Source organism: Pinus tabuliformis, chromosome 3_2 (genome assembly GCF_031772625.1).
Source record: "Pinus tabuliformis cultivar Carrire ecotype Pingquan chromosome 3_2, CPIR1, whole genome shotgun sequence".
Taxonomy (NCBI): Eukaryota; Viridiplantae; Streptophyta; class Pinopsida; order Pinales; family Pinaceae; genus Pinus; species Pinus tabuliformis.
Genome location: NC_142302.1, coordinates 941444230 through 941516318, shown reverse-complemented (window position 1 = coordinate 941516318; position 72089 = coordinate 941444230). Strand labels below are relative to the sequence as shown.

General features: G+C 39.2%; 2 protein-coding genes and 1 pseudogene across 2 annotated transcripts; all 3 read right to left on the bottom strand.

Annotated features, from left to right (window-relative positions):
- Positions 1 to 37347: 37347 nt before the first annotated feature.
- Positions 37348 to 38067, bottom strand: LOC149183735 (uncharacterized). Its single transcript, XM_089415054.1, has one exon. The coding sequence runs from the start codon at positions 38065 to 38067 to the stop codon at positions 37348 to 37350; it is 720 nt and encodes a 239-aa protein (XP_089271180.1).
- Positions 38068 to 42314: 4247 nt separating this feature from the next.
- On the bottom strand, positions 42315 to 43034 carry LOC149183734 (uncharacterized; annotated as a pseudogene).
- Positions 43035 to 47224: 4190 nt separating this feature from the next.
- LOC149183733 (uncharacterized) lies at positions 47225 to 47997 on the bottom strand. The gene has a single exon (XM_089415053.1). The coding sequence runs from the start codon at positions 47942 to 47944 to the stop codon at positions 47225 to 47227; it is 720 nt and encodes a 239-aa protein (XP_089271179.1). The 5' UTR covers positions 47945 to 47997.
- Positions 47998 to 72089: the final 24092 nt, after the last annotated feature.

Sequence of the window (72089 nt, the reverse complement as noted above, 5' to 3'; positions counted from 1 at the left end):
TTATGGGCGAAACAGGTGAAACAAATTTGTGAAACTCATCTAGCGTAGCCCAGGTAAGGAGACAGTGCATTGTAGAGCAGATACCCTTCTGTTTGGGTGATCTGCAGCGTAGTTTTCAACATGGAAGGATGTGCTAATCCCAGGGCGAAATATTCTAACCCTAGGGGCCCTAAAATCCCAAAAAAATTGTCTGAAACTGTAAAAGAATGACATGAAAAGAAATAGGAGGGGTAGATCTTCTACCTGTTCTAGACAACATGAGAAATGATCCACAGAATCTCTCGAAATCAACTGCTAAAGATCAAGGTAAAAAATAGGGTCAGGGCACAAACTCAATGGTAAATATCAAATGGTGAAAATGACATGGTAAATTCTTCTTTTATGTTCATTTCATGATTATTAAATGAGTAAACTTTAGTATTTGCATATTTTTACCAATGAAACAGGTATGTTTGATCTGTTTGGTGTTTCTTTGAATAGATTTATAGCTGACTTACAGAATTTGACGTGCATGATCGTGAATTGTACTTTGACCATAGAGCATACTTTTATCTCTTTTTTGAGCTCTGTTAAACATCGAAAAAGGAACCCCCTTGGAGTCCTCTTTAAGCTCTTCTCATACTCTCGAAATATGAAAATATTGTCGAGCACTTCTCCTTTTTAGCTCGTTAACAGATTGGAAATGACATCTACTCAATATAAGTTTAACCCTTTTCTGGACTAAGATAGATTATTTACGAAAAAGGAATACGTTGACCGAACATGATCAATAGGTTCTCTCTCGTATTATTTTATGCTTTTTCAGACTTGAGAGACAAATCTACGAAAAAGAACTTGTGGAGTTTTGTTTTTGTCCCTTTTCAAACTCTCTAAACATGAAAAGGACTGAGTTATCATTGTCATTAAACTTGTTAAGACATGAAATAGCGACAAACTTGTCCATCATGACAAGACCAAGTTTTACCTTCACTAGGCTCGTTAAAACATCACATAGCAATGGATTCACCCAAAGGGTGGAATTATACAACAAGCATATGTTATCCTCCTCAAGCTTGATAAAAAATAAAGAGGTATTGGTCAAAAATGACTGGGGAAAATGGGAAAAGGGGTAAACCACTTTATGGTAGTAGGTCGCTCTTGAACATGACACTTTCACTTCATCACTATGAGTATTTGGGTTGGGTTATCTGCTTGATAGTCATCATACTATCCATTACTTTAGTTTTGGGTCAATGCTTCCAATTCATTCAGTGTCGCCGACATGTTCAAGAGAAGTCACTCAGTTAAATTCATCCTTTGCAATACCCATTGTTGGGCGCGGGATCCCCCAAGGGAAGTTTTGGGGCTTAGAGCCCAGATTTTGGTCCAAATTTGTAATTTCAATGTAAAGAATTTGCATTTTGTGGGCGCAGAGCGCGTAGTTGTTAAGGATTCATAGGGTTGTCCGCCATTATTTTGATAATGTAATGTCAGCTGTAAAAGATCTACCCATGGTCCATGGAGAATGGGATTTTACAAATAGAGCAAAGCTCTAAGTAGTTATGGAATCAATCAGAAACACAATTTTGAAGTAATGAAGATGTATGTGAGATAGCTCTGAAGTGTAAGTCTAAGTTTTCGGTCATAGCGTAGGTAGAGGCTCTGCAGCTGAGTGTGTAGAGGCCTAGTAGTCCGCAGTTGAGTGCGCAAACCCTTGCAGCTGAGTGCGTAAGGCGAGTCAAGTCTGTAATCATATGGAAGTATTAATAAAGAGAAGTTTCTATCATTTCTACGTCTTTGTTTCATGATTATGCATATATTATATCGGGTATAAATTTCACTTCTAATGCTTATATGATGTGAAAATGTGTATAATTGTATTGGTTAAGTGAATGCAAGTAAGAAAATTTGTTTATGAGAAGCTAACTAAGATCTGTTAATAAGCTAAGTAAGATAATTAGCGTTGTTTGGGGAAACATCACAATTCGCTACCCTAGCAGCACGAAAGCATCTCAACCCCTGGTTAGGGCTACGCGGAAGCCGATTGTAACACTTCGCGAAGGTATTGAAGGGTGGAACAGAGCACAAAGCAACCTGCACAAAGGCAGGTATAGTTGGAATAAATCGACATCAAAACCATCTCAAGGGTGTGGAAACTTGGTTCCAACATCCCCCCATACTGCTTCAGGTGACACTTTAGTCCGCGCCCCGCGGGCTGATTCCAAAAGGGCCAGTAGTGTAGGGATTTTTTTGGCTAACTAACATTGAACCTGGGTCAGGCCCCCATAAGCCAACAAATGGTTCCGTTGTTAGGACCAAATTTTCATAGATATGTGTGATGTCATATCACTGGAATCCAACTAAGAAAGAAATCAAAGGCTAGTTGGATAGAAGAATTCACGAGTTCGCAACACAGGAGAATAGAAACCCGCAACTGTCAAAAGAATAGTGGCTAGATATCTACCTGTATACGGAGATCCACGAAATCTTTTTCGCATCCTTCCCTACTGAGCTATACAAGTGGATTGCGAAGCTAGCATATAGCTAAGGAAGGTGGAAGCTTGATGTTTCCATTGTGTAGACCCCAGAGCTGGTGTGAAGGTTGGAAGCATCGAAGGATAAGATCGCACACGCTGCCGATCACTGGCTCGATTCATTATAGGAGGATTTGTTACTGCGTTTGTGGTTGACACCTCAGTTAGATATAGCGAGGCAAAGCAACGCTTTCTTAAAGGACCAGAAGTAAGTACACAAAATCTTTGAATACTTGGATTAAAATGTTGTTGTGCAAAAAATGGGTTATGCAGCTACCTTGATGTTTGGGTCTACGCAAAGCGGAAGAATTTACAGAAATGAAGGAAATAACGGTCTAGAGCATACCCCCTTGATTTCACCTCTGCGAGGAGATGAATAAGGGATCATGAAGGTCTCTCTGTTAAGTGCTATTTAGTTTATAAGATAGGGATTTCCACAAATACCACCTCGGCCCACACCACCTCCATCTTCACCACCATCACCTCCAACTTCACTCGTACCAACTCCACCACCACCATGATACAGTATGGAAAACACAGTGAAGTTGCTTGTGTTCAAAGGTTTGGGAAATGAGGATCTGGACCAATTCTCGTTCGTTGTAAGGGGTATATGGGAAGTGCAAGGTGTTAGAAATGACCATATAAAGAAAGTGACACTGATTAGCGGTTTGCAGGATTTTGCACTGACCTGCTATATTAAGTACTCCAACAATAACCTGAATGCGAGAGTCGCATTTATCCAAACAACACTAAATAGATAATTTAGCAGGCCTAAATCTGAAGCACAGTCGATTGTGGGATTCAAACAGATCATGTTGCTACTAAGTGAGACTCCATGGGAACTAGATCATAGGCTAAAATGTACGATTCGTGAAGCCAACGTAAATTTGACGGATGGACAGCATCGTGAGTGGTTTGTAGCTTCGCTACTACCACACCTAAGGAGTGCGTTGTTGCAGCAGAAGATAACAACTCAGGCAGAGGTCCTAGAGATTACCATGAGACTACATGAGACCCCGATGCACGATCCTAACCTAGGAGTTTAGCAGATCCACACGTAGTTGGAGAATCTGTGCCTTCAGATGTAAAGTCTGAAAAAGGATAGGACTGTTCGATCAGAGGTACGTGAAGAGGTATGGTGCGTAAAATGCAAGAGTCAGGGTCATGACAAAGATCATTGCCTGGTATTTACAAATTACCTTGTAGGAGGAGGACCGATGCCTTTAAGGCCGAAAGCTCAAGAAGCACCAAGAGCGGTGCCTTCTTTGGGGTGCGCTCTCTGTCAAATAGTAGGAAAACATGCCATAGATAACTGCCACTTGTTACAGAAGTATATCAAACTCCGCAAAAGTTGTTCTGCAACTTTTGTAGGTCGGTGGGACATGATGAGAATACTTCTAGAAGCTATGAATTTATCATGGATAGAACACCCACCTATAGAGTTTAAGCTGAAACGTGGCCCCTTGACCAGAATATAGGAATGGCGCAGACAGGATTTCAGGGGCGTAGACGAGGCAGAGGCGGAGGAGGACCTGGTAGAGGTCATGGATAGTTGATTTGCTATAATTGCAGAGGACCATGACACTATGCCCATGATTTCCCTAATCCAATGCACCTGTCGTGCAAGTATTGCACGCTATTTGATCATGAGACAAAAGATTGTCCTACACTGATAGCTAGGATACATGACAAAGGATCGCTACCACCTCCCCCAACTCAAAACCTATAGATGATGAGGTTTGAGTCACTCGAGGAAGATTTGAATGTAAAGATAGTGCTCTGAAGTGGAATCGCGATGGGAGAAGACAAAGGAAAATAGTTGGAAGACAGTACATGGGTTCGCAAAGCCCTGATGAAAGAAGCTAAGTTTGATTTGGAGCGCGCTCGGGAAACCTTCATGGAAGCTAAGAAGAGCTTCGCTAAGGCCTCCACTTCAGAAAGCAAGGATAAACCAGAGCCGAAGATGGACCCATCTATGCTGAAAAATTTCCTCGAAACCTGTATGAAGTTATTGTGTGATAGTAAGGCTATGAAAGTGTTATAGGAACTGATCAATAGATGTGCTGGGACTGCACCAAGTGAACCACGCATATTCCACAAAATCAGAAAGCATAAGACAAAGACATGACATGAAATGAGACTTACCACACAGATCAGAGAATATGAAATGGGTTAAGTCATCCTAGATTTGGGATGAGACGCGAACGTTTTACTGAAACAGAAATGGGAGTGAATGGGGAGACATATGCTGAAATGGTCTCCAATTTAACTAAGGATGGTGAATCAACAGAAAATAATACCCATGGGGCTGTTGCAGGGAGTAACGGTGGATATTGAAGGAGTGAGCATGCTGGAGGATTTTGAAGTAATAGAGATTGTGGATGACATCAATCCCTACCCCATGCTGTTAGGAATTGACTGGGCTACTAATATGAACAGGGTAATCAATTTGAAGAAGTGGAAGATGATCTTTGAGACGAAATCACTGTGCATAATAATACCCCTGGACCCTACTGAAGGATTGCACTATACGGAGCCAGTCCGCAACTATGAGAGGGACGATGATCTGGACTGCATGTATAAGATAACAGCGTGAGTCAAAGACTAGGTGAATCCCACCGCGAATGGGCGGATTACATGGGAGCATGAGAGTTCTTGCACTTTGGATTCCAATGAAGAAATAAAATGATGGAAGAATCGGTTACATGAAGTAACTACGCTGAATCGTAATATGATGACCAGGTCGTTGCGCTGCATGTCATCGGAGGTAAGAAATCTACATACTTATGATGGTATAAATGACCTAGATACCTTCTTGGATGCATTTGAAAGGGAGGTGCCTAAAAAGCAACACTTCCAGGCCTTGGATTGGGTAGTACGCGTTATGCCTACAAGATGATGGGTACGCACAAAGGAAGCTTTGATGATTGGTGCGAATATAGGAGAATGATGCAAGTACGATTTAGGAAGCCTAAGATGTGACTGACAGACAAGTATGATGGACAGAATGACCCATGCACATGGATGTAGGCCTATGAGAACAAGCCCCAACCTAAGAAAATGCACATGTACTCCATGCTAAAGTACTAGGTCAATAAGCCTCTATTGGGGGGACGCATCTATAGATGGCTTTTATTGTTCCAAGAATACGATTTTGAAGTTGTTGTAAAGCCTGGATGATTGAATGTGGGACCAGACCACCTGTCGCGCATTAAGACAGGGGAGGAACCCACTAATTTGGAGGAAGGATTACCTGACACGCAACCTTTTGCTGTACGTGTTGCGGATGGACATTTCGAGGATATAATACAATTTCTAACAATAGGAACTGCGCCGGAAGGATACTCTATCCAACAAAAGAAGGAATTAGTGGTGCATGCGGTAGATTTATCTGTCATTGCTGAGCATCTATACAAGATGGGGAATGATAAAATACTGCAAAGGTATGTACCTAAATTTTAACGAAGTAGCATCCTTGCGGATGCTCATAGGAGCGCTACAGGAGGAAATTATGTAGGAAGAGCAACTGTGTAGAAGATTCTACGCGAAGAGTTGTGGTGGCAAACCCTTCATCAGGATTCTAAAGCATATTGCAAGGCATGTGATGTATGTCAAAGAACAGGTAGGCCATCGCAGAGGGATGAAATGCCTTTGAATCTAGAAATTATGTTGCAACCTTTCGGAAAGTGGTTCATAGATTTTGTAGGACCTATTTAGCCTTAAGGAAAGATAGGTGCGAGGTACATTATCACTACGACGGAGTACTTGACTCATTGGGTAGAAGCACAGCTGGTGAAGGATTGCACCTGTGTGACTTCGGTGAAGTTTCTATTTGAGAATGTACTGAAACGATTTGGTTGTCCAAAGAGCTTGATGAGTGATTGTGGTACGCACTTTCTGAATGAGACAATCAATGCACTAACGAAGGAATTTCAGGTGTATCACAAAAAGAGCACACCTTATCACCCACAGGCTAATGGGACAATGGATGCATTCAACAAAGTACTGGAGACCGCTCTGACCAAGGTATAAAATTCTCAACCAAGTGATTGGGACCTACGCATACCTGTAGTGCTATGGGCTTATCAGATGACATGCAAGAAGCTAATGGGACAGACACGTTTTAGGCTTGTCTATGGAGTTGAAGCTGTAATGCCTATGGAATACATCGTGCCTAGTCTGCACATAGTATTGCTCATAGGTATGATGGATCGCTGAGCCCTTGAAGAGAGGCTCGTGTAGTTGGATGAGCTCAAAGAAGAGAGATTTTTGGCTGGATTTCACCAGCAGGTCCAAAAGAAGCATGAAAAGGCATGACACGACCGACACATCAAGCTGCACACATTCAAGATAAATGATCTGGTTTTTTTGTATGATAGTAAGTTTGATAAATTCCCTGGAAAGTTCAGAATGCACTGGTTAGGACCGTATATTATTAAGGAGATTACCGATGGAGGCGCGATACAGTTGGTAAAGTTAAATGGAGATCCCTTCCCAGGAAAAGTGAATGGCAGTCATTTGAAGTCATACACAAGTGGCCCAACCGTCTGACCAGTCGACCAAAACATATTCTTAGTTCTCTGGGCAGCTGAAAGGAGGCGTGGGACTATAAACTACTCTGCTCGGGAACTGATTGATGCCAGGACTGCGTGCAGTAGCAAAGTGTCACAGGGTCCGCGATAGTGCGAAGGCAGCTGCGCTGATGCTCATGTCTGCTAGAAAGTGACTGTTAAGGTCATTATTCACGATTTGATGCTTGGTTTGAGGCCAAATTGAGCAGGTGATAGGAACTTAAGGTGAACTTTATGGGCTAGATTCTTGAAAATCTATTGCCAATCTAGCATTAATGGACTAAATGTGGGGAAACGGTTGAATTCAAATTCAAAAGGAGCTATAAATTACAAGTGGTTGTCCTACAAACAACACTTGGCAACTACCAAGAGTTGTTTTACGCTCAAGTATTCATGAACCAAGAATTATTCGAGACTCTAAAAGTGAGATCAGAGGAAGTCCAGTAGGCATCCGCTCAGTGCGCTGTCGAACTTGTATCAATCCAAGCAAAGCTAGGGGGTCTTCGCGGTAAGATCTCCACACCTGCAGAGTGCATCAAGGGCGAGTCATGATGTTTGTGTTGGGGGCTTGCTGGGCGCGGGATCCCCCAAGGGAAGTTTTGGGGCTTAGAGCCCAGATTTTGGTCCAATTTTGTAATTCCAATGTAAAGAATTTTCATTTTGTGGGAGCGGAGCGCGTAGTTGTTAAAGAGTCATAGGGTTGTCTACCCTTATTTTGATAATGTAATGTCGACTATAAAATATCTACCCAGGGTCTGTGGACCGTGGGATTGTATAAATAGAGCGAAGCTCTAAGTAGTTAAGGAATCAATCAGAAACACAATGTCGAGGCCTAATAGTCGACAGTTGAGCACACGGACCCCTACAGCTAAGTGCGTAGGGCGAGTCAAGTCTATAATCATCTAGAAGTATTAACAAAGAGAAGTTTCTATCATTTCCGCGTCTTTATTTCCTGTTTATGCATCTGTTATATCTGGTATGAATTTCACTTCTAATGCTTATATGATGTGTGAATGTGTATAATTGTATTTTTTAAGTGAATGCAAGTAAGAACAAAGCTAACTAAGATCTGTTAATAATATAAGTAAGATACTTAGTGTAGTTTGGGGAAATATCACAGTTCGCTGCCCTAGCAGCGCGAAAGCATCTCAGCCCCTGGTTAGGGCTGCGCGGAAGCTAATTGTAACACTTCTCAAAGGTATTGAAGGGTGGAACAGAGCATGAAGAAACCTACACGAAAGCAGGTATAGTTGGAATAAATAGACATCACAACCATCTCAAGGGTGCGTATATTTGTTTCTAGCATTGCACCATACTGCTTCGGGTGAGACTTCAGTCTGCGCTCCGCGGGCTGATGCCGAAAGGGCCAGTAGTGTAGGGATTTGTTTGGCTAACTAACGTTGAACCTGGGTCAGGGCACCATAAGCCAACACTCATAAACCTTCATTTTCATGACCTCCATTCCTAAACCTTGTGTCATCAGTCACATTCCATCTCCAAAAATCATTACACTCGTTTCATGTCATTGATGTGGGATACATCAATGCCCTCCTACAATGAGTCGCTTCTTGTCGACATCAGCACATTATCCAAGAAGTTGACTTAGAAACACCCTTTCAGTACCTTGAGGCTTGCATACATCAATGGCAAGTTTCTCACTTCCGATGATAGGTTGACATCACTGGCCTTCGACCGAAAGAATTTTTGTGGTGTTCAAAATAAAAACATCCATTCACACCATACAGAATGTACTGCAGTACCTTGAGGATCATTATCATTATCGGTGATTTCTCTGGTGCCTATTAACAACTTACATCATTGGCTAGTAATCAAATGGTGTCTTACCATGTTTGACTTCAGATCACATATTCACATGGTTAAACTTGTACTCGAGCGAACAATTGAATGAGATAGAAGACCCCAGATCTAGTTTCATCCATCCAGGCTGCAATTTCAGGAAAGTATTAAATCATTTGTACAATGGATTTACATTGATGGTCATCCCATTGTGGGTCTATATCTGTAGACAACTATCTATGTACATGTAATGAAAATTTTATATGTTAAGCATGGGTATGCCTTCCCTCAACAATTCATGAATCGAAAATATCATGATATTATGTAGTGTAATTGATGCAGGTCACCATCTGCTTCAGAACCTCCTCATCACATCATAAAGAATATCACTCGACATTATCATTTTCGACTTCATGCTTTAGGGGGCAGCTGTTACAGATCCATTTGGGCACATCACTCCCAACATTCAGATAAATACTATTAGGGCTCATCAAACCCTAATATAGTCGCTACGTGCCCTAGACAAGTCATCACTTTGAACGCCTCCTTCCCTGAAAGTTTCCTGGCCTGAAACCCTCTAGAATTGCCTCCTTGAGGGACTAGCGTAGCCTTGGTCAGGGATAAGTGTGCTTCAGTGTAGGTAGGCCCATGTCAGGGTGAATTTTAGAGCACTTAGGCCCACTTTGACCTATGTTGGGCGAGATTGAGTGAAATCCTCATAGGGTTCTGGGAATATTCTTATCTTCTGGAGACTTCTAGAATATTCCCACACTTATCATCTCCTATGAGCTCGAAATTGGATAGGTAATTAGTTAAGTAACCTCCTATCCTCTCATCCCTTCATCCATCGAAACTAACTCTAAGTTTGGAAGGCCATTCAATACCCTCATTCATGACCAAACCTCCTCCATTTTCCTATAAATTGAGCACTCATCTAAGTGATCAGGGGATAGACTTTGAGAATTTGTAAGAAGATACTATTGGTGTGAGGTTTGAGATTGTAAGCAAGTATTGTTATGCTGCCAGAGTGTTGTGCTTTTGATTTGATGTTGGTTGGAACTCAAGCTAGAGGAGTGACATTGGATCAGACTTCATGGTTGTAACTATTCCTTCTTCTTAATAAATTTGTTTACACCCTTTCCCATATTCTTGTCTTTATGTATGATGATTATATGTGTAAATTATTTCAATTCCATTTGCTTATAATAGATAGATCTCTTGCTTTGATTGGTTTTTGTCCTCTGTTTATCATAGCAGGTACTTGTCGAGCGGATTAAGTTCGAGAAGTTGCAACGAGAACCATACAAAGGAGACAAAGGGAAAGTGAAAGATAACAAGTAGGTCCCTTGTCTTATTTATCTTCTATAGAAAATTTTTAAGCACTTTAATTTTGTTGTTCTAGGTGTAGCTACCCCCTAGGGAAATTGTGTTTATCCATAGATGAAAAATTCCACTTTACAATCTTCTTGTAGCATTTTATGACAACAAGGAAAATGAGTGATAAAAACTTGGGAATGATTACTAGATGGTGGAAATATATGAGGGTGATAGATTGGCATGGTCTTGGTCCTTCTGGAGCATCTGAGAAAAGGATGAGAAATTCCAAGTTTGACTTCCTTTAACTAGGCTTTTAATCAACTTTTCTTTTGGTGGCTAACTTGTTTTGTTGCTTACATAGGTTGGAGAACACCTGCATTCATGAGAGAGAGGTACATGGAGAAAATATTTTTATTTTTTATTATTTTTTCTTCTAGGCCTACTAGCCGCCTCAATAAGGTTTTCAACTAGTAGGTTTGACTATGCGCCTCAAAGGAGGTTTTCACCTAGGATCTTTTATTTTTCTCTTTCTATCTCTTTTTTCCAACTCATTGACTACCTCATGGAGGTTTTCAATCAATGAGCCAATCCCAAGTGCCTCAATGGAGGTTTTCACCTGAGATTTTATTTTTTCTCTTATTTTTCTTTTTTTATTTCTTTTCGTATCCTACTCTAATTGAAAAAACAAAATCATTTTTGAGTGTAGGAATCCTTCCAATGGAGCCACTTGCATAATTGGATGATAGATAAAATCATGTGTAGGCTTGAAACATATTCTTTTACATGTACCCGAATGTAAGAGACCAAATGCTTTGACTTTGATGATATCAAGCACGATTGAGGAAGAGAGTATTGTTGCAACTTAGTGACTGTCTAGAACCATATTTCAATATAGTTGTGATGCCCCTGGTCCACTTGCTGATTTGGATCATATTTGATGTCTTCTTCCTCCATGAAATTCAAATCTTATTATTTTTTCTGATTATTCTCTTGAACACATAGAGGATCTGATGGTAAACATGAGGCAACTTTCTCAATCTCTGATTATGATGTCTGATCTTTATCAAGTGTAGCCCATGATCCTTTGGTCTTCTCATTTGATTCTTCTTCTTCTGGATTTGGTACTTCAATGACATCAATAGAATCTCTTTTTGTAATATCTTTCTTGATCTAAGATGAATACCATTTAGATCAAGAGGATATGTTTGGAAGTTTTGTGCCTCATCATTATAAGTGGGTTGGGCTACTTCCTTGTGTGGGTTTGGAAATAGTGGTACATGTAGTTGAGTGGGAGTGGATATTTGAGATTGGATGTGGTTGGAGTTATGGTTGTGGTGGAGGTAGATGGTAGGGATAACATGGAGTTGAGTATGGAGGATATTGAGGAAAATATTAAGGATATTGTGGATGGTTCCCATAAGTTTCTTTCCAACCTTGTTGCCAAGATTGGTTTTGGGTTTGAGATGGCCAAGGTTTCCTATGAAAGGGTGTGTTCCAATTACTTTGAGATGGATGTGCATAAGCTTGAAAGTTTGAATTATGCTCTTGCCTCATATTAGATTGAATAGGCTACCATGGTCCTTTTTGAGCTACATAACATAACTACATTAACAAATGACTTGCTCCATTGTCATCTTGGTAAACTTCCTTCAACCTTGGTAATGAGGGGCAATATTTGACATGTGATTCTGCATGGACAACAAAAATATAAGCATCATATTTTTCCTCATCCTGCATTGTTAACATTTCTACTTGTTTTCTTAGATTACTAAGAATTTATGTTTTAAAGTAATCAAACAAATTTCCAAGCTTACCTTGACTTACCTATCTTGATGCCAATTTACTTACTCTTGCTCTTCCTCTTGATATGTGTTTGCATATTTCACAAATTTTTTCAAATTATAATTGGTATACATTAACTCTAATGATGAGATTAAGGAGATCAATCCACGCATCCCTAATTGTTCTAAGTAAGAGGGTTTTTAGTGTGTCAGACGCTAAAAGATGTAATTTCCCCCTCTTAACATTGTACATGAACCTCTCTATTAAATCCTCATATCTCTAATCTTCTTTTTGATTCACTCTAAATATTTCTTCTTTAAGATCATTTATATTTTTATAGAAATATCTTTTTCATATCATTCCATGATCTTATTGAATTAGTCCCTAAACTCATGAACCATTTGAGAGTTATATCCTTCAATGTTGCTGGAAACAATCTTAGCTTTTGAGTGTTTAATAAGTAACCATACGATCTACAAAGGATTTCAAATTCAAAGAGAAAGGCTTCCAGATCCTTTGACCTTAGACCATGAAATTTTTGAAGAAAATATGGAGGGATGTTCTTCATATGCACACTGAAATCAATATCTTGAATGGAAAATCCAAGAGGATCTTCTTCATTGTCATCATTTCCATCCATTTCTACTTCCTTCTCTGCCACCTCTTCTTCTTCTACCTTCAAAAATGAATGGTGATGTGGCTCCTACTTACTGCACCGCGTGATCAAATGGGGGGGGTTGAAGAAGTATTTTTAATCTTTTTTTTAAATAATGCTATTGCAATGGAATTTTCTGTTTTTGAAATGAAATATGCCTAATGAAATTTTTTTGTTTATGGAGAAAGTAAAATAAATAAATCAAATAGGGAAGAAAACAATGCATACTTTGACACCTCTCTGGAAACGATGCCAAAAAGGGATGAGCCTCAGTATTGCAACAAAAATGCTGCAACTCCCAAGGCTACCAACTTTAATTATCAACACGAGGTTCGTACAAACTTAAGAGGTATCGGCACTATATGTGCATCATACAATGTGTCTTTCATTATTTGTCACGATGTAATGTTGTGCATGTAATGAAATCAAATCCTAACTGGTTTTAGAAATGGAAATGTTCGAAATGGAAAAGAAATTAATCCTAGGTAAGAACAACAAAGTGTAATTGAAATCCTAAGAGCATGAATTCAAATAAATAGGCCTCATCTACATTGTAAAAAGGCATGTCCTAATTGGTGTTTATTCTTCCTCAACCATTGATTTAGAGCCTAGGGGTCATGATTCAACCCTAAGGGACCAAAACCAATATTTTTGAGCAAATCTGGGCAAGTATATACACGCTGGAAGAGTACTACAGGAAACTACAAGATGTTACAAATTTACTACAGGAAGTTATAATTCATTGAATGACCAAGAAAATAAAATCCAAATTGGATGGGACAAATTTTTTATTGACTAGGATGTATTAGGTCTACATTCCAAGTGGAATCACTCAAAAAGACCTCTGTTAACCCATGCTAAAAAATAACGGAAAATTATTAGTCTAAAATCTAAAAATTCGAGAAATAGTGAGCTAGTAAATCTATCAAATGCCTAACCTAATGAAGTGAAAATGCAATGGGGTAAATATTTTTATTAACTATAATTTGTTTTTGATATAATGCAAGTGGAATCAACTTGATTGAATCTCGTTAGCATTCTATAAAAAATAGAAGAAATTTACTGTTATTTGCCACAAGGGACTTCGAGAAATCTAGTTTTGGGAATAAGCAAACAAATCCAAGTAGCTCAATGATTACTATGACCTTAAAAATATGTTACAATGATGAAATGATGCTTTTGATTGTGAAAAATTACTTTATTCACTCATTTAACCCAATCTTACAACAAGAAATCATTAATACTAAATGCAAAAATAGAAAAAAGACAAGAAGAAGAGATGCATGCGAATAAGAAGTGAAAAGAAGAAAAGTAAATGATAGAAAAGGGCTCTGAGGCTCTTGGGATGGCCAAGCCCAAGTGTTATAGACATTTTTGTGCCTTACAGCATTGAGCATGAAATGTCCATAATCTAAGGGATCCAAATTCCCTAAACATGTTGTTCCTACCCCTAGAGGAACAAGGCCAATAAACCACAGCAATTCAGAGAAGTTCTCCACCAAAAACTGATCAAAACCAAGTCAATTCAGGATCATTTCAGTGGCTACACTAGCTGTCTGCGCTGAATGTCAAAGCCAACACTGGCTACCTGCGCTGAATGTCAACTGCAACACTGGCTACCTGCGCTGAGCGAGAAGGGACAAGTGGCAAGCTCATTTCTCAAGGTGTCAGAGTCCAAGAAGCTTCCAAAATGACACTTGCCTCAGGGAATTCGACTGGTGATGAGTAAGAGGTTCCAAATCTCCAAGTGGAAGCAAAAACCTCCAAGTGGAATCAAGAACTGAAAGAGGGAGAGGACACTAGTCACATCTTAGGCTGACTCATCCTCTCTCCAAACATCTATATATGGATCTCTCCCCCATGAGATCTAGAGGCTGGAATTTTGTGAATGCAAAGAATTGATGTTGGTTTGAGTTTAGAGCTATTGGGTGATTTGCTTTGAAGGAGGTGAAGAGGAGATTCCTTTCTACTGGGAAGGTGATGCTGGATTGGGCCTCTTATGGTTGTATCACTTCCTGAACTTTACTTCTTCATCAATAAAGCCATTTGAGTTTCTTCTATATGCATGTATCTCAATGATGTTTTGTTGTATTTGCATATTTAGTTTATTCTAATCCTTAAACTAGTTATGAATGTATGCTTCTTGTAGTTTCCCTCTCTTGCCATTTTGCAGGAACTTGGTGTAGCTGGGCCAGTGAAGGAGCAAGGAGCTGGGAGCAAGCAGCAAGGAGTGAGATTGGATCAACAAACTAGCGGAAGACATCGGTTAGTTACATCCTTCTCCTCTCTTTACATTTCATAAAGAAGAACACTTAGATAGTTTTGTCTTGTTTGTTGCTGAGGTACTATCACTCCTTAGAGTGGGATAAGGTCATTCCGTATTGGATACTTTTCCCAACAACAAATTGGCGACTCCACTGGGGACCGTATCTTGTTGGTTTGTTTGTGTTTTTGCTATTCAATTCATAAACAACAATGTAAACTTTGAAACGGGAACTGATACTGTTACCCGTTTTGTAGAGGTGGCAAAAAAATGACCCGATTTTCAAAAGTGTTGATGCAGAATACACATGTTTTTTTTAGAACATGGTTTTTGGAACTTTAATTTTTTTCATGTGCATTAAGTTTTAGAATGGTAGTGAATGGTAGTGATTTTCATCTTGATTTTTAAAAGTGAGTATTCTGCATCACACCCTTTTTTTAAAAGACCTATTTTTTGAATATCCATTTTTTTAAAAGACCTAGTGTATGAAATGTAAAAAAATATTTTCTAAATTTGATAGTTTTTGAAGTCGTCATTGTATTCATATTTTCTTGTTCTCTATCTTAATTTTTTTTTTTTAGTGGGGTTTTTATTGTTTTGCATTTTTAAATTAGAAAGTCGATAGTTTGAATTTTAGATAATCTACATATTTAGACATCCTTAATTAATTTTTCAATCCACATGAAATAATTGTTTCTAAAAAACAACATTTTTTAACAATGGACATAAAAAATAACCATTTTTAACATAAATATAACAAAAAAACTAAACGTTTTGATAATTTTTTGCTAGAATTAACATGTCAAAATCACAATTTTTATACAAAAATATTAACTAAAAATGGTCAAATAATAGTTTGTTTATGAATTTCATGTCAAAAAAATAATAATAACAACTTTTTTTTCAAAAAATAATAATTAACTTACTCGACTCACTATCCAAGATTGGCAACGCATCCTTGCCCCATCGTTTTACCCGAACGACCAATTTACTTATATTAATAACCGTAAGAATGTTACATGTTTATATAAGTAAAATTGTCCCGCGATCACATGTTTATATAAGTAAAATTGTCCCTCAATCAAATGGTATTAGCCACTTCAAGTTCTCAAGAAAACACAATAAAATAGACAAACTCAAAGATGATCTAAATGTCTAACTCCTATCCTCTTTAGCAGGCTTGATGGACTTTTTAGAAACTTTATTTTATATGGTACTAGCCACTTCAAGTTCTCAAGAAAACACAATAAGATAGAGAAACTCAAGGATGATCCAAATGTGTATTTTATGCACTCTTGAAAAATGGATCGAATCAAAAATTAAAACCAAATTATGGATCGAATTAAAAATTAAAACTAGAATATGTATATTATGCACTTGAAGCGGGGTTCATAAAATGGATCGAATTAAAAATTAAAACTAGAATATGACAGAATGATGGATTTTATTTAGATACAAAGGCTAGAAAGTTGTTACTTCAAAACACAAAGACTTGACTTTATGTTTGATTTAGAAGTGCAGCAAAATGACAGAATACATATGTAACTGGGTTTTTTCTGCTTTAATAAAATCTAGTTCTGTTTTTTTCGTCTGAAAAAAACATCCCATTGTACCCACCACTCCATTGCCCCATAAGAAAAAAGCATTGTTAGTAAGCCAAGCCAATATTCCTATAAACCAGAGAGAAGTGGGGTATTCTACTTGAACAACCTGCATACGTTTCCTACAAACTAATTGAAACCCTATGCAGGAATTCGTTGTACCAGGACTCATTAAATTTGATAGCAACTTTGAATTTTATTGGGTTATAATAGGGTTATGATTACAGTCACAATAGAATGAGATCCGTGAGTAGTTCCACTATTGGTGCGTTGAGAGTTTCATTCAATAGGCTCTTTTAAATTGCCTTCCAGCTTTTCTCTTAAAACATTATTTCACGTTAAAGCATATACACACATGTTGTTGGTTGTTTGGCATCTTATAAGGTATCGAACAGTTAAATATTAATTGCAATTGTTTGGATATATTTTTCACTGTCAAGTTGTGTTTAGGTTGGTGTAAGAATTCCTGCACTGCATTAACTACAACCAGCGAATGCAATTTAAGTTGCAGAGAAGAGCTATGATGCTCTCGGATGTTCTAGCTATGGAATACAACAAGGCAATGGCAAGTAGAGGAATGGAGGACACCAGACCGTCCTCATGGATAAAAGAAGGATGCAAGTCCTCGGTCCGTTGGGATAGAGAAAGGAAACCAAGATCAAGAATAAGAGATGTTGCTTTAAGGAGTTTAACACATCACAATTAAAGAAAGATGCAATTGCAAACATACACATGAAGGTTTATGAACTAGTTATCTGTTTAGCAGGGCCTAGCTTGAGGAGGACTGGTAAACCCCTTTGAAAAACCCTCCACAATTTTGAATAGCTTTTTATGTTATACGGAAGAATGATCTATTCATCATGTTATATATGTTATATGGAAGAAACAATTCATGTAAAAAATGATTTAAACATCCTGTTATAATAAAATGTTGTTGCCAAGATTGTGAACACTCTTTAAAACACTGTAGCTGAAGTCGTCACTAAATTATCCATAAAAATGGTCTTTAAAAACAATGTCATCGTACTAATTATTAGTCCCTGCCTTCGGCACGCAGGGACTATAGCAATCGCTCTGCATAGACCGAACATTAAATTACATTGACCAACCATGTATTCACTATTTTAACCAATGTTTAATAAAAATATTTAATCAAACAAATTTTTATGCAAAGTTTTAATTTCGACCTCTTATTGTCGGGAAAAATGTATGACTTTGTTAAAACTTACGATAATTCCAAATTTCACTTCACTTCAACGCTAGTTTAATGCCTTCCATGTTAGTTTAATGCTACGTTGTCGTTAGCATTATTTACAAAACATTTAATGTTTTCGGAGAACATTTAAAGTTTTACATTCTCCACTGCAATACATAACAATGCATATCCAAATCACCGCAGTACATAGGGGTGTAGTCACATCTTCGTGGCAAAATGGGGACTGTCCACAGCTTCGTGGCAAGCTGCATGCTCCTTCAAAGCCTCATGTTCCTTCTTCATTTGAAGGAGGTAAGTGAAATTGAATTGCTTCCAAACAAGTTCAGGCATGCACTTTGATTTTGTTATATAGCTCCCTAGAAATGAAACTACTTCCGAACATGGTCAGGTCGACACTCTGATTTGGTTATATAGTTGGCTTTCAGGCCTGCACTCTAATTTAGTTATATAGTTCGCCATAATTTCTTATTAATGTCCAGCATCATCTGTTCCACCATGGCCACCGTTGTAGCTGTTGTTGCCTCTATCACTATCTCACACGGTGAGTGTGAATAACTTTCTCATATCAATTATCTGTGAATAACTGCCCAAACGATATTTTTGTTTAGTTCGCAACAATAGGGTTGTCTGTAGTTTTGAATCTTACTGGACCTCATCTTGTCATTTGGATTTCTGCCTACTTCTATGATCTGCTGGCGTAGTTTTGAATCTTACTACACCTAAGCTTCTTAATTCGATTTCTTCCTACTTCTCTGATCTGCTGGTCTTGAGCTTGTCAATTGGATTTCTTTCTACTTATCTCTGCACGTCTTAATTGAATTTCTTCCTACTTCTCTCTGTCGGTCTTAAACATTGTTCTAAGCATTGCAGGTCTCAATTTAATTTCTTCTTGCTTCTCTCTGCTGGTCTTAAACATTGTTCTAAGCATTGCAGATAGATGAAATAAAACCACTGCTGATAAACAAAATCTTGTGAAAAGGATCTGCTGGTCTTGAACAGTGTTCTAAGAATTGCAGATAGATGAAATAAAAGAACTTCAGATAAACAAAAGCTTGAGAAAAAGATTTGCAGTTACAGTCAATGCTCCCAATTTACCAACAATAATTATTTAATTATAATTCTTTAATTGAAAAAACAGGGGGAATACAATTCATATGTGTATCCATCAAAGGAGGAATACAATACATATGTTTACCCATCAAATTCCAAAGAAAGCAGTCATTTGGATTTTGGTTATATTTACAAATTTTGAAATCATAATTGCACAAGCTACTAATTATTATCAATGTAGAAGCTTACAACTCCTTCCATGGCTGACAAGTGAAGCACTATCATTAAATTGTCCATAAAAATGGTAATTAAAAACAATGTCATTGTACTAATTATTATCAATGTAGAAGGTTACAGCTCCTTCCATGGCTGACAAGTGAAGGACTAGGTTAATCTTGCATCAAATCAAAGGATTTTCTGCAAATTTTTTGCAGTATTTAAATTGTTAAAAATAAGTTCGAATCACTGCCATAAGTTCATTTGCAATATTATAAGTTCATTTGCAATATCACGTTTTTAACTGTTAGGTACATGATTATTTTGTGAATGGAAAGCGGGGGTCGATTCCGGGAATCGACCCCCGCTCTGGAGGTTCCATTCACAAAATAATCATGCCGCGTGTAGGATTCCAGCCAGCTGGAAAATTGAAAACTCAAGTAAAATTACTTGTAGAGTGCCAAAACCAAAGAAAAAAACTCAAGTAAAATTACTTGTAGAGTTACATAACCATGGAAGCGTCCTAACGAAAAGAACGAATAACAAGCAAAAAATACGGGAAGGAAAGTAGTCTTTGGTAAACGCAAAGAACCCTAATAGCCTTTAAGTCGTTAACCGTGTAAGATCATATACATTCCATTGGTATTAGGGTTTGGCTTTATCCCTATGTTTTCGTATTGATGTAACACATGGAATAACAAGAGCACGACCTGTAGAAGAAGATTCTTTAAGGAATGTAGAACTAGATATATCACATTGATTTCGAAATTATAGTTTCAAGTATTAATAAAACCCACGACTATCACAAATAATTAGCAAAGCCTAGCAATACAGAGATAAAATTGTTATTATAAAGTCAACACAAGACTTTGTGTGTGTGTGTTGAAAACTTTTTCTAAGGTATAGTGTTAGTTAAATCGTATGACGAGCACGAGTGAAACATGTTGTGAGCCAACATAAAGTGAATTGGGACTTATTTAATTATATTTGTAAACAAGGGTCTCACATTTAGATGTTAAAATTATATGATTTGAAGTGTTTTAATAAAAAACATGATGGTTATATGATCAAGAAGAGCTATACAAAATAAAATATATGAAAATATATAATTATATTGAGAAATTTGTTATGGGTATGTTTATGTTAGGAATGAGTACTCCGAAGAAGGAATAATAGGCCTACAAGGGAAAAATAATTCAAGTTAGGAATTTAAATTACAATTTTGGGTATAGATAAAGCGCGAACCTGAATTCGAGGAATTTGAGTTTTTGTCTCCCTTCATTGCTCTCGAATTATGAGTGCACCAAATTTATCTTATTACATAATAATAGAAATGGCGGATGGATGCATCTTTCTTATGCCGGGTTCCAACAAACTCTAGGATTCAAGCACTATTCCTTATGCCTATTTTATATTGAAGCCCAAATGCTTGAATTGGGGAATTTTTCAAATTTATTTTCATGATCAAAGAGAAAAGAAAGAAATATTTTTAAATGAAAATTTTCAAGTCTATTTTTATGATTAAAAGGAAATGAGAGAAGCAACAGTAAATTGAAATTAAAAATGATTTCAACAGTAAATGAAAAACAATCAAACTAGGCCTAAAGCCTCTTACAAAACAATATACGATAAGGTCATATATTCAAAAGCGTTTCACTATCTGACCAAAAATTATTCAATGCTTACAATGAGCTTGTTAAAGACCTGGAGGGGACTTGTAAATTAGAAGAGTACAAATAAACAAGAGGTACCTACTTTGTCAATGGGGTCTAGCTTAGATGATTGAAAGGAAAAAAATTTAGATTGTTATCCTCTCCACCTGGGTTCAAAATCTTGCTTGTCACATCTTTGCCCTTCATGAACCAATTGTTGTTTGAGGCTCTTCATGAGCCCTGAGGAATATCTTACCCTTGCTTATCAATGGTGAGAGTGCTTGGTTACACCATACATGTAAAAAGATCAAGAGGCAACTACAAATATGCCAGAGTTCTTCTTGTGAAACCTCACATCAAAAACCCATTTAATGATGTTAAAGAAGCAGCCATCTATCAAGTTCTTGTATTTGTAGACTATAATCACTAGTCATATCCAACCATATTGTATCAAATCGAAGTGAACTGGGTGAACGATATGCCATTGGGAGGGAGACTAATGGAATAATGAAATTATTATTTGAAATAGATACCAAGTTGTCATTCATGGACAACCTGGAAGAGTAATGTGGTGATGTTCATCAGGCATTTGGGAGTTATGTTCAAACGATTTTCCATTGGCTCGACAAGTCATGTTCCACCGAGATCAATGGTCAACAAATATGTTGGGTTGAGAAGTAGTGAGGGAGTTAACTACCTCGAGAAACATGATAACTAATATGACCCATATCATTCTGACAAAAGGAGGGGGCTCCAACTTTGGGGATGCAGATCATCGATGCATGAGCATATCGAATCATAAGGTAGCAAGGGGGTTAACTACTTCAAGTCACCTAATATGTTGTAGATTGAGTTAGTGCTCCACCACGGGACTTAAGGTCTAGCGTTGATTCTTTTATTAAGATGAGAAACTATTGATTTTGGTTGAAAACATGTTAAATTTATACTTAGGAAAGAAAAATGATATTCTACCAGAAACATTAATGTGTTTTTTCCTTAAAATTTAACTTTGTTTGAGACATAAAAAATTGGTTTTATTAGCATTTTTTAAAAAGTATGAAAATTGACCCTAAAAAAAAAAATCATTATTCCAGTATCAACACTTTCATTCTGAAGCTATATTTTGTAGGAAAATTTCGTAGAAAATTTCGTAGTCACTGCCATTTTTAAAACAGCCGCAAAATTGACACCTAAAAAAAAATCATTATTCCAGTATCAACACTTTCGTTCTTAAGCTATATTTTGCAGGAAAATTACGTAGAAAATTTCGTAGTCACTGCCATTTTTAAAACAGCCGCAAAATTGACACCTAAAAAAAAAAAACATTGTTCCAGTATACACACTTTTCGTTTTGAGCACTGTTTTTGTGGTTTTTTTGGGGTTTTTGGGCCAGAGTTCCCGTTTTGAGTTTATAGTTCCCGTTTCAAAGTTTACATTGTTAAACTCAAAGAGTACCGAATCGAACTGCATTTGGATCTTTCAGATGCAAAGTAGAGGGCAGCTACTCTAGTCCAAGTACTGGGCCTGTTTATGATCTGAAGAGCTAATCCACAAGTACTCTAATAGCTCTTAGTGATAGATCTTCATCCTCCTTTGAATCATCCCTTAGTTTGTACTTGATTGCTAGCTTTGATTTGGCCAAAAACTGTGATTTTAACTACAAACCGTAGCTCAAAACCCAGGAACAATTCTCGTTCTTGCTTCAGCGCAGACCCAGTGAAGAGGTTCTGCATTTCAACGCAGGTCCCGTGAAGGCTACCTGCGCTGAATGTCAAAACCTCTGTGTTAGACCTGCGCTGAAACAGTCCTTGCCTTGTGCAGCTGTGGTTCCCTGTGTCTTTTGCTCAGTTTTTATCCCTGTTTTTTGCAGCCTGTTATCAGTCAATGTACCTATCTGAAACCACCTTTCTTTGCCTCAATTTCGCCTCGGTTGTATAAATAAACTGTATTTGTTCTTTGTGTATTTATTACATCATTTGCAGTTTCCCATTACGAAAGTGAACTAGTCTTACTGTGGCCTCTTAGATCTAGACCTGTCATAAGTGTCGTTTTGATCTTAGGAGTAAGTTTGTTTGCTGTTCACAGTTGATTGAGCTTTTACTTTCGTCATATGGTTTGAATTTATGTATTTCTAGTGTTGAAACAAGTAAATCATAAGGTGTCTTTTGATTTTGGACTAAAAACTTGTTTGTGTGTTCACTTGAAATTGAATTCAAAGTTATACAATAGCTTTCTTTATATAAACATCGATATTAAGAAAGAGAAAAGAAATACCTGCATTGTGCATTTGCATTTTGACAGCTTGCATGTTGATTTAGGAAAAAGTGCATTACTGTGTGCTCTATGCTCTGTGTGAAAAGATGATGTCTTTCTTTTCCCTCAGTAGTTAGGATTTTCATATGTTGAAAAGATAGAAAAGCTTGCTTATCATCTTTAGACTGCATTTAGGAGTTGTACCATACATCTCGTGGTGATCCATAAAGGAAAACTTCTAAACAAGATCAACCTAAAATAAATTGAATGAACATAACAATGCTTTGAAACATAACGCAAACATAGAGGTCTAGGCTAGAGACGTGTTCCGACGTCGTTAAAACTGATATCTTACCGTTGAGTGGTTGGGTGATTCCTCCACGGTGAAGCGATAAGTATCAATACGGACTTGTGCTCCCACGTACCGTCGCGTATATATTGGGAGACCCCTATAGGAATAAAGCCTTTATCCATAGGAAGCCGTGTCAGTCGCCCTACTGATCGCAATGCACTGAACACAGCATTCAGGAAGATCGACTGCCCGTACCCTAAAAGGTATTCTGCGGTTTTGCGAAAAGTTTGGCACACCTTCTACCTAGAACTCCAGAGCAGTTCCTTTTGGCCTTTTTCAGACTCTATAACAGAAAAGTCCATCCGAGCATTTGTCACTTCGGGCTCATTAAAACATCGAAGGAGACTAGAGTCATCTTTAGCTTTTTCTCGACTCTTTAAAAGTGAAAAAGCAAGTTGTGTCTAAAGCGTCGTTAAAAATTTATTTTAAACGGAACATAATCACCTCCTATTCCTGCGTTGATCTTTAGGTTGAGAAAATGGAACACACCAACCAAGGAATTCCCCATGATGGAAATCCTAGTCCTTTCTCCTCTTGGGGAGATGTTGGTGCGCCCCACATGGCCACATTGTCGCTTCCAGGACTGACAATTGGCCTGCCAGTCTGGCTCTTCTCAACCAATGTAGTTCAGAACACCACGGTTCCTGAACAGTCGAGTCAACAGTTAGATCAGTCTAGAGCTGCCCACCAGCCTTCTACTTCCTATAACTCTTCCTCTCCTCCTTCCTCCTCGCAAGGTAGAGCCGGCAAAAGCCAAGCTCCCAAAGAGAAGAAGGAGAAGAAGAAGAGAGAGAAGAAGAAGAAGGAGCCAAAGGCGACTGGGGGCAAGCAAAAGGCATCTGACAAAAATCCACACACAGCACTAACCGGGCCTAAATCGCCATGTGTCATATGTGGAGGAGACCACTTCCATAGAGACTGTCCCTGTATTCCCCGGATACTAAGGGACTGGTCTCCTCGTTTGCACAATTCGGGAGCATCAACCTCTGATAGTCATGTTGAATGCTTACCGTCAACCAGCGAAAGTGAAGGTTCAAGACAAAGAGGGGGAGCAAGATCCCCCTGCAGACTGTGTGAAGGCGATCACGCCATCCATCGTTGTCCCTTCTTAGACGAGGCGAAGAGAGTTTTGGAAGATCATCCGGTTTCGCCGTTACGACTTCCTCCTAGATATAAAAAACTCGTGCCAAGTCCTTCGTTAGTTGAGAATATAGCTGGCCCGCTCAAGTGGTCAGCTGAAGCGTCCGTCATTGAAAATGAACCTACTGAATCCAGACCTGACGAAAGTCCAAAGGTCGAAACGGCAGTTGACCCGGTTTTGCCTTCAGAGGATTCATCTTCAAATGACACCGTCACTGAAGAGAATAAGGATGACACCATCCAGATTCTTTTCATCAACACAGACTCTGACGAGCATCAGGGCAATGCGCCCATTCCTTTATCACAGGAAGGAACTTCATCAGGGTCATATCCGGCCGTATATTCGGTCCCACCACCAAGCAACCTGGTTGTGTCCTTTGACTGGAACCAACTAGGCAGACCCCGGTTGCCAGCCAGTATACCATTCAGAATTATAGTCCAAATATATAGAATGGTAATGGCTGGCACTATCATTGATGAAGGGGCATCTGTGAGTATCCTTTCCTCTATTGCTTGGAAAGCACTAGGTTCCCTAGCGCTTTTGCTTGAGATAAGAAATCTCTCAGGTTTTGATAAAGGAACCAGTCGACCATTAGGGATCCTCCCCAATGTGCCCATAACATTGAAAGGGAAGGCCGCTCAAATGAACGTGATGGTCGTTCAAGGACCCTTGGATTATAACCTACTCCTTGGACGAGATTATATATATTGCATGGGAGCCATTGTCTCCTCACTCTTTAGAGTAATGTGTTTTCCACACGAAGGAAGAATAGTCAAGCTCGTAGACCAACTTTCATTTCCGAGATCACGCATCGCTAATAGTCACATACCAACCCTGAATGGTCTATTCAATCAAGAAATGTCTCCACCCCCAGTCCTTCTTCCCGATGAGTGCGAGTGATTCGGAAAGATGTGACTGGAACCCAGGGGGCATGCATCCTGGTCTACTTCGGGCAGAGAAAACCTTGGGTATAGGGTAGGTTTCCATGGGAGAATATGACTAGTCCGTACCCCGTCCGTCTAGGAAGAGGGGTTGTTCTAGAATAGGATTCTTTTGTCAAAGTTATGTGTTTGACGGAACAGGGTCACTCACCTTTGTCTATTTCGGTAGACATCGCCGAAGAAATGTTTTGTTTGAAAGATTAACGAGACAATCTTTGGGTAACCTGAAAGAGGTAGGCCTCTCTCGGCAAGACAAATGTTTTGGCAGAGGTGAAGTAGAGGTAACCTTGAAATCGTACTTTATGCCTGGGGGCATGCAAACCTTTTGGAGTGCAAGCAAAGAGCGGTTATTTATCTGTTTTTTGGGTTAGCCGTTTCCTAACTTGCATAAAGGAAGGATATGGAGCAAAGCTTTAAAGATGAAGCTCCAATAAAAAATAGAATCTTAAGGAGACATTCTTATCTTATGACTGGTATAATCGAGCAGTTTTAGCAAAAGTTCATGCTCGTTAAAAAATAAACGCAAGATTTGAGCAGTTTTAGCACAAGTTCATGCTCATTAAAAAATAAACGCAATTGTGAGCAAGCTTCCCCCTAGAGTTCAAGCTCATCCAGAAAAAATGAACCGGTAAATAACCATTGTGATCGTAAATTCATCAGCCATAAAAGCCTTGGTCGTGTTTGCACCGTCACCTCCACTTTTCATTTGGCCGATCATTCACCTCCATTTGATTGTTTACCTATTTTGAGGAACAACTGCGAAGAGTGATTTCACCTAGCCATCCTTGTGACACTGCCGTGATTGGAAAATTCCAACCTGTACCTGGAATCTGCTGCTATCCCTGTTTATCACTCGTTCCTCAAAATACGAGTCTTCTTTGAGCTCTTTTCATCTGACTCGTAAAATATGAAAAGTTTGCCGAGTTTTGGCCTTCCAGCTCGTTAAAGCGACCGGAAGAGCTATCCCTCCTCTAGATTTTAATCTTTTTGGACCTGAGGGATTATTGCACAAAAGGATCGAGCGCTTGTTTAGTTCGGCTCGTTAAAACTATCGAACATTCATCCCTTCTGTATTGTTTTATACTTTTTCGGACTTAAGGGATTAGATGACGAAAAAGGACCTTTGGAGTTAACTTTACGTACCTTTTCAGACTCTCTAAAAATGAAAAGGACCGAGTTGTCTTTGTCGCTAGACTCGTTAAATGCATTAAATAGCAACAAACTTGTCTTTAGACGAGAACGAGTTTCCCTATTGCTAGGCTCGTTAAAACATAGCGATGGGCTTGCCCGAAGGGAAGGTTATAGAACAAGCATATGTTATCCTCCTCAAGCTTGACAAAAATAAAGAGGTACTGGTCAGCAATGACTGGGGAAAAATTGGGAGAAACTCAAAGCTTTGATGGTAGCAAGTCGCTCTTGAACATGACACTTTTCCTCCGTACCACAATCGGGTTGGGTTGTTTCATTCACCGGTCACATCACCATGGTCTCGCCATACCATCCATATTTGGGGTAATGCTACCGATCCATCGCATCAGTGTCGCCATATGTTCAAGAGATGTTGTTCAGAAAGAGTCAACCGTGTCCCATCCACTGCCATACATTATCCTTCATCCTTTCATGTCCGCCACCCTGAATCATATATCACAGATCGTGTTCACCTCCATCACAATCATTAGCTCCGTTCCATGTCACTGATGTGGGATTCATGAAGGCCCTCCTTTGACGGATCGCTTCTTGTCGACATCAGCTCATTATCCAAGAAGTTGATCTAGGAACACCCCCCTCAGTACTTTGAAGCTTGCATGCCACAATGGCAAGTTTCTCACTTCTGGCGACAGGTATACATCAATGACCTTCGACCGAAAGATTTTGCGTGGTGTTCGATGCCAAGTCCTCTATTCACACCATGTAAATTGTACTGCAATACCTTGAGGTTCATCATCATTATCGGTGATTCCTCTCGCGCTTGTTAACAGTTTACATCATTGACTGGTAATCAAGCGATGTCTTTCCACGTTCGACTTCAAAAAATTCTCACGTGGATAGACTTGTACTTAGAGTGAAGATCGGATGAGATTGAAGACCCCGGATCTAGTTTCATCCATCCGGGCTGCGATATATTTTCAGTAAATAAAGACATTGAAATGTGCAGCAGATGATCATCCTACTCAAAGGATGATAATTTCATCAAAAATTATCAGTCTACCATCATACGATTGTCTGTTCTATGTACAGAAAAATGAATTTATAAAGATGAGCATGGGAATGCCCGCCTTAGCTAGATCATGAAAGCAGTATGAAAAATAATGTATTGTATTGTATCTTATTACAGGTCACCTCCCAACATTGGATGAACTTCGGATCCTCCTGATAAAGCATTTCACCCGATAAACAGCCTCACACTTTAGGGGGCAACTGTTATAGACATTTTTGTGCCTTACAGCATTGAGCATGAAATGTCCATAATCTAAGGGATCCAAAGTCCCTAAACATGTTGTTCCTACCCCTAGATGAACAAGGCCAATAAACCACAGCAATTCAGAGAAGTTCTCCACCAAAAACTGATCAAAACCAAGTCAATTCAGGATCATTTCAGTGGCTACACTAGCTGTCTGCGCTGAATGTCAAAGCCAACACTGGCTACCTGCGCTGAATGTCAACTGCAACACTGGCTACCTGCGCTGAGCGAGAAGGGACAAGTGGCAAGCTCATTTCTCAAGGTGTCAGAGTCCAGGAAGCTTCCAAAATGACACTTGCCTCAGGGAATTCGACTGGTGATGAGTAAGAGGTTCCAAATCTCCAAGTGGAATCAAGAACTGAAAGAGGGAGAGGACACTAGTCACATCTCAGGCTGACTCATCCTCTCTCCAAACATCTATATATGGATCTCTCCCCCATGAGATCTAGAGGCTGGAATTTTGTGAATGCAAAGAATTGCTGTTGGTTTGAGTTTAGAGCTATTGGGTGATTTGCTTTGAAGGAGGTGAAGAGGAGATTCCTTTCTGCTGGGAAGGTGATGCTGGATTGGGCCTCTTATGGTTGTATCACTTCCTGAACTTTACTTCTTCATCAATAAAGCCATTTGAGTTTCTTCTATATGCATGTATCTCAATGATGTTTTGTTGTATTTGCATATTTAGTTTATTCTAATCCTTAAACTAGTTATGAATGTATGCTTCTTGTAGTTTCCCTCTCTTGCCATTTTGCAGGAACTTGGTGTAGCTGGGCCAGTGAAGGAGCAAGGAGCTGGGAGCAAGCAGCAAGGAGTGAGATTGGATCAACAAACTAGCGGAAGACATCGGTTAGTTACATCCTTCTCCTCTCTTTACATTTCATAAAGAATAACACTTAGATAGTTTTGTCTTGTTTGTTGCTGAGGTACTATCACTCCTTAGAGTGGGATAGGGTCATTCCGTATTGGATAATTTTCCCAACAACACCAAGGAAAATCAGAGTCCTATGACAGAGACCAAGATTTAGAAGCTAAACATGACACCAAGCTTCATTATTTCCATCAATACAATTACATCCCTACAAGAAATGAAAGTGGAGCTGCAAAAATATGACTTCTCTCCACAAGAAGACTAAGAAAAATCCACCCCTAGAGGAAAATTCTACTTGGTACTTATAAAAAATGATTAGGAATAATTTCCCATGAAAGGATGAAGTTTCCCCCAACAAAATCCGTTAATTAGTGCATATGGTTCCCAATACTAGGAATTTGTATTAAATGACAGGGAACACATTCCTAGATTTTCTCAATCATTGGAGCTCCAAAATCTGTGAAATTATTTTAGAATATCTTCTTGATTTATTATTTAATATAAATCATCCTATAGTAGGGAGAAAGTCCATAAATTATCTCCTCCTCCAAATCTTCATAATTTTCCCAATATTCCACAAAAATAAATAATACTAGGCACAAATATGCAATTATCCATAAACCTTCCTAATGAACATATTAAAGTTAAAAATACATTATCTAATTCAAAAAGAGAGGTTTAATGGGCTGAAGGATGGTGAGATGGGCTTCAATTTATTTCTAATTTAGAGGCCCATCAACTTGTAATATCAACAAGTCAAAGTTCAACATAAGCATCCAAGAGGGATGTTGTTGTTGATAAAAATTTCAAAATTGAAGTGTGAAGTCATATCTATGGACATAGTCATTGGGCTACAAAATTCCACTAGGAAACATGATGTAATCATGGTGGTGGTATTTGAATTGAGCAAGAAAACTCACTTTATCCTTATGAATTCCACTTATAAAGAAATCAATATTGAAAATATTTTATAAAGGGAGTTTTGAAATTGAATATCATGTCTAATAAAATAATATATAACCAAGATGCCAAGCTTACATAAAACTTTTGGAAATATTTGTTTGAAGGTTTTGGGACAAATTTGGCAGTTACTATAGCTTACCATCCTGTTGACGGCACTGGACCCGCCAACATTCAGGGGGATCACCCCGGTATGAAGTCCCAACTAGACCTTACGCTGTTTCGTGTGGGAGTCCCATCCAGTATGATGGCCTGATTTCCATTATCCTAAAGATTTACCTCAACTCTTGCTTGTCAGCACAGGAGAGTGGTCTACTTTGTATTCAAGAAGTGAGGTTCACATGCTTGGTAATTGTAAGTGTTACTTGCGTCAATGGTTCCTTCACTGTAGAGGGAGAGGGTGAGAGTGAGTCCCAAATCTGCTAGGAACACACAACACAACAGGACATGCACAACTACCGGAGGAACAGTGCACACGAATGCAACAGTCACAACACACAAGGGAATATAACATGTACAACACTCAGTGGATGAGTCTGCATGAGTGAAACAATTGTTACAACAAGTTTTTTGTGAAAGGTATGTCTGATGTCTGGGAAGGTAGCCACCATGGGCGAGACAACGTTAACAACATATACAACACATTTTAAGTAATAGATTATGTATTACAACAAGTGAATTAGTTCAAGTGTGAAACACAGTGATCTAATAATGAGATCTAAGACAATTAATAAGGTATTACAGACTCATGTGCATGGATTTGTCTATGTTATTTTATGTAATGGATTGATAAGATTGCGAAGTACATAGACAATGAAGCAGTAAACAAAACATAATAGAAAACATATAACATAACAAATTTAATGAGGAGTTCACCCAATACTCCTGGGCTACATCTCTTGGTCCAGCCTTCAGTGGTGGCCTCTCTATTATGCCTTCAAAACAAAGTTTTTACAACAGTGAGCTCAATTTGAGCCTCACACACAACAGATGCAACAACAAGAGCTTTAATTGAACCTCTCAAGCTTTCTCTAAGTACATAGACTCCCTCAACTCTCTCTTTCTCTGTCCTAGCTCTGTCTCGGCACTGCCTTCAATACTGGCTGTCGTGCTTGCTCTCTGTCTGTGGCTTTAAAGCCAATCTAGGTTGTGTTTCTCCTTGGTTTTCTGTCTCACGGGACTCTATCTGCTTCAAATCCATCTTCTGGTGTTACACAATCATTGCATAATGCCTAAAGAGGAGGTGGCCACCTATTCTGCAGTGTAAGAGTGCCTCGGGCCCTTGAAAACCTTCAGAATCCCAAACACGGCCGTTTTCTATTTTACACAGGAAAATGCATTAACGACTGTGAAATTCTGCCAAAACAAAGTTCAATTCGAACTTCAAAAAGTCCTTAAATATGGTCTATTCCCTTATCGAGTCCGCCTGTAAGTCGCCATCGCATGTCGCAATGGCTTGCCCCTTTGTATTTTTAAAAATGTGTTAAAACTGTGAAAATACATTAGAAATGGCTTTTCTCCGGACTTGAAACAATATATAATAGCCTTAAGGAACCCTTTCGGGTACAGCTTATCGCATCGGCCTTCATCCTTCGCATTTCATTTAATAAAATAAAATCATGAAAATACATTAAAAATGGCTTTGCTGTGGATCTCAAATTTTATGGAATAATATTGATAAAATGGTCAGGTATGGTTCATCAGATCGCACATATACATGTGTATCGGTCCCACTCCACGGTGTTGCTCTAATGCGATTGATCGCAATCACATATCACAATAACCTTGGGCCATTGTAAGCACTCTTGTAATCCCCGATAGCAATCCTGCGATACAAATTGGGCCGTCGATCTGCGCGCTTGATTGACGGTCCTAGTTGACTCCGCCAGTTGCTGTCGCAAGTGTCATGTGGTCTACACTGATATCCGCTGATTGTCTATGCCGATTGCGATTTCTGATCAGATCTGTCCCATTGATCATCCAAATCTGACGGCTACTGTGCATTCACCTGTTCCGCCTCTGATACTCTGTTTTTTTCATTGTTTTCACATTTTTTTTCTGGTTTTTGCCTCCCAATAATGTTTTTCCACCATACTAAGAGCTCTTGGCATCTGATGATTTTGATCTTTGGCATGATTTTAAGAGTTTTCAAGACTTAGAGAGTGTTCTTGGATCCATTTGGATCACGCCTTCCCATTGAAAAAGGCTTTTGGACCACCAAAAGTTGGTTTTCAAGGATCGCTTAAGTGAGGATACAATTGCCTCACTTGCCCAATCTCTATCCATTTGCACTACTGGGTTTTGAACCTTTGAGTCCAATTCTAAGGTACTCCATGTCCCCTCTATGCGCGGTTCTCATCTTCTTGTCCAGAACTGTATCTTCATGCAGCTCTTTGAGATATTCAGGCAACAGATCATCAATGGAAGGCAATTGACTTTGCTCTTCGAGATCTTCAATTAATGAAGGTTCAAACAATCTTAAGTTTTCTGCATTTACCACTCAATATATGTGAATGTATGCTGGCAGATCAAGGCAGAAAGTGTTCTCACCAATTTTATCAAGTACCTCAAAAGGCCCATACCTTATTGGCTTTAGCTTCTTTCCTTCACCTTGCATTCTATCCTTGCTGATATACAGCCAGACTTGATCACCAACTTGGAAGCTGTGCTCCAACCGATGTTTATCATGCCTTGCCTTGTACTTGGCTTGGCTCCTTTTCAGTTGTTCTTGCACTGCCTGGTGAATTTCTTGGATCTGTTCGATGAACCTGGTTACTTTGTCCATGTCACTGTGTCCATCAATTGCTATGACTTTTTCAAAGATAAAATCCAAGGGATACCTTGGTATAAAACCAAAACAACTCTCAAACATAGATCTCTTTGTAGAAGAATGTTTAGCATGGTTGTAAGCATGTTGCACATAACATAAATGTTCATCCCAAAGCTTGGGATGCTTGCTACAATAACCCCTGAGCAACTAGATTACTATCCTATTGACTACCTCTGTTTGGCCATCTATTTGTGGATGAAAGGTTGTGCTTTTCTTTAGCTTAGTGTCCATCAATTCCCACAGACTTGACCAAAACTTCCCAAAAAATTGGGAGTCTCGATCAGATACTATGGAAGTAGGTAACCCAAAATGCACCCAGACATGCTGAAAGAACAACTTTGCTATTTGTTTAGCTGTAATTTGCTTATTACAAGGTATTAAAATACACATTTTGCTGAACTTGTCCACAATAACATACAAATAGTCATGACCTTTTCTATATTTTGGCAATCCCCCAACAAATTCCATGGAAACACTTTCCCAAGGATGGGAAGGGACTGGTAGTGGAGTGTAGAAGCCTAGTTTTCTATTGTTGGGCTTTCCTTTAGCACACATGGTACACCCTCTTACATATCTAGAAATCGCTTCATGCATTTTTAGCCAATAGTTGTATCTTTGCAGCTGTGCAACTATTTTACTTACACCAAAATTACCTGATATCAGAGAAGTATGTGCCTCCCTAATTATGTTAACTCTTTATGTTTGTGGAATGCATAGCTTTTCCAAATGATACAAGAGTTGGTCCTTAACATAGTAATACAATTCTTCTACCTTTTTTCCATTACTTAAAGCTGCATATACATCTTTAAAGTCTATATCTTGAGAATATTGTTCAATATAGCTTACATGCATTACTGAGTTATGCTTAAGTATAGTAGATGCATTTATAATTGGTCTGGATAACATATCTGCAACTTTATTTTGTATGCCCCTTTTATATCTCATGACTAAATGAAACTGTTGTAGGAAACCCATCCACCTATAGTGTCCCGATTGCTGCAATTTAGTTTGTGAGTGCAAGTATTGAAGTGGCTAATGATCGGTATGTATAATCATTTCTTTGCCCATTAAGTAACGTTTCCACTTGTAGGTTTTAACCCTGTACAAAAATTACCTACATACGAATTCTAAAACATAGAAAATAAACAATGCGAGAGCATAACACATAAAACACATATACATAGAGATTTTCCCCTGGATCCGAAAACCTGAACTACCAGCTTGATTTTTCATTATGTTCCTTTCAATGTTATAATACATATTTATACATGCCGAAGCATCCAATACCATGGACCAAAAACCATTGCGTCCAAAAAAAAGTGCGAAAATCATGCACAAAACCATAGGTGGGTCCGCCCAACCTAACATAGGGTCCAAAACCAAAATTTTCCAGCCCGCTACCCCTGACCCCATAAAGTGAGGTTACGGGTACACCTCAAACCCCCTGTGACCTCCCCCCCTCTAACCCCTGATTAACTACGTGGGCTAGTCGTGGAAAGAATATAACACAACCCAACATTCTCCCACTTGTTGTTTTCTTTCCATAGGGGGCCACAAGGGAGCTTAGTCATTTATCCAGCCCTGCAACACTTGTTGTTTCTCTACACCAAGAGAACTTCTCAGAGCTCACAGATTTTGTCAATACATTTGCAGTATTCTTCAAAGTGTCCACCTTTACCAGCAACACCTTTTTGTCTTCTATCATATCCCTCATAAAGTGATAATGAACATCAATGTGCTTTGTCTTTGAATGATATGCAGGGTTCTTTGCCAAGAAAATTGCACTTTGGCTGTCACAGTCTATCCTTATAGCTTCTTGTACTGATCCCATACTTGAACACAATCTCTTCAACCAAACTTCTTGCTTGCATGAGTGGCTGCCATGTATTCTGCCTCTATAGTTGATAGTGCCACTACAGATTGTTTCTTACTCATCCAACTGACTACACCTCCAAATAGGTTAAACACATACCCACTTGTAGATCTTCTCTGATCAAGATCTCCAGCCCAGTCTGCATCAACAAGGCCACAAATATCCAACACTCTGTCCAATCCTGGTCTTCCTTGGTAGCACAAACCATAATCACTAGTGCCACGCAAAAACCTGAAAACTCGCTTCACTGCTATCCAATGCTCCTTTCCTGGTTTTGACATAAACCTGCTCAATACTCCCACTGCATGTGCAATGTCTCGTCTAATATAGACTATTGCATACATCAGGCTACCGACTGCACTTGCATATGAAACACAAGACATGTCCTCTTCCTCTTCTTGTGTCTTGGGACACTGTTCAACAGATAACCTCACACCTACAAGAATAGGAACCTTCACCGGTTTACTATCCTGCATATTAAACCTCTGCAATATTGTCTCGACATACTTCCTCTGGTTTAACCAGAGCTTCCTCTTTGCTCGATCTCTTTTCATTTCCATGCCCAAAATATAGTTTCCAGCACCAAGATCTTTCATGTCGAATTTGGAGGACAATTGGGTCTTCAAATCTGGATAATTTCTTTGTCATTTCCAACGAGCAACATATCATCCACATACAAGAACAGATAAATAACACAGTCACCAATTAATTTAAAATACACACAATGATCTGCTTTGCTTCTAGTGAAGCCAAGTCCCCGTATAAATGTATCAAATTTCTGATACCACATCCTTGGTGACTTTTTTAACCCATACAGAGACTTCTTTAACTTGCATACCTATTCTTTCTTACCCTTCACCACAAAGCCTTTAGTTTGCTTCATGTAGATCTCCTCTTCTAGATCTCCGTGAAGAAATGTTTTCTTCACATCCATCTGTTCTACCTCAAAATAAAAAGCAAAAACAACAGGTAAAAGTAACCTAATAGAAGTTACCTTGGCAACAGGAGAAAAAATATCACCAAAATCAATTCCTGACACGTGGGAATAACCTTTTGCTACTAACCGAGATTTGTATTTCTCCACCTTTCCTTCTGCATTTGTCTTCTTCTTGAACACCCATTTGCTACAAATGGGTTTCCTTCCAGCCGACAACTCCACCAGATCCCAGGCCGCATTTTTGTGAAAAGATGCCATTTCATCAACCATGGCCTCTTTCCATAGTTTTTTATCCTCTGAATCTACTGCTTCCTTCACAGTTCTGGGAACATCATCAGTAATAAATAAAGAAAAATTTGAACAGAAAGTAGATGGGCTATACTTTTCTGGCTGCCTTCTTTCTCGAACTGATTTTCTCACACCTGAAGTTTGTGGCTCTTCATCTTCTGATTCCTCCTCTGTTGTAGAGTCCGATTCTTCCTCCTTAAGCTCAAACTCTATATTCTCAAGTTCCTTTAGTTGGACTTCATGTTTAATAACATCTTTTACCTCTCTAAACACCACTTCTCGGCTCTACACAAATTTCCGTGTGACTGGGTTCCAAAGCTTATAACCCTTTAAACCATCCTTATACCCAATAAAGATGCACTTTTCAGATTTACTATCCAACTTGGTTCGTTTCTCCTTTGGAACATGTACATATGCATCACATCCAAATACCCTCAGATGTGAAAGAGAGGGCTTCTTACCATTCCATACCTCTTGTGGAGTCTTATCCTCCAACGCTGATGAAGGTGATCTGTTGACCAAGTAACATGCAGTATCCACAGCCTCTGCACAGAATTCCTATTCTAACCCGACACCACTGAGCATGCTTCTTGCCCTTTCCATCAACGTTGTTATCTCAAAATCAGGCCTTGGAAGGTTGCAGACCAGGAAGACTTCAAGTAACTGTTTCAAACCAATCTTTTAGCTAAGGCTTAGCCTCCTTAGCCTGAGAGGGCTCTCTCAAAGGATTAAAGGTTTTTTATTATGATCAAGATGGCTAACTCTTGTGAAACAAACAAAAATGAAATGGTGGAAACAAAACTAACAAGTATCCATTGGGCTTATGGAGTCATATGTGATTTAGTATTAACAGTAGGGTTGGCTTTGCATAAAAGTCAAGGCATTCAGATTTCAACATATGTAGAGCACACCAGACACATAGAAGGCAGTTTATGAGTATATGAAGGAAATTAGAACACTGTAAGCGATTTCTAGGTAATCAGATACTCATAACACTGTAGATAACATGAAAATACAACAAAAGAAACTCATACATTGAAATCTCTATGATTCTTGAGAAGCACAAGCCAATATTATATTAGCCAAAAAATAGAGTCTTTACATAAGACAAATCTCAGAGCTTTTTTTTTTCATAAATTTCCAACCTGTATTACCTTGCTCTTTCACCTATATATAGAGCTCTTCTACCTAACTGAGATTCCTCCTCAAGCATGAGGGGAACTCGAATTCCCCTTATCATGACACCTATTGACATATTAAACTAACTATTAAAAGCAACTTACTACTAATTGACAGCTCTAGAAACCTAAAACGATTAGGATTCTAATTCTACATCATGCTAAACATAGCATATATTACAATCAGGATTCATTCTTTGACAAGTGGTTTCCTTCAGCTTTAGCCTTGATGGATGTTATAAGCTTCTTACTGGTCCTTAATGTCGTATCCCTTTACCTCTGCTGAGAAACAGGAAACTGCCCCTGTTTTTATGCTTTTGGTTTCCTCAAAGATATTCGGAAGTAATTAACCATGTTGATCCTCTTGAATTAGTCAATCAATCCATTGGAGTGCCATGTCCTTCGTTTGTTGTTAGCCTTTCGCATGTACATGTGTGCTGACAAAATTCTTTTAATGCTGATTGAAAAGTCCTTCAAAATTTGTTTGACTGAACGTTAATTATGCAGCTTCAGCAGTTTCGTAGCGCGCTACGAAACTATTGTGTAATCACAAAACACAATTTAAATGCCAAAATTCGACTGTCTTGAGCCTCTTCATATTTTGTGATTCAAACTCTAACACCTTTGAACATAGTTTAACTGCTTTCTTGAAGTCTTTGCTTTGGGCGAGGAGTTGCATATCTCCAATCTGGACTTACACTTTTCCTTCGAAGTTTACTTCTGTAATCAAAAGGCTCTACCTCATTGGGGGAAAACCATTTGGCACACAAATATCCAAGTGTTCTCCATGGTGGAAGAGGCATTGAATTCTGCTTCAATGAAAGCTTTGCAACTTCTACCATTATTTCCAATATTTGTTCAACTTTAGCAAGGTTGCCCACATAAACCACAGGGAGATATCTTAATAGTCCATCATACGATAGAATGGGTCTTGCAATTTCAAAATGACTCTGAAAGTCAATGTCAATGATCAGGGGTTCAGTGGCCTTGTCATCACCTTCCAGTATAACATCTATGTACTCATATTCACCCCCTGGAACTTTATCAGTTCCCTTCCACTCTGACTTGCAAACTGCAAAGTTGTATCCAATAGACCTCAAATGCTTCACAATCAACTTCTTGATACAAAGAGCCTTGTAAATCCCTTCCCTTGAGCAATGAAAATCAATTTTATTGGACAAAATTAGAGCTTGTACCACAGAGAGCAAATCCTTCTCGAATGGCATCACCGAAGTCTTCAGGCCCTTAATACTTTCTACAAGCTTTAAAATGTTGGTTGTGTCGGAGTTGCTTTCACTGCTATAACAACCGCCATCTTTCCCAGAGCTACCATTTTCCATGAAATCTTGCACCATAGCAGCTAAGTCATGCTCGCTCTCATAGCTTCCCTTATCTCTAGAACTTAGAGAATAATCTGCAGCAAGGCGCCATAGGGATTGGAGGACGCCAGGATGAATGGCAACCTCCCTTGACCATTTCAAAGCTTCCGTAAGGTTACTTTTTCTCTTAATGTAGGACTCACCTCCGCCTTCCAACATACTAGGTCCATCAGGCCCCAGTTTTGATATACCGGGCATCACTTGGAATATACAGGTAATGCACCAGCTCTTATATATAAGAGGTGCTTCTATCCTAGCCGTAACAAAGAAGAGCCCATCTGTAACAAATAAGTTTTGCTTTAGCAAACCTTCTAATCCCAAAACTTACGAGATATTTCGCAGCATTGTCTGTGTATTTTTTGAGCTGCTTGAAACATAAATTCTAACAACCCACTAATTTTTGGCGTAGAGAAGTTGTAGTCTACTTGATTGATCGCCTGAGTAGGAATGAGCGGCAGCAAAAGAGGAGTGCTCGTATTTAAAACTGGATTGATTCTTGAGCCTACTTTTCTTGAGAGGGCACAATGGGAATCACCAGCATTTGCGACAATAAGCTGATTATTTTGAAAAAGTGCAACACCTGCCGCGCTTCTAGAAGTTGGCCCAGAAAAATCAACATGTGGTCCCCATTCAAATGCCAAATAAATCCCTCTAATAAGCCAGTGAATTTGTTGAACTTATCCCCAAGGATAGCTAATTTCCTCCGGCCCCTTTTCCCACGCATCATCTCATCCATCCTCCACTTCTATTTGATGTCCACTTGAAGAAAAATTTGCCAGTTTTTGAATTAACACCTCGATTGCACCTGCTTCCATGATGGCCACTTTACTTTCACTATTAAAGGAAGCAATTATTGATAGCAACCACATTGCAACTGTTCCTCCCAACACTGATGCAAAATCGTGCTCTGTGACTGTTTCTCTTTCTTGAAAATGCCCTCCCTGGTTTGTGCGACCTCGAACTTCTTCAAATTTATCGTCTGTCAAATCCTTCATTTTCATAGCATGCTTCATCATGCGCACAAGAGAGTGAATAAGTTGTGCTAAGAGCCCAGATTCATTAAGAGTATCCAACGCTATTTTCTTGTGTTCCTTGGCAGCACAAATAAGAAGAGCGGTTCCTCCAACTTTCACTTCTAAGCTAGAAGAATATATGACTCGGTTTGCTAGAGCAACAATACATCTTGGCATTTCTACCACCAAATCTCCAAGAACCATAGACTGGTCCCAGCACAGTCTCCAAGAAACCTCAATTGCCTTTTCTTGAACTGGTGGAAGTCCAATGGCCAAGCACTTCACCAATGGTTCCAAGCTATTAGGAAATTCAACAAGGGCTGCCCATGTTGGCATAGCAGGAACTCCACCTTGTTTCACTCTAGCCAATATGGCAAGAGCTTTTAAAGCATCTGATGACTTTACATTGTCTAGATCAGTAGAAGCCAAAAAAATTACCAAAGCAACAACTGTACCACAATGATGAAGACATTCAATAAGCACATCATCAACAGGCATATGACTCAGAAATCAAGCCAGAGCACCTACTACATGTCCCTTTCCCAAAATTGACACTAACCCTTTGACAAATTCAAAAAATTGATGTTCATAATTTAAAATATTTTTTCTTGAGTGATAACAGGTGGCTCCACTTGGGATATTGTGCCCCTGTGGTACACTAAGAACATGCAGGTCCAGTGCTTTGTCCTCTTTATAACAAACATAGATTTTCTTGACAAGCATCCCCTTCAAGCTTCTTGGGCCTTCACCTCGGGCTTAAGCTTGATGATCACTGTAGGAGAAAGAAATCTACATCTACTGAAAAATGCTCAGTCAACCTTGAGCTTATTTACATTTTCCTACCTACCTACCCTATCAATTTAAAACTTCTTTCAGCTCAATCAATGTGAAATTTCCAATGTAGCCAATCATTTGTCTTATCTGATATTTGAGTTTTTTGACTGCATCGGAGTTCAGAGCCACTATGATATTGTGATGACCACTACCACTGAAATTGCCTCTGATCTTCATAGAAAAGCTAAAATACTGGAGAGTAAAACTCTTCCATGTATTTAGCTATAGGATCCCAGAATACATGATCAGCGTGATGATTCTCATAACTTTCTGGTTGTGCAAACTGATCTTCAATACAGTGTACTCTTCCTCAATCGTGGAAGAGAAAGGAAGCAACACTCTCTCCTTGTGTTTTGCCATAGAAAGCTTCTGAAAATAATGATCATGATTATGAAGACTATGTGATTGTATTTGACCCTGTAAACCTTCAATGTATTTCTCAATGTCCTTAGCAACTTCATCCAAAAATTTCATCTTATATTTTGTCTTGCACTCAAATGATTTTAGATATAAGGACAAGGACAAAGAAAAATTTTCATCTGTTTCTCCATTAATATGATCATCATTCCATTGTTTGAAACCTTGAATTGAAGCAGAGTTTGCCACCACCTCTGATCTATCTATCCATTCCTCCAAAAACATCAACCAAAAGTCTTCAAATGACTTAAGAGATTTGGTAGGAAAGCTTTCAATCCACTGTTTACATTTCCCTTGAAATGAATCATAAAACAACATAATGCAAACATCCTCATGTTTAACTCTAAGAAGATCGGTAAAATCACAGAAATCTGATATATGCTTCAAAGTTAAACTCAAATCTTCTCCATTGAATTTTGGACCATTCCTTAGAAAATATGCATCCTTGGGAAAATGATTTGGGAAACCATGAATTCCTGAAAAATTAATGCATGCATACCTTGAAATAAGAATGGTAGCATCTAGGTCCTTCATAGCTCCAGTGGAATCACCATGAATCTATGAATTTTGAATTCTTCAACAATGGAGTCACCAAGGTAGTTTTGCAACCTCGAAAGATTTCTAAGCTCCTGCTACCTTCAGAAGTTCAGCTTCTTGATTTCGAGAATGAATAATCTTCAGACTCCCGACAGATGCACCAAAATGTTATATCAAAATCAGGCCCTGGAAGGGTACAGACCAGGAAGACTTCAAGTAACTGTTTCAAACCAATCTTTTAGCTAAGGCTTAGCCTCCTTAGCCTGAGAGGGCTCTCTCAAAGGATTAAAGGTTTTTGATTATGATCAAGATGGCTAACTCTTGTGAAACATACAAAAATGAAATGGTGGAAACAAAACTAACAAGTATCCATTGGGCTTATGGAGTCATATGTGATTTAGTAATAACAGTAGGGTTGGCTTTGAATAAAAGTCAAGGCATTCAGATTTCAACATATGTAGAGCACACCACACACATAGAAGGCAGTTTCTGAGTATAAGAAGGAAATTAGAACACTGTAAGCGATTTCTAAGTAATCAGATACTCATAACACTGTAGATAACATGAAAAGACAACAAAAGAAACTCATGCATTGAAATCTCTATGATTCTTGAGAAGCACAAGCCAATACTGTATTACCCAAAAAACAGAGTCTTTACATAAGCCAAAATCTCAGAGCTTTTTTTTTTCATAAATTTCCAACCTGTATTACCTTGCTCCTTCTCCTATATATAGAGCTCTTCTACCTAACTGAGATTCCTCCTCAAGCATGAGGGGAACTCGAATTCTCCTTATCATGACACCTATTGACATATTAAACTAACTATTAAAAGCAACTTACTACTAATTGAAAGCTCTAGAAACCTAAAACAATTAGGATTCTAATTCTACATCATGCTGAACATAGCATTTATTACAATCAGGATTCATTCTCTGACAAGTGGTTTCCTTCAACTTTAGCCTTGATGGATGTTCTGAGCTTCTTACTAGTCCTTAGTGTCGTATCCCTTTACCTCTGTTGAGAAACAGGAATTTTCCCCTGTTTTTATGCTTTTGGTTTCCTCAAAGATATTCAGAAGTAATTAACCATGTTGATCTTCTTGAATTAGTCAATAAATCCATTGGGGTTCCATGTCCTTCGTGTGTTGTAAGCCTTTCGCATGTACATGTGTGCTAACAAAAACTTTTTAATGCTGATTGAAAAGTCCTTCAAAATTTGGTTGACTGAACGTTAATTATGCAGCTTTAGCAGTTCCGTAAGCGCGCTACGAAACTGCTGTGTATTATGTGTATTTACCAGCAATTTCATAGCGTGCTATGAAACTGCTGTGTAATCAAAAAACACAATTTAAATGCCGAAATTCGACTTTCTTGAGCCTATTCATATTTTGTGATTCAGACTCTAACACCTTTGAACATAGTTTAACTGCTTTCTTGAAGTCTTTCCTTTGAGCGAGGAGTTGAATTTCTCCAATCTGGACTTACACTTTGCCTTCGAAGTTTACTTCTGTAATCAAAAGGATTTCTCTCATTGGGGGAAAACCATTTGGCATGCAAATATCCAAGTGTTCTCCATGGTGGAAGTGGCATTGAATTCTTCTTTAATGAAAGCTTTGCAGCTTCTACCATTATTTCCAATATTTGTTCAAGTTTAGCAAGGTTGCCCACATAAACCACAAGGAGATATCTTAATAGTCCATCATACGATAGAATGGGTCTTGAAATTAGAAAATGACTCTAAAAGTCAATGTCAATGATCAGGCATTCAGTGGCCCTGTCAGCACCTTCCAGTATAACATCTATGTACTAATATTCACCCCCTGGAACTTTATCAGTTCCCTTCCACTCTGACTTGGAAACTGCAGAGTTGTATCCAATATACCTCAAATGCTTCACAATCAACTTCTTGATACAAATAGCCTTGCAAATCCCTTCCCTTGAGCAATGAAAATCAATTTTATTGGACAGAATGAGAGCTTGTATCACAGAGAGCAAATCCTTCTCGAATGGCATCACCGAAGTCTTCAGGCCCTTAATACTTTCTACAAGCTTTAAAACGTTGGTTTTTCTGGAGTCGCTGTCGCTACTGTAACAACCGCCATCTTGCCCAAAGCTTCCATTTTCCATGAAATATTGCACCATAGTAGCTAAGTCATGCTCGCTCGCATGGCTTCCCTTATCGCCAGAACTCAGAGAACAATCTGCAGCAAGGTGCCATGGGGATTGGAGGCCGCCAGGATGAATGACAGCCTCCCTTTACCATTTCAAAGCTTCCATAAGGTTACTTTTGCTCTTAATGTAGGACTCGCCTCCACCTTCCAACATACTAGGTCCATCAGGTCCCAGTTTTGATATACCGGGCATCACTTGGAATATACACGTAATGCACCGGCTCTTATATATAAGAGGCGCTTCTATCCCAACCATAACAAAGAAGAGCCCAACCGTAAAAAAAATAAGTTTTGTTTTAGCAAACCTTCAAATCCCACAACTTACGAGATATTTCGCAGCACTGTCTGTGTATTGTTTGAGCTGCTTGAAACATAAATTATAACAACCCATTAATTTTTGGCATAGAGAAGCTATAGTCTACTTGATTGATCACCTGAGTAGGAACGTGCGACAACAAAAGAGGAGTGCTCATATTTAAGACTGGATTGATGCTTGAGCCTGCTTTTCTTTAGAGGACACAACGGGAATCACCAACATTTGCCACAATAAGCTGATTATTTTGAAAAAGTACAACACTTGCCGTGCTTCTAGAAGTTGGCCCACAAAAATCAACATGTGGTCCCTGTTCAAATGCCAAATAAATCCATCTAATAAGCTAGTGAATTTGTTGAAATTATCCCCAAGTATAGCTAATTTCCTCCGGCCCCTTTTCCCATGCATCATCTCATCCATCCTCCGCTTCTATTTGATGTGCACTTGAAGAAAAATTTGCCAGCTTTTGAACTAACACCTCGATTGCACCTGCTTCTATGATGGACACTTTACTTTCACTATTAAAGGAAGCAATTATTGATAGCAACGACATTGCAACTATTCCTCCCAACACTGATGCAGAATCGTGCTCTGTGATTGTTTCTCTTTCTTGAAAATGCCCTCCCTGGTTTGTGTGACCTTGAAATTCTTCAAATTTATCATCTGTCAAATCTTTCATTTTCATAGCATGCTTCATCATGCGCACAAGAGAGTGAATAAGCTATGCTAAGAGCCTAGATTCATTAAGAGTATCCAATGCTATTTTCTTGTGTTCCTTGGCAGCACAAATAAGAAGAGCGGTTCCTCCAACTTTCACTTCTAAGCTAGAAGAATATATGACTCGGTTTGCCAGAGCAACAATACATCTTGGCATTTCTACCACCAAAGCTCCAAGAACTATAGACTGGTCCCGGCACAGTCTCCAAGAATCCTCAATTGCCTTTTCTTGAACTGGTGGGAGTCCAATGGCCAAGCACTTCACCAATGGTTCCAAGCTGTTAGGCAATTCAACAAGGGCTGCCCATGTTGGCGTAGCAGGACCTCGACCTTTTTTCACTCTAGCCAATACGGCAAGAGCTTCTAAAGCATCTGATGACATTACATTGTCTAGATCAGTAGAAGCCAAAAAAATTACCAAAGCAACAACTATACCACAGTGATAAAGACATTCAATAAGCATATCATCAATAGGCATATGACTCAGAAATCGAGCCAGAGCACCTGTTGCATGTCCCTTTCGCAAAACTGACACCAACCCTTTGACAAATTTAAAAAATTGATGTTTAGAATTTAAAATATTTTTTCTTGAGTGATAACAGGTGGCTCCACTTGGGATATTGTGCCCCTATGGTACACTAAGAACATGCAGGTCCAGTGCTTTGTCCTCTTTATAGCAAACATAGATTTGCTTGACAATCATCCCCTTCAAGCTTCTTGGGCCTTAACCTCGGGCTTAAGCTTGATGATCACCGTAGGAGAAAGAAATCTACATCTACTGAAAAATGCTCAGTCAACCTTGAGCTTATTTATATTTTCCTACATACCTACCCTATCAATTTCTAACTTCTTTCAACTCAATCAATGTGAAATTTCCAATGTAGCCAATCATTTGTGTTATCCGATATTTGAGTTTTTTTATTGCATCGCATTTCAGAGCCACTATGATATTGTGATGACCACTACCACTGATATTGCCTCTGATCTTCATAGAAAATTTGAAACACTGGAGAGTAAAAATCTTCCATGTATTTAGCTATAGGAGCCCAGAATACATGATCAGCCTGATGATTCTTGTAACTTTCTAGCTGTGCAAAATGATCTTCAATAACAGTGTACTCTTCCTCAATCTTGAAAGAGAAAGGAAGCAACACTCTCTCCTTGTGTTCTACCATAGAAAGCTTCTGAAAATGATGATCATGATTATGAAGACTATGTGATTATATTTGACTCTGTAAACTTTCAATGTCTTTCTCAATGTCCTTAGCAACTTCATCCAAAAATTTCATCTTATCTTTTGTCTTGCACTCAAATGATTTTAGATACGAAGACAAGGACAAAGAAAAAATTTCGTTTGTTTCTCCATTAATATGATCATCATTCCATTTTTTTAAACCTTGAATTGAAGGAGAGTTTGCCACGACCTCTGATATATCTATCCATTCCTCCAAAAACATCAACCAAAAGTCTTCAAATGACTTAATAGATTTGGCAGGAAAGCTTTCAATCCACTGTTTACATTTCCCTTGAAATGAATCATAAAACAAAATAATGCAAACATCCTCATGTTTAACTCTAAGAAGCTCGGTAAAATCACAGAAATCTGATATATGCTTCAAATTTAAACTCAAATCTTCTCCATTGAATTTTGGACCATTCCTTAGAAAATATGCATCCTTGGGAAAACGATTTGGGAAACCATGAATTCCTGAAAAATTTATGCATGCATAACTTGAAATAAGAATGGTAGCATCTGGGTCTTTCATAGCTCTAGTGGAATCACCATGAATCTATGAATTTCGAATTCTTCAACAATGGAGTCGCCAAGGTAGCTTTGCAACCTCGAAAGATTTCTGAGCTCCTACTACCTTTAGAAGTTCAGCTTCTTGATTTTGGGAATGAATAATATTCAGACTCCCGGCAGACGCACCAAAATGTTATCTCAAAATCAAGCCTTGGAAGGATGCAGACCAGGAAGACTTCAAGTAACTGTTTCAAACCAATCTTTTAGCTAATGCTTAGCCTCCTTATCCTGAGAGGGCTCTCTCAAAGGATTAAAGGTTTTTTATTATGATCAACAAAAATGAAATAAACAAAAATGAAATGGTCGAAACAAAACTAACAAGTATCCATTGGGCTTATGGATTCATATGTGATTTAGTATTAACAGTAGGGTTGGCTTTGCATAAAAGTCAAGGCATTCAGATTTCAACATATGTAGAGCACACCAGACACATAGAAGGCAGTTTATGAGTATATGAAGGAAATTAGAACATTGTAAGCGATTTCTAAGTAATCAGATACTCATAACACTGTAAATAGCATGAAAAGACAACAAAAGAAACTCATACATTGAAATCTCTATGATTCTTGAGAAGCACAAGCCAATATTGTATTACCCAAAAAACAGAGTCTTTACATAAGCCAAATCTCAGAGCTTTTTTTTTCATAAATTTCCAACCTGTATTACCTTGCTCTTTCTGCTATATATAGAGCTCTTCTACCTAACTAAGATTCCTCCTCAAGCATGAGGGGAACTAGAATTCTCCTTATCATGACACCTATTGACATATTAAACTAACTATTAAAAGCAACTTGCTATTAATTGACAGCTCTAGAAACCTAAAACAATTAGGATTCTAATTCTACACCATGCTGAACATAGCATTTATTACAATCAGGATTCATTCTCTGACAAGTGGTTTCCTTCAGCTTTAGCCTTGATGGATGTTCTAAGCTTCTTACTGGTCCTTAATGTCGTATCCCTTTACCTCTGCTGAGAAACAATAAACTGCCCCTGTTTTTATGCTTTTGGTTTCCTCAAAGATATTCGGAAGTAATTAACCATGTTGATCTTCTTGAATTATTCAAGCATTCCATTAGAGTGCCACATCCCCCGTGTGTTGTAAGCCTTTCCCATGTACATTTGTGTTGACAAAAACCTTTTAATGCTGATTGAGAAGTCCTTCAAAATTTGATTAACTGAACGTTAAGTATGCAGCTTTAGCAGTTTCGTAGCGCACGCTACAAAACTACTCTGTAATCACAAAACACAATTTAAATGCCGAAATTTGACTGTCTTGAGCCTATTCATATTTTGTGATTCAAACTTTAACACATTTGAACATAGTTTAACTGCTTTCTTGAAGTCTTTGCTTTGGGCAAGGAGTTGCATTTCTCCAATCTGGACTTACACTTTGCCTTCGAAGTTTACTTCTGTAATCAAAAGGCTCTCTGTCATTGGCGGAAAACCATTTGGCACACAAATATCCAAGTGTTCTCCATGGTGGAAGTGGCAATGAATTTTGCTTCAATGAAAGCTTTGCAGCTTCTACCATTATTTCCAATATTTGTTCAAGTTTAGCAAGGTTGCCCACATAAACCACAGGGAGATATCTTAATAGTCCATCATACGATAGAATCGGTCTTGAAATTTCAAAATGACTCTGAAAGTCAATGTCAATGATCAGGCGTTCAGTGGCCCTGTCATCACCTTCCAGTATAACATCTATGTACTCATATTCACCCCCTGGAACTTTATCATTTCCCTTCCACTCTGACTTGCAAACTGCAGAGTTGTATCCAATAGACCTCAAATGCTTCACAATCAACTTCTTGATACAAATAGCCTTGCAAATCCATTCCCTTGAGCAATGAAAATCAATTTTATTGGACAGAATGAGAGCTTGTATCACAGAGAGCAAATCCTTCTCAAATGGCATCACCGAAGTCTTTAGGTCCTTAATACTTTCTACAAGCTTTAAAATGTTGGTTGTGCCGGAGTTGCTGTCGCTGCTGTAACAACCGCCATCTTGCCCAGAGCTTCCATTTTCCATGAAATCTTGCACCATAGCAGCTAAGTCATGCTCACTCTCATAGCTTCCCTTATCGCCAAAACTCAGAGAATAATCTGCAACAAGGTGCCATAGGGATTGGAGTCTGCCAAGATGAATGACAGCCTCCCTTGACCATTTCAAAGCTTCTGTAAGGTTAATTTTTCTCTTAATGTAGGACTCACCTCTGCCTTCCAACATACTAGGTCCATCAGGCCCTAGTTTTTTTATACCGCGCATCACTTGGAATATACAGGTAATGCACCAGCTCTTATATATAAGAGGCGCTTCTATCCCAGCCGTAACAAAGAAGAGCCAAACTGTAACAAATAAGTTTTATTTTAGCAAACCTTCAAATCCCACAACTTACGAGATATTTCGCAGCACTATCTGTGTATTTTTTGAGCTGCTTGAAACATAAATTCTAACAACCCACTAATTTTTGGCGTAGAGAAGCTGTAGTCTACTTGATTCATCGCCCGAGTAGGAACGGGTGGCAGCAAAAGAGGAGTGCTCGTATTTAAAATTGGATTGATGCTTGAGCCTGCTTTTCTTGAGAGGACACAATGGGAATCACCAGCATTTGCCAGAATAAGCTGATTATTTTGAAAAAGTGCAACACCTGCCGCGCTTCTAGAAGTTGGCCCAGAAAAATCAACATGTGGTCCCTGTTCAAATGCCAAATAAATCCCTCTAATAAGCTAGTGAATTTGTTGAACTTATCGCCATGTATAGCTAATTTCCTCCGGCCCCTTTTCCCACGCATAATCTCATCCATCCTCCGCTTCTATTTGATGTGCACTTAAAGACAAATTGAATTAACACCTCGATTGCACCTGCTTCCATGATCCAGACACTTTACTTTCACTATTAGAGGAAGCAATTATTGATAGCAACCACATTGCAACTGTTCCTCCCAACACTGATGCAGAATTCTGCTCTCTGACTGTTTCTCTTTCTTGAAAATTCCCTCCCTGGTTTGTGCGACCTCGAACTTCTTCAAATTTATCGTCTGTCAAATCCTTCATTTTCATAGCATGCTTCATCATGCGCACAAGAGAGTGAATAAGTTGTGCTAAGAGCCCAGATTCATTAAGAGTATCCAATGCTATTTTCTTGTGTTCCTTGGTAGCACAAATAAGAAGAGTAGTTAATCCAAATTTCACTTCAAAGCTAGAAGAATATATGACTAGGTTTGCTAGAGCAACAATACATCTTGGCATTTCTACCACCAAATCTCCAAGAACTATAGACTGGTCTCGGCACAGTCTCCAAGAATCCTCAATTGCCTTTTCTTGAACTGGTGGGAGTCCAATGGCCAAGCACTTCACCAATGGTTCCAAACTGTTAGGCAATTCAGCAAGGGCTACCCATGTTGGCATAGCAAGACCTCCACCTTGTTTCACTCTAGCCAATATGGCAAGAGCTTCTAAAGCATCTGATGATGTTAGATTGTCTAGATCAGTAGAAGCCAAAAAAATTACCAAAGCAACAACTGTACCACTGTGATGAAGACATTCATCAAAAGGTATATGACTCAGAAATTGAGCCAAAGCACCTGCTGCATGTGCCTTTCCCAAAACTGACATCAACCCTTTGACAAATTTAAAAATTGATGTTCAGATTTAAAATATTTTTTCTTGAGTGATAACAAACGTATTATTCATTCTTTCTGCAACTCCATTTTGCTGAGGTGTATATGGAGTAGTCTTATGTCATGCTATACCACACTTCTTAAAGAATTCTTCAAATTCCTTACTGCAAGACTCTCCACCATTATCTATCCTCAGAACCTTTATCTTCTTCTCTGTCTGATTTTCCACGAGAGCCTTAAATTCTTTAAACTTGTCAAAGGCTTCAAATTTCTTCTTAAGGAAATATATCCATGTATTCCTTGAGAAGTCATCTATAAATGATATATAGTACATAGACTTGCCCAGTGATGGAACCTTCACAAGTCCAAACACATCATTGTGCACAGGTTCTAATATCTGTTTCGCCCTCTTAATACCAAAGGGGAAACTCACCCAATTCTGCTTCCCATATACACAATTTTCACAGAAATCAAAATCCAGAGAGCTATTATTCATACCTTCTACCATACCTTTACCATGAAGTACTCGAAGGCCCTTCTCTCCAATATGTCTAAGCCTTTTATGCCACAACATGGTCTTCTCTTCAGAAACCACTAGATTTTCTGCTCCACTTTCAGGAACCACAGAAATGTTGCACCCATCAATAACAGTGCTACCTTGTAGCTTGTACAGAGTTACAATTCGAACTCCCCGCATCAATACCAGTGCTCCTCAAACCATCTTGCAGGTATCCTTCTCGAACACTGTTTTTACACCTGCATCATCCAGCTTGCTTACAGAAATCAGATTTTTGGCTAATGCAGGAATATGCAGAACACTCGGAAGTGTTCTAGCCCTTCCACCTTGCAACTTCAACTTTACTTTTCCTCTACCAATGATTCTAGCCTTCCTATCATCCCCTAAGAAGACATCACCACCATTGTATTAATCATATTTGCAGAACCACTCTCTCTGAGGAGTGAAGTGAAAGGGTGCACCTCAGTCAATCAACCATGCCTCATGATCTACATGTGTACCTAAAGAAGCCAAGTACACATCCCCTTCTTTTGCTGAGGTGGTTTTCGCCTCTGCAGAAGAAGCATCATCAGATCCCTTTCCTTTGTTAGGAGCTTTAGATTTACAGTCCCTTTTTTAATGTCCTTCCTTTCTGCATTTCCAGCACACCACCTTTACAGGTTTTCCTGGAGATTTAGATCTCCCTCTAGATTTAGATCTCCCACTCGATGACTTATTTTTGTTTCTGTTCTGGGACTGTCATCGTACAGACAAGGCATCACCATTCTAGCTCTCCATATTTTTTTTGTCTCATCTCCTCCATCATCAAGAATGAGACTATTTTATCAAATTGCAAGGCAGCTACATTGCTACCTATTGCAATAACCAGACTTCCCACGAATCTGGTAGAGAAAACAACAAACTGATGCACTTATCTTCATCTGAAATTTTAATATCAATAGATGCTAACTGACTTACCATAGTATTAAACACGTTCAGATGCTCTGTCATTGAGTCTCCATCTTTCATCATCAGGTTATACAGATTTTTCCGCAAGAACAGTTTATTCACCAGAGACTTAGATTGGTACAAAGTCCCTAACTTGTCCCACAAAGCCTTCATTGTATCTTCTCCTAATACATTCAGCAATACTGAATCTAAGACACATAATCATATTTTGCTCTTTGCCTTTCGATCCAACTTCTTCCATTCTTCATCGGACACTCCCATTGGTTTAGTACCTGGATCTACTGTGATCCACTAATCTTTATCCACCAACAAATCCTCCATTTTGAGTTTCCATAACTCAAAACTCTGACCATTAAATTTCTCGATCTCTATCTTTCCACTACTTGCCATCTTCTTTCACCACCAGAATCAATCTCGCAGATCTCCCACTGAACAAGGTCTACCACAGGCCCGAGCGAAACCCCTCAGCAACAAAGGTGTCCCCTTGAAGCCAAAAATAGCTTCGATACCAAATGTAGGTTTTAACCCCGTATAGAAATTACCTGCATACGAATTGTAAAACATAGAAAATATACAATGCGAGAGCATAACACATAAAACACATATACACAGAGATTTTCCCCTAGATCCCAAAACCGGGACTACCAGCTTGATTTTTCATTATGATCCTTTCAATTTTATAATACATATTTATACACGTCGAAGCATCCAACACCAAGGATCGAAAACCATCGTGTCCAATACCATGGACCGAAAACCATCACGTCCAAAAACATGTGCGAAAATCATGCACAAAACCATAGGTGGGTTCACCCAACCTAACATAGGGTCCAAAACCAAAATTTTTTGGGCCGCTACCCCGGACCGCATAAAGTGGGGTTACGAGTACACCTCAAACCCCCTGTGACCTTCCCCCCTCTAACCCCCGATTAACTATGTGGGCTAGTCGTGGAAAGAATATAACACAACCCAACACTAGTTCTTCACACTCTGGACTAATGCATACATTTCTTTATCATATGTAGGATAGTTAACTATTGCAGAATTAAAAGTCTCAGAATGGTAGCATATGGGTTTACCATGTTGCATCAACACTGCTCCCATGGAATAGTCACTGGCATCTGTTTCAATCTCAAAGGGCTGTTGAAGATTTGGCAATGCCAGTATTGGTGTTGCACTAATTTTTTCTTTCAAGGTGTCGAAGCCTTTCTACTGTTTGCCTCCCCACTGAAACACCTCGTTCAATCTTGTTAAAGCATGTAAGGGAGCTGCAATTAAGGAAAATTTAGCAATAAACTTTCTCCAATATTGTGTTGCTCTTAGGAAGCTTCTAACTTCTGTAGCAGACTTGGGTTTAGTCTAGTTTACAATGACTGCAACCTTAGAGGGATCTATCTTCAATTCACCACCCCCTACAATATGACCCAAATAATTCAAAGATGTTTTACCAAATTCACATTTTGATAATTTAACATAGAGATTTTCTTTTCTCAAAACATCTAGAGTCTGCTTTACATGCTTTAAATGTTCTTCCCATTTTTTACTGAATACAAGAATGTCATCTAGATATACAATTAAAAAATCATCAATAAAAGGCCTGAGTAAATCATTCATAACTCTCATGAAAGTTGTAGGAGAATTAGTTAAGCCAAAAGGCATAACTAGCCATTCATACAACCCTTGCTTTGTTTTGAAAGCAGTCTTCGATGCATCTTGCTCTGCTACTCTGACCTAATGGTAACCACTATGGAAGTATAACTTGGAAAAGTAAATAGCTTCCTTCAGCTGGTCCAATAGATCATCAATGCGAGGAAGGGGATAACGATTCTTAATCGTTATTTTATTCAGTGCTCTACAGTCAATGCACATCCTCCACGAACCATCTTTCTTTCTCACCAACACGATTGGAGATCTGCATGGCGATGTGCTTGGTATTATGAACCCTTTCTCGAGCAACTCTTGTACTTGATTCTTGATCTCTGCATTCTTTAAAGCATATAACCTTTTATACCTATGGTTGCGACTTTTGTTTCATCACCTGAGTCTAACCCCAAATCTTTCTATATAGCAGCAGCAGTCTTCTTCTTCTTGCCATCAAAATTCTTGGGTTTCAGCTCCGAATGCAAAGACCAGCAATGTTCATCATCATGTCCATCCTTCTTACAGTGAGTGCACGAAGGTTTGGCCTTCTGTACAACATTTACCTTCCTCTCTTTCCATTTCTACTTCCTCTTTTCCTTGTTCTTGCTTGCAGTGGGTTTTGATGATCGCCCAATCTTTGGGTTCACATTCTTGCCTCCAGCCTCTAGGTGGGTAGCCTGAACAGATACCTCATCTATGCTAGTAGGGTTAAACATGAGAATGGTGTGCCTCAAATAGTTGTGTAGACCACCTATATACTTTAGCAAAGTTTCAGGTGAGTCTAAAGAAATGCCTAGAATCAAAGCTCTTTTTCTAAATTCTTGGGTGTAGCTTTGTACACTTTTCCCTTTTAATTGGCGAAGATTTTGCCAACTCATCATAGCTTGCTGCATAAAAGCTAGTGGATAGAATTTTTTTTATTTGCAGAAACAAACTCACTCTAGTCAGAAAGAATTTTACAATGCTTCTTCAAGTCAGCTTGTGTCCTGCCTTCCCACCATACCAAGGTAGTTCCTCCAAGGCGTGGGCTAGGCAGCTGAATTTTACTCCTGTCTGAGTCAATATTCTGCACCCTGCAATACACATCAATCTGTCTAATCCAGTTATCTAACTTCTCTGCATTTAATTCTCCCTCATATATTGGTAAATCAAATTTAACATTTAATTTAATGAAATATGTTTTCTCCTTTTATTTTCAGGGCTATTAGGAGGTGTGGATAGAGGAGCCTCTTTTCCTTTCCCTTTGCCTTCAGAATGGCCATCTAGAGGAGATTCTTCTATTCCTTTGTATTGTTTGGAAATGGAAGAATATTAACTTTGACCTTTCTTAAATTCTCTGTACACTTCTTCTACCATGGCTCTCATGGTCATGAAACTGTCATGAATTGAGAGTTTGATTCCAAGGGATTTTCTTCTGCCATTTTCCTCCTAGGATAGACTCTACCAATTTCTGGGTTAGCTTCAACTAGTTCTCCTTCTAATTTGAGCTTTGATCTAGTTATCATTCACTAATCCAACACAAGCTTATCTAACCTTAGGAAACCTAAAGCTTTGATACCACTTGATCTGATAATGAGATCTAAGATAATTAATAAGGTATTACAGACTCATGTGCATGGATTTGTCTATGTTATTTTATGCAATGGATCGATAAGATTGCGAAATACACAGACAATGAAGCAATAAACAAAACATAATAGACAACATATAACACAGAAAATTTAATGAGGAGTTCACCCAATACTCCTGAGCTACATCTCCTGGTCCAGCCTTCAGTGGCGGCCTCTCTATTATGTCTTCAAAATAGAGTATTCACAATAGTGAGCTCAATTTGAGCCTCACACACAACGGATGCAAAAACAAGAGCTTTACTTGAACCTCTCAAGCTTTCTCTGAGTACACAGACTCCCTCAACGCTCGTTGTCTCTGTCCTAGCTCTGTCTAGGAACTGCCTTCAATACTACCTGCCCTACTTGCTCTCTGTCTGTGGTTTTAAAGCCAATCTGGGCCGCGTTTCGGCTTCTCGGCTTTCTGTCTCTCGGGCCTTCGTCCGTTTCGAATCCCTCTTCTTGCATTACAAAATCATTGCATAACGCCTAAAGAGGAGGTGGCCACCTATTCTGTAGTGTAAGAGTGCCTCGGGCCCTTGAAATCCTTTAGAATCCCAAACGCGGTCATTTTTAATTTTACACTGGAAAATGCATTCACGACTATGAAATTCTGCCAAAACAAAGTTCAATTTGGACTTCAAAAAGTCCTTAAATATGGCATATTCCCTTATCAGGTCCGCTTGTAAGTTTCCATCGCATGTCACAATGGCCCGCCCCTTTGTATTTTTAAAAATGCATTAAAACTGTGAAAATACTTTAGAAATGGATTTTCTCCAAACTTGAAACAATATATAATAGCATTAAGGAACCCTTTCGGGTCTGGCTTATCGCATCGGCCTTCATCCTTCGCATTTCGTTTAATAAATGAAAATCACGAAAATACATTAAAAATGGCTTTGATGCAAATCTCAAATTTTATGGAATAATATTAATAAAACCGTTGGGTCATGTTGGGTCTAGATTTTGCCTCCCAATAGTGTTTTTCCGCCATGCTAAGGGCTCTTGGCATGTGATGATTTTGATCTTTGGCATGATTTTAAGAGTTTCCAAGACTTAGAGAGTGTTCTTGGATCCATTTGGATCACACAGGTTAAAGAAACATGCATCACAATTCTTTAAGATTAGTATTACAACAGTTACAATACATGTGTGAAAACATCTTGGCCTATTAGCAGGCTTCTGAATTAAGCGAAAGTTCCAAGACACATTGTTACACCATACATCACTAACCCTGTGAGCGGGGCATTAGAGCAACTACCTACTCCTCAAAGAAAATATTGCAAACTCTCTTGGCTATGTGGGAGGAGCTGAGGTGAAAAAGTCCTTTGCATGTATAAATGAGGGGGGTATTTATAGCCAAGGGTGAAACTGACCCTTGTGGTCGTTCAACTACCCTCATGACTGTTTGACTTCCAGGACTCTTTGAATTTACATGACTTTTTACAACAAGTGGGTCTCTTGGACTTTCGTGTTACATTACATTGATAGACAATATGGCCCACAGTAGAGATGTGGATGACATGACTCATGACATGAGTCGACATGACAGTGCTGGTATGTTCATGTTGTTGCTGGTGTGCATGTCAAGCTATAGTGCTTTTGGTGATGGATGTCCTCATGGTGTGTCAAAGCTTCACCACTGCATGTGAAAGTGCACAGTGCCTTCGATGGTTATTAGTTCGCTTGATGTTGCTTTTGTATGTTTCTCCTTGCTTGTATGTTGGAAGGATTGACTGGTCTATCCATTCACGAAAGGTGCATGTTTTTCTGTTTATCTATCCATGAGCACATCTTGCATGTTTCCTCATTCGTCCATCTGCAAACACATCTTTGCATGATCGAATGTTCGCAAGAACATATCTTTACATGTGTCATTTGTTTGTTCATTGGTGAACCTGTCCTTCTGCATGTGCTCCCTTCATTCATCCCATTCATCATCACACCATGTTTGTTTGTGTACCTGTTCCTATAGTCACTCATGATGAGATGACATCAAATCCAAAAACCTCCTAGTCTACCATGATACATGATCATTTCGGATGCAGGTGATCGGGAGAGGCAACAAGGTTGCGAGGTGGGATGGAGGCTCCGGGCACTGCTGATGAAAACTGCGCAAGAGTCATTGGGTGATGGAGATCGGAAATATAGACTGGAAGTTACTGTCTACAAGGTCTGGCCCAGCTGGAGGACAAAATTGCGCAGTTTTTGAGGGGAATAGTCTGGGCTGCAGGAAGGCCAGGCAGGCAAAATCTGCATAGTTTCCAAAATGAGTGGGAAGTGTGGATTGGTAGAAAAAATTACGTAATTTTTTGGAGGAACAGGTTGAGTTGTAAAGAGGCCTGGTAGACAAAAATGGTGCAATTTTTTGGAGGAACTAGCCAGGAGCTTGGCAGCCAAAACTGCACAATTCCTTGAAGGAACTAGTAGTTGGCTACTGGGTCACTCGCAGCAAAAACTATGAAATTCTTGGAGTGAACTGGCATTCTGCTACAAGGAAAAACTATGTTGATGTTTTGGCTGGCTAGCTGATCACCTCTGCGTAGTTTCTAAGCTGAGTGGACTACTGCGCAGCAGAGAGCTTTCTCATGAAAACTACACAATTTTATGGGTGAGCAGCTGGTCGACTGTCGGGAGGGCTAGCTAGAAACTTTGCGCAATTTTCTAAGGGAGACAAGGATGGGCACTAGGTGTATGTCTGGGCTGTCTGTGCAATTTTCTTAGTCAGTGGAGCGGGAAAGGTCTATAGCCTCTACATAATTTTTTATGGGAGTGAGTCCCGGGGTGGTTGTCAGGTCAAACTCTCCAGTTGACCAGCATGAATATGGATTGATTTTCTTGTGGGAAGCGCAGCTTGAAATGAATTTCTTGGTGCTTCTACGTTGTTCTGGGTGATAGTTGATTGAGTCGATGATGGGGTAATGGTCTGATTGTCAAAGGAGAGTCTGATCGTCAGAAATTCAGCAAAAAATTACTAAGTGTGTGAATGAGTGAAAGATTCATATGTGATCCTGCAAACACACACTTACATGACCCGATGATGAGATGACTCAAACCATCCAGACACATGTTCAACATGACTGGTCGATGGTACAAGTGACAAGCACGACACTTGTGCGATAGTGAATGTGACTCCATGTGTGAGTGTGATAGATGTTCCCATAGCGAACATAACAAGTACACACGAAGCAAAGACTTTGAGCATAACTAGAACATGGCCACAAGCATGAATTTGACATCAACATCCTAGACTTGGTGAAATGAACAAGCAAGGGGGATGCGAAGACTCACATGAGCTCAGGTAGTGAAACTGAGTATGTGCAGTCATCAAGTGAAACTCTCAAGGGAGGCTCCGAAATTGGGTGCAGGCCAAAATTTTGGAGGGTGGTTGTAGCCGCTACAACACTTGGTGACACACTAGTAGAATTCTAGCTTCTCTGTTTTGGTTCATTTACAGGACAGGGCCTTGTTATTTCAGAGAGTATTAAATCATTGTGTGGGTTACTTCGGCTTCCCAATTTACCCCATGGACATATATGGTTCACCTTTTGCGAACTCAGACAAACAAAATCAAAATTTGAGCTTGATCATAATGTTTCGAATTCATGAAGGGTAGTTTAGCTCACGAGTTGAAGATTTTCAGAGTATAAGTTTTCATCTTTGGTGTTGCTCTGCTGCCAGTAGGCCTAGACAGTACCCCGGTGGAGTCACATAGGAACACGCACATTGCTCCACTACCAGCAAGCCTGGTAAGTAGCCTGGTGGAGTCACACAGGAACACATGCATTGCTCCACTACCAGCGAGCCTAGTCAGTGCCTTGGTGGAGTTGCATGCTTCACCTCTCTGCGCAGGAAGCCTTTCCCTTCTTTCACCTTTGTATTTTTTCAAGAGTACTATGCATAGGCACTTATTTATTTTTGGGGCAGAAGAGGGATCCCGAATTATTGAGAGCAGAAGAGGTTGTTCCTTCAGAGAAGCATGTAAGACCTCTGACATAGGTTTTATCGTTTTGATTTTTCCCTTCTTCGTTTCTACTAGTTGGATGAGCTTGAACACACAGAGGAGAAGGCTAAGTATAGGCATGGGGCTTCCCATTGTGAACACAAGTCCATGGTTGGACCAAAAATTCCCTTGCAGATGGTTCATATTTTCTGTCAAGACTTCATCGGCCGAAGGTTATAACCAAGCACAAAGAATATGGACACAAGATTGGCCAAGTGCTGGAGTGGTACAAGTCTCTTCATATTTCAGCCACATACTCTATTCAAAAGCCAGAATGTAGTAGTTGGAAGCACTTATATTCAGAAACAAAAATAGTAATATATCAAGAAAACAAAATGAACATAAAAAAAAAATAGCAAGTAGAAGAAACAAAGTGAAAACAAAGATAGTAAGCAAAGTAAACAAGATGAAAACAAAAAGTAGCAAGCAGACTATGTACATGACACAGGGCACGTCCTGACCTACTAGAAGTAACACTTGAGATGTTGGTCATCGACAGGAAGGTTGTCAACCCTCTTGTCAAGTGATTGCATACATCGTGTGTGTGTGTCAAGTTTCTCATTGACCAGTATATGTTTACCAAGTTTCACTACCGGAACTTAGTGGTATTCTAAAAGACCTTTAAGTGAAGACGACACCACTATTTTAGATAATGCATGCAAAATAGGTTGAGATGATGGCACGGGGTAGTTATTTTTATTCTAGGAGTGGTTAAAGTTCCTGAAATCAATGCATAAGAGGATTTCCTTGGATTTCTTACATGTGGAACTTAAATTAGAAACCCAAATATGATGACGGACTTTGTAAGTAATCCAATCATCCAAAATCTTGGTAAATTTTTTCTGTATAAGGAGTTCAAATGACATATGTGTTTTACTTAGCCTTTGCTGCAATTGCTTGGCTCCTCCTTTACTTGAATTCCCGTGTTGGATTTCTCGTGTGTAGTGTGTACTTAGGTCATCATCTTCCCATGTGGACACATCCCGATACTGTTTGATCAAGTGGTCAAAAACTTGGTATTGTTGTAGTGTGTAGTTTATACTAAGATTGACTATCTTCAGATCATGAATGGTTCCTAGGTTGATTTTTTCGTTCATAGTGGTGGACCTTTGGGTTCTGCTACTTCTTGGCCCTTAACAGAAGTTCTGCAAATCATAGATCTTTTTGAGGGAAACCACACCCTTAGGGGTTGGGTTTCCTTTCTTGCCCTCAGCTACAGTTTTCAGGGGCTACTTGTGCTTACCTTCATCAGTTGTTATGTCCTTGAAAGCATCAACACTATCCGTGGGGGGTAGTATCACTTTGAGTCGACCACGTTGAGGTTGATGGTCCTTTGTAAGATCAACACAAGTGCTTCATACTCACCAATGTTTTTTTTGAACTTGAACTTCAAGCAGCTTGAAATCATGCATTTTCTATTATTTTGGGTGACTGAGATATACCCGGTCCTGAGCCATCATATGTCTCTGATTCGTCAAAATCCATGGCCCACAACTTGTTCGTACATGGACCGTTTGGCATGTTAGTATTGTTGCTGCTATTGTTTCTACTGCTACTACTACTATTGGTACAATGCATTGTACATGTTTCATTGCCATCAGTTGGGCAAGGAAGGAGTCCCAACTACGTGTCTGGTGGGGTTGGAGCTGACCGTGCAAGGTAACACCCTAATGTTGCTTCTAAGAGGCCAATGGTTCATTATCACCATTAAGGGGGGTAACATTATGCTTCATATATCTCTCAGACAATACCTGAATTTGGTTGCATTTGCCCTTGTATGGAAGCCACATGTGGGACTAGTATGTAGAAAAATATTCGTCCAACTTGTTAGACCAGTCTTTGTTGAGTAGTAGACCATATGCTTCTGGTATGTCCACAAAAACTATGTTGATGCATTGTTGGACTTGACTATCATGTAATAGTTGGATGATCATGTCTTTTAGTTCACCAATGGTTGGTACCGATGTTTGATCAAGTTGGATGATTCGTGAAGATGTCTCGCTCCATTGTGCATTGATCTTCTTTGTGATGGAGAGTGTCATGACATTGGTGGTCGCACCAGAATCAACCAAGCAGTTGTGAACATTGTAGTTAAAAATTTCAAAGGATAGAAAGAATGGAGGGAAACTTGAGTTTTCTTCTTCCATCTGGAGCGTGTTGAGAATAGTAGAAAGTAATATGAGAGGTATTCTTTCTCCCTTGCTGGTAGAGGTTGCGTTGTCCATTGCTATATGTCCCAATGCGCACAACAAATGTCTCACTGACTCTAGATCTTAGCTAACTTAGACAAACTGATGTTCGCCCAATTTTTCTTCATGTCATCAACAATGTTGTAATATAGAGGTGGTAAACTCACCGAGGTGTCTGGGGTAGAACAAATGTTCGTGTTGTCTGACGGAGTGTTTTGCAGCTTGATACTCATGGATGTACTCTTATCTTCTCTGTCCTCCTGGACGTGTTTTTTGTTTTCCGCTTTGGGGAAGCTAGTGGATCAACCTTCCTCATTAGTAGTCTCATCTTTTCTTGTGCATCCCCAAGTGTAAGGGGAGCCCCTTTGCTCGTGAGATTATATTGGTTATTTTTCCTTTGGGGCTACTTCTCGGTGTTTGTCTTCAACAGTGCTTGTAAGCAATGATACACGTTCATCACATGCCCAGAACTTGATGGTTCATCAGGCGCAACCTCTTCATCATCATCAATCTCTTTCGCTTGCTCCTACATACTATTTCTCTCATTGAGTGTATGACTGCATAGAGAAGTTGCAACTTGCTTCCAGTCCGAACAAGAGTTCTCAGGGTGATGTTCTTCGTGCAATGAACATAACTTCAGATCTGTGCACTGCTCTACCTAGAACATAAATTTCTGCCTAATTTTTGGAGTGAACTGATTGCTGTGTGATGAGCTTCTTTCTTGCCTCTGCCTGGGTGGATGGCTGCTTGCAGATGTGTCTGTTTTCTATTGTTTGAGCTCGAACAGCTCTGTAGTCAAGTTCTTAACGAGACGAGTGAGGGTTTCAATATCAGTTGCTTCCTTATCTCTACCCTTGCTCACCATCACTTGGGACTTCTTGCTCGCATATTTGGAGTCCTTTGTTGGTTCGTCATCTTTAATGACTCCAATTGCGCACAGGTATTTTTCAACAGAAATAGCCTCTTCACATCTTTCCAAGGGTGTTGGTTTCGCAACTCATTTGATGAACTGCACAATGTTGGTCGGCAGTGCAGACGTGTAGTAATCAACAATGATGGAGTCATGAGGTTTAGTGTTCACTGCAAAAGTTTTCAATATGCGTGTAAACCTCTAATTGAAATCTTTTACTTTTTATTTTCCCTCCACCTTCAGGCTTCCCAATTATTTGAGTAGCATGGCTGGGGTCTTGTCATCATCAAACTTTTCAAGGAACATGCATTTGAATGCACCCCAGTTCTCTATAGAGTTCGGTGGAAGGCTGTGATACCATGTGGCTACACGACCGTCCAAGGTACATGGGAACAATCTACATGCCACGTCATCATACCATACCTCAAGGGTCTACAACTACAAGTAGAAGTTGTCCAATTGATCTTCTTCCTTCACCATGCTACCAGGGTTAAACTTGATGTTCATTCTCTCCACACTCTTCATCATCTTGTGCAGGACAGCCAGGAGAGCCAATGGTCCCTGAGTCATCCATTCCATATTTGGCTTAGCCATCTCTTCTTCTTCATCATTATCTTCCTCTCTTTCAAAATATAACGGTTCTGGCTCTGAGTCCATTGGTTCGTCTCCACCTCTGCCTCCTCTACTGCCTTCCCCTCCACCTCTTGCACTAGAGTCTAATCCCAAGATCACAAGAGTGTCTTTTTTGCATTACTAGAAGACCGAAGGTTCCTGTCCATCTTTAATAGCTTCTACTAGACCTTCGAGTGTGGCAAGGACTACTTCTTCCACTAATGATATAATAACTCCTATAGGCATGAATTTTGGCTTCCTTGATGCATATGGAAGGTGATGTATACATGGGATCAGTCTGACTACTTTCACAAACTGGAGAGTCATGGGATTGAAGGAGCGAAGGTGATGATACTTAATTGCGTGCTCAGTCCTAGGAGGTGAGGAGTAACCAACTGCATAGTCATGCATAGGTGAGAGGTAGTGCAAGTTACTGCCTTGACCATATGGTTGATGAATGAGTGTGAGAGGACGTTCAGCCATATACAACTAGTGACACTCCTTCTAGTGCTAGGAATGTTGAAGGTGTTGGACCCACCAACATTCAGGGGATCACCTCGGTATGAAGTCCCAACTATACCTCACACCATTTGGTGTGGGAGTCCCATCTAGAATGATGGCCCGATTTCCAATATCTTAAAGATTTGCCTCAACTCTTGCTTGTCAGCATAGGAGAGTGGTCTTCTTTGTCTTCAAGAAGTGAGGTTCACGTTCCTAGTGATTGTAAGTGTTACTCATGTCAATGGTTCTTTCAATGTAGATGGAAAGGGTGAGAGTGATTCCCAAGGTAGTTGGGAGTAAGTCCTAACTCTGCTAGGAACACACAATAGAACATGATGTGCACATCTTCCAGAGGAAATGTCCACATAGATGCGTCAATCACAAAACATAATGGAAGATAACACATACAACACTCAATGGATGAGTCCGCACGAGTGCAACGATTGTTACAACAAGTTTTAGTGAAAGGTTTGTCTGATGTCCAGGAAGGTAGCCACCATGGACGAGACAACATTAACAGCATATACAACACATTTTCATTAATATATAATATTTTACAACAAGTGAAATAGTTCAAGTGTGAAACATAGGTTAAAGAAACATGCATCACAAGTTCTTCAGATTTTTTCTTAGAATAGTTAAAATATATGTGTGAAAACGTGATGGCCTGTTCGCAGGCTTCTGAATTAAGAAAAAGTTCCAAGACACATCGTTACACCATACATCACTGACCCTGTGAGCAGGGAATTGGAGACACTACTTACTCCTCAAAGAAAATATTACAGACTCTCTTGGCTATGTGGGAGGAGCTGAGGTGAAAAAGTCTTTTGCATGTACAAATGAGGGGGTATTTATAGTCAAGGGTGAAACTGACCCTTATGGTTGTTTAGCTACCCTCATGACTGTTTGAATTCCAAGACTCTTTGAATTTACATGACTCTTTGTACAATAAGTGGGTCTCTTGGACTTCCGCGTTACATTACATTGATAGTAAATATGGCCCACAATAGAGATGTGGATGACATGACTCATGACATGACTCAACATGACAGTGCTAGTACGTTTGTGCTGCTGCTACTGTGCATGTCGAGCTATAGTGTTGTTAGTGACGGATGTCCTCATGGTGTGTCAAAGCTTCACCTCCGCATGGCTAAGTGCATGGAGTCATCGATGGTCATTGGTTTGCTTGATGTTGCTTCTGCACGTTGCTCCTTGCTTGTATGTTGGAAGGCTTGACAGGTTCGTCGATTCGTGAAAGGAGCATGTTCATCTGTTCATATGTCCATGAGCACATCTTGCATTTTTTCTCTTCTGTCCGTCTGCAAACACGTATTTGCATGATCGTTTGTTCGCGAGAAAATATCTTTACATGCATCGTCTATTCGTTCGTTGGTGAACATGTCCTTCTGCATGTGCTCCGTTCATTCATCCCATTTTTTGTCATGCCATGTTTTTTTGTGTACCTATTCCTGCAGTCACTCATGATGAGATGACATCAAATCCAAAAACCTCCTAGTATACCATGATACAATATCATTTCGGATGCAGGTGACCGAGAGAGGCAACAAGGTTGCGAGGCGGGATGGAGGCTTCGAGTACTATTGATGAAAACTATGCAAGAGTCACTGGGTGATTGAGATGGGAAATCTGGATTGACAGTGACTGTCTGCGAGGTCTAGCCCAGCTGGAGGACAAGACTACGTAGTTTTTGAGTGGACAGTCCGGGCTACAAGAAGGCCGGGCAAGAAAAATTTGCGCAGTTTCTGGAATGAGTGGGCAGTGGGGCTTAGCAGCAAAAATTGCACAATTTTTTGGATGAATAGGCTGGGATGTAGGGAGGCTTGGTAGATAGAAATTGTGTAGTTTATTGGAGGAAATGGACGAGAGCTTGGCAGCCAAAATTGCACAATTCATGGAGGGAACTAGCAGTTGCCTGCTAGGTCAATGACAACAAAAACTTCCCAATTCCTAGAGGGAACTGGCAGTATGCTACTGGGAAAAACTGTGCTTAGGCTAAGGCTAGCCTGCTAATCACCTCTGTGAAGCTTCTGAGCTGAGAAAACTATTGGGTAGTAAAGAGATTGCTCATGAAAACTGCACAATTTCCTGGGTGAGCAGCCAGTCGACTGTCGAGAGGGCTAGATGGAAAAATTGCGCAATTTTCTAAGGGAGACAGGGACGGGAACTGGGTGTTTGTCTGGCTTGTCTATGCAATTTTCTCAGTCAGCAGAGCGGGTAAGGTCTGTAGCCTCTGCGCAATTTTTGAGGGGAGTGAGTCCCGGGTTGGTTGTCGGGTCAAACTCTTTGGTTGACCAGCATGAAAGTGTATTGATATTCTTGCAGGCATCGCAGCTTGAACTGAGTTTCTTGGTGCTTATGCACTATTCTGGGTGACATTTGATTGATTCAATGGCGAGGTCATGATCTGACTATCAGAGGGGATTTTGGTTGTCAGAAATTCAACAAAAAGTGACTAAGTGTGTGAACGAGTGAAAGATGCATATGTGATCCTACAGACATACACTTACATGACCCGACGACGAGATGACTCAAACCATCCAGACACACATGTTCAACATGACTGACCAACGATATAAGTGACAAGCGCGACACTTGTGATCAATAGTTGGTCAATCGTGACGACGCTTGCGCAATAGTGAATGTGACTCCATGTGTGAGTGCGATAGATGTTTTGATAGTGAACACAACAAGTACACACAAAGCAAAACCTTTGAGCATAAAAGGAACATGGCTGCAAGCATGAATTTGACATCAATATGCAATATTCGGTGAAATTAACAATCAAGGGGAATACAAAGACTCACACGAGCTCATGAAGTGAACCCGAGTGTGTGCAGTCATCAAGTGAAACTCTCAAGGGAGGCTTCGAAATTGGGTGCAGGCCAAAATTTTGGAGGGTGGTTGTAGTTGCTACAACACATTGTTAGAGATATGGACAAATATAAAGGGTGAATAAATTGATATAGGATATGTGTTGTCTAGGTAAATCCTCTCTACAGACAGAGACGATCCCTCTAGCCCAATGTGTGCGACTAGCAACCTATGTGATAATTTATAAGGACACTTTCCTGAATTACAATCGAAATGAGATAAGAGGAAGATGGCCTACCTCGTTCTGATGTTATAGCATGGCCCTTTGTTGAAGATTTTAAATTTCTTACTCCTCAGGTTCAGCTTTACTGCTCACAGCATTTGAATGCCATCATAATATATCAAAGACACAACAAAGCATACAAGTACAACAAGCATAATCGAAGGTAATCCACTTAACAGATTAAGGAGCATTAAGATAAATGATGTATTAACAAAAAAAGTTATGGAAAGTGAACCAATAGTTGTATATATTAAAGAAATCAAGGAGGAAGTATACAACCAAGCCTTGATGTCAATAAGCTCTCCTTGAGTGAATGTCTAAGTCCAAAATCAAGCTCTTGAAGCACTCCTTCTCCAAGCCAAATGAGTAGCATGTAGGCACTATCTTAGCATAAGGGTGCAAATAATCAGAGACCAACCATTCGGGAATGGGAGAAGCTAAATATATAGGTAGGGAAAGGGAGTTATCATCTCTCCAAAGATAGGACAAGGCCCTCATCTCAAGGAGGTAGCTCATAGGGATAAGATCAAAAGGAAATATTGGGAGAATTCGACCACATCCATACTGAACAACCTTCAACTCGTTGTTTTGGAAGCATCTAGATCATGAAGCTTATTTTCCTCTTTGGGAAAACTTACCTTTTAGGGATCAATGCAGGTATCCAAGTAAAATGTGTGCTAGAAGCACGAGGCCAGTATGGTGCAACTTATCACCAGAACTAGTTGCTAGTGTCACAGTCGCACTGATCCTGAAATTAGGGCTTTAGAGCTTTCTTCCTCAGGGAAGCCTCAAGGCATGTTTCGATTAGTGTTTCAGGGAGGATATAAACTGTATATCAGGATGGGTACACTGCATGATTACCAAGTTTCGGTAACTTCGGTGTATGACATAGGGAAGTGCAGGAGGTGTGACAAAATACTGTGTAACAGATGCCCCCTAAAGCATGAAGGCAAAACAAGGAGTGATGGTTGAGATGCTTTACGAGATTTTACAAGGAAGAGAATAAACATTTTCAGGAGACCTATAAATTAGGGACGCATATACATATAGATATATGATATTAAAACATGAATCCACAGTATCGACACAACCATATAGATAGATAGGACTATGTGAAAAGATCCATGGCATGGGCACAACCATCCGAATTAAAATGATCGTATGTAAGTATAAGATCCAAGGTATGGACACAACCACCCGATAAACAAAGATCATCATCATCTCAAATATAAAGTCCACGGTATGGTCACAACTATCTATATAGAAGAATCATGTGTACAATCATGAGCAATACAAAACTCCACACAACCTGAGTTATATTAGACAAAACTCAGGGTCTTGCGCTCCATCCCAACCCAATCAAAGTATGAATTATAAAAGGCGAATGAATGTGTCGATGTTGAACATGCTAGAAAGCCACCTGATTACCAACCAATGATGTGAACCATTAACAAGCACGAGAGAAACTGCCAATAATGATAATGGCTCTCAAGGTATGACAGTGCAATCCGTGAATGTAAAAATGAAGCTGAAGTTGAACACTCATGGAATAATCTGATTGAAGGCCAATGATGAAAACCTGTCATGCAATGCGAAGAAATTTCCATTAAGGCATGCAAGATATAAGGTACTAAAAGGGGGTTTCTAAATCATCTTCCTGGATAATGAGCTAAAGTTGACAAGAAATGACCAGTCGAAGGAGGGACATAACGATTCCCTCATCATCAACACGAAACAAGGAATAAAGCGGAATAAACAAGTATAATCTTGGATTGTGGGAAAAGGTTAGACAATGTATAGGTAGTAAACTACAGATAGGACTTCTCTTGAACATCGGTGACACGACTACAGAGTGTGGCAGCATTTAACTCAACATAAGACCAAGGGTCATGATGATGAAGTGGAATAGTTATATGAGAGGAAAAATGGATCACCCAAACCCAGAAAGACAAGCGACTAAGCGAGGATATCCCAAAGCAGCATGCAAAATAGGTGAGTGTCATGTTCAAGATCGACATGATGCCTATACAAGAGATGTTTCTCTTTCACATTTTCCCCACTATTTCTAGTGATTACCCCAATTAATTTTAATCACAAGCTTGAAGGGGATAGCATATGCTTGGCGTATAAGTTCATTCTTCGAATGAATCCATCCTAGTAAGTTTTACGAGTCCTAGGAAGGAGAAACTAGATCTTGTCATGGTGACAATTGTTTCACCATTTAATTTTTAACGAGTCTAATGGAAGAATAACTCGGTATATTTTTCATATTTAGAGAGTTTGAAAAAGAGATAAAAAATAAAACTCCATGATGTCCCTTTTCATAATTTGTCTCTCGAACACGAAAAGGTAGAAAACAATATTCGAGAGAAACTCTTGACCATGTCAACCAAGGTGTACTTTTTTCATAAATAGTCAATCTCATCTCAAAAAATGGGTAAACATATACTGAGACGACGTCAATTCATTTAATTTAAACAGTTTAAAACGACAAGTACTTGACAATCTTTTCATTTTTCGAGATTCGGAAAAGAGATGAAAGATGAATCCTCTTTGAGGAACGAGTGGTATAAAGGATAGCAACTAGTTTTGGTGATGATGGAACTGCTCAAAACATGTAAAGGTCAAGAGGCTGGCTAATAAGACCACTCATCGCATTTGTTCCTCAGGCGAAGATAAAATAACCAAGTGAAATTGTATGATCGGCCAAAGAGATGGTGACGATGGAATGGAAAAACCAAGGCTCATCTCGCAAAACAAGTTGATGAAAATGACAATCACAAGATGTAAAGAGGGAAATGGTTTCATTTTTACACAAGCTTGAAACAAAGATAAACTATGCTTGAAATAAGTTTGCATGTCCCCAACATAATGACTCAATATGAGTTGCATGCCCCCCAAGCTTCATCTCATTCACCTGAGTATACTATTGGTTACTAACAAGTGGATGGAATGAAGGTTCACTTACGAGATCAAGTGAAAGACTCGACAGGGATTTTACGAGATCTAATCAAAGACTTGAATTGGAAGGAGATTTGTTTCATTTTTTAATGAGATTGACATAGGAAAAGAAACATGCTCATGACACCTTGTTTCATTTTTTAATGAGCTCGACACAAGTAAAATAAATCTACTCATGGATACCTATTTCATTTTTCAACAAGGTTGGCATAGTAAGAGAAATATCCTCATGGCCCTTGTTTCATTTTTTAATGAGATGGATACAAGACAAGGAAATCTTCTCCAGACTCTTTATCACAACCCAAAATAGGCCATATCTTCCATGAGGTTCTCATAATATGGGAGAAAAACACTCTGGAAGAAATACATGTCCAGGGATCCAAATGAAAAATTGGGCTGCAATGCCCTCAGTACATGGTGTACTACATCATCCACTAGATCATCAGTAGGTGTGGGCATGGAACAGGAGGCCACATAATTAACCTATGGCAGGGATGATACCACTTGCACATAAGAGCCATTTAGGGATGATGGTTGATGGGGAGTTGATTAAGGACCAATGAATGTAATTTGATCAATGATCACAATGCTTCCTTCATGCGGGAAACACATCACTCAAAAGAGAGAAAAAACAAGAGCTCCCATGATGTAAACATAGTCATGGCCAAGGAGAAGATTAAAATCTAAAGGGCCTTGGAAAACCACCACGTCTATATAGATAATCTTTCCTTCCAAAGTAATAGGTAACTTTGGAAGGATCCCTAATAGTTGACTAGTTCATCTGTTAAAAGCTAACGGATTCTGGGTGATGAGGACAAGTTGAGGAGAACCTAAATCTTGCCAAGAAGTTGAGGATAGAATACTAACAAACATGCCCTTGTCTATGATTGTGCTACGTACACCCATATTGTAAGCCTTTACTATAATATGGAAAGTCATGTAAGACAGAAGACGATATCCTTCTAGTCGACTCCAATCAAAATAAGTGACCAAACTACTTGGAGAGAGTGTCATAGGAATGAGAGAGCTTCTCTCTTGCTCTATGGGAACATCATGACTTCTCTCATGCACTTGGGGAATGGGAGGATTTACCTCCAGTTCATTCGAAACTAAAGAAACCAGAAGATTCTGAGTAGTATGAGGTTCACTCTCTACCAAAAAGGTGCAGTTAACTGAAGGTGGAGCCAAGTCTACCATTTTCTCAACCAATGGTTGGTCCATAACATACTGACGAGATTCCCTTTTAGAGAGAGCTGATCAAATAGTGAAGGATCAGGGGAAAGCTTTCAATAACCAACCAGAAGACAAGGCTGTGAAGTTGTAAGGTTTTCGAGCTCTTTGGAAGCTTCATCCAAAAGAATAGAAAGGTGAATGGGATGATTACCTTCACACAACTTACAAGGAAATTTGACCTTTCCCTTTTCCCCATGGACCTTATTATTACTAGTTGAATGTTTATCACCAACATGATCGCCAAAGGTTGATGTGAACTTGTAGACCACACTTCTAAGACCTTGGCAATACTAGGATAATTCCAAAGAAGGTGGTCACCCTTACATAACATGCAGGGGAATTTTACTTTCCAGGGCTCGTTGGAAGATTTTTATTCATTATTTTCATCCATAACAATAGTTATTTGGTTACTCGCTTATTTTTCTTCTTCTTCTTCATCCTCTTCTTCTTCTTCTTAGCTTCCTCGTTACTAGAATCCAAACTTTCACCAGGTGCAGAGGAAAAAGGGGGTGAAGAAATAGGTGAAGAAGGTGAGGGGTCAACTTTAGGATTAAGATGATCTTGATGTTGTTTAGGTGGAGGAGAACTTGTTTGAAAAGCAGTTTGGACACTTGGAATCACCGAGGATGAAAGTAACAAAACTGGCAGACCAATGGTCAATCCGGGAAGGGATAATGTTGCCATATAAGAAGCACAAATATTTCCAAAAGAAGGAAAAGGAATAGGATTCTCGTTAGAGGGGTTTCCTTGGAAGGTAAACTCAGGAAATGTTGCCATCAGTATCAACCTAAGATCTACTAAGGAGTATTTCCATAGGAAGGATGTTGTTCCGTGGCCAATTATGATTTTAGAACTTTAACAAAAATAAATAAAAAAGGGGTAATCTAGGCAAGAGGGTTTTCCAAGTATCCATGAACCACTATATACACCTTAGTTGAAACCATAGACTTAATGTATGACAACCAATCTCCGTGAATGTTGTTTTTAGTGTATCATGTTTACAAGGTGGTTGACTCGGTTACCTGTGGGTAAAGGATAGAAACCTAGTGGTGTCTCCCAATATATACTTGACGGTATGGGGAGCACAAGTCCGTTAGTGTTGTCTAATGCATAACCATTTGGTGAGAGAATTCCCATATACTTGCCATACTTAAGTGCCTATGATATACCCGAAAGTACTGGAGAACCTTCGATATAATTCCGTACTAGAATGGGATTTCACCCCCAGGATACAATGTAGGTAGTTAGCGACAACTGCTAGGTTTATAGATGTCATAACATGTCTCTAGCCTAGACCTATAAATATTTTCATTAAGTTCCAAATTATCCTTAGATTAATTGAGGTAAATTTTAAGTTTATCTACAATTAAGTTTTGGTTTTAAGGCTCAAAACAATTTCACCTAAATCCTTGAGATGCAGCTATATGAGAAAAGGAAACTTTCCACTTAAATGAAAGCTAGAGTAACCAAGGGAAGAAACTCAATCAATAATGCATAAAACAACATGCCTTCCACTAACTTTCACTTTCGTCTTCCAAACACAATGCCAAAAGTAAAAATGATTTCCACTTTTCACTATCCTAAATGCAACTTTTTCGAAAGAAAAATGATTTTACTTTACAAAGATGCACCTATATGAATTATTATTTTATTTTCGTTTTTAATGATTTGATGCACCTCATACAGTTTTTAGCTTCCAATCACCTAAAAACATGATTTACTTTCAATGATGAATCGTCAAAAAATAACCTTTCAATGCAACTAATCTAATTCAATTTCAGGAAAGGTAAATTTTGAAATACAAGCTAAAACAAATGCAAAATGATGTTTTCAATGATTTCCATAGAAAACAACACTCAATCAATCAGCAAAACCAACATCTCAATGACACCAATAAGCAACAAGCGATGACCAATTAACTAGAAACCCTAGAACTCAATCATATTTCACTTCAAAGCCAATGAGACAAATTAATAAAGGTAATCAATCAAAAACACTGAAAATCCACGAATACAGGATGGGGAAAGACCTCAGGGGCCAAGACACACTGGATTCTAAGGAAAAACCTTAAAAATTCTCACATTCAAGGATCAACGCTACTTTAGATAGAAAAACCTGTGCTGATTGGGTCATCAACACTACTTTTCATAGTAAAACCCGCGCTAGTTGGGGTCATCAGCACTACTTTATATAGAAAAAACTGTGTTGATTTTTTAGCGTGAGAAAACAGTGGAAAACAAGGTTTTCAACATGACTTTACATGTAAAAACTAGTGCTGCCAGAGCGACTCTCACTGATAAAACTCGCGCTGAACAAGAAATATGGGAATTTT

Coding starts and splice junctions, on each gene's coding strand:
- LOC149183733 (XM_089415053.1), bottom strand. CDS start 47,944: ATGGTGCAAGATTTCATGGAAAATGGAAGCTCTGGGCAAGATGGCGGT.
- LOC149183735 (XM_089415054.1), bottom strand. CDS start 38,067: ATGGTGCAAGATTTCATGGAAAATGGTAGCTCTGGGAAAGATGGCGGT.